This window comes from Quercus suber, unplaced genomic scaffold (assembly GCF_002906115.3).
Source record: "Quercus suber isolate HL8 unplaced genomic scaffold, Cork oak 2.0 scaffold_111, whole genome shotgun sequence".
Taxonomy (NCBI): Eukaryota; Viridiplantae; Streptophyta; class Magnoliopsida; order Fagales; family Fagaceae; genus Quercus; species Quercus suber.
Window position 1 is genome coordinate 574,302 of NW_027069576.1, and position 71,320 is coordinate 645,621.

The 71,320-nt window shown below is 34.3% G+C and overlaps 3 protein-coding genes and 2 long non-coding RNA genes across 5 annotated transcripts; 2 read left to right on the forward strand and 3 right to left on the reverse strand.

Annotated features, from left to right (window-relative positions):
- Positions 1-14,104: 14,104 nt before the first annotated feature.
- On the reverse strand, positions 14,105-17,062 carry LOC112000383 (uncharacterized). Its single transcript, XR_002881721.2, has 2 exons — positions 16,607-17,062; positions 14,105-14,444 (listed from the first exon to the last, which is right to left on the reverse strand). It is a non-coding gene; the product is annotated as an uncharacterized LOC112000383 (long non-coding RNA).
- A 7,724-nt stretch (positions 17,063-24,786) lies between these two features.
- Positions 24,787-25,959, forward strand: LOC136068354 (aspartic proteinase CDR1-like). The gene has a single exon (XM_065775404.1). The coding sequence runs from the start codon at positions 24,787-24,789 to the stop codon at positions 25,957-25,959; it is 1,173 nt and encodes a 390-aa protein (XP_065631476.1).
- A 10,884-nt stretch (positions 25,960-36,843) lies between these two features.
- LOC136068355 (aspartic proteinase CDR1-like) lies at positions 36,844-37,983 on the forward strand. The gene is made up of 2 exons (XM_065775405.1): positions 36,844-37,176; positions 37,423-37,983. Exons 1-2 carry the CDS (start codon positions 36,844-36,846, stop codon positions 37,981-37,983), a joined length of 894 nt encoding a protein of 297 aa, XP_065631477.1.
- A 6,006-nt stretch (positions 37,984-43,989) lies between these two features.
- Positions 43,990-44,596, reverse strand: LOC136068348 (uncharacterized). Its single transcript, XR_010629710.1, has 2 exons — positions 44,233-44,596; positions 43,990-44,112 (listed from the first exon to the last, which is right to left on the reverse strand). It is a non-coding gene; the product is annotated as an uncharacterized LOC136068348 (long non-coding RNA).
- A 15,265-nt stretch (positions 44,597-59,861) lies between these two features.
- Positions 59,862-62,072, reverse strand: LOC112000389 (uncharacterized). The gene is made up of 4 exons (XM_065775406.1): positions 61,918-62,072; positions 61,269-61,809; positions 60,568-61,215; positions 59,862-59,876 (listed from the first exon to the last, which is right to left on the reverse strand). The coding sequence occupies exons 1-4, from the start codon at positions 62,070-62,072 to the stop codon at positions 59,862-59,864; spliced, it is 1,359 nt and encodes a 452-aa protein (XP_065631478.1).
- Between the last annotated feature and the right edge of the window lie 9,248 nt (positions 62,073-71,320).

Here is a 71,320-nt window from a genome sequence, read left to right on the forward strand (position 1 = left end):
ATATTTGGATTTGCTGGATTCTAGCAATTAATCAGTTAATATGATAGCGTAACAAAGCTTTTTAATTGAGAGTCTTGTTCCACTAATGGGCCAATAAATCGTTGTCTTAGAGGACCACCAAGCAACCAATTATTTAGTAACTTAACTGTACTGTTCACTAATATTGCTTTAATGCATACTAATTGGTGATTGCTTCAAGATCCGAGGTTTACAATTGCATGGAAGGTTGTGTTAGCCACATTTGGGATATAACTCAAAAGCATTAATAACATGCTTGCTAGTTAGGGTTCTTTGTAATCTCTTATATACCCAAAATCCGCCTAATAAACACTCTATGCAGAAGCAGGACTCTGTACACAACAACATATCTATCTCAGCATACCCATCTTGTGGCTAATAACATGCTTGCTATTTAAGTGCATATTTAGCATGCGGAAGAATACCGTTATCGATATCTCTAAAAAATGGATATCTTCAAAAATGTGCAATTTAGAGTGTTTATAATTCAATTTGCCTTTGATAATTTGTAGAGAGTCGAGCATGCTCACTTTGGTCTTCTTAGTTCTTATTACTAAGCAATTAGATAGCACTCTTGCTAAACTTAACATATATATATTCAGGTGCTTAAGGAAAAAATTAGGCACACAAGATCCACAAAATCAGCAAGTTTTAGCTTAATTGAGTCAAAGGTTCTTCTGTCCAAAAGGTGAACAACATCGGGTGCGGGACTACAGTAAACTTGAACATTGTCTCCAAATTGGCACGCATATTCATCTTTGTATCTACAAATAAGTCAACATATGTATTTATTCTTAAGTTTGTTCATTGGTACCAAGGTGCTAGTATGTCAACCATGGTTTTAAAAACCGGACCGGACCGGCCGGTCCGACCGGTTCAACCGGGAACCGGCATCAAATCCGGTCCGGTTATGATAAAAAACCGAAAATAGCTTAAAATCTGGTAAACAGTAATAACCGGCCGGTTCAACCTGAGAACCGAAAAAACCGGAGGTCGAACCGGTTTTGCTGTGGTGGTCTGTCCCCTCGCTCTCACGTTACAGTTTCGGTCATTACCGGCCGAAATCAAAATTCAGTCGGAATGTATTTCTCACTCTCTCAAAGAAAAACCAGTACTGCTTCTCAAAAAAAAAAAAAAAAAAAACTAGTACAAGTTCACCTAAAATACTACTAATATAAAGGAAATGCACACATAAACCTGTACAGGTACGCCGTATGCCTAAAAAACCAAGTGAATGGACGCCAAAAATTGTTCAGGAGAAGAAAACTCATGAATATTGCTCAAAAAATGCTGAAGTTTCAGGCGGAAACTTCCTATTTCTCATGAGGAAGACAACTGACAAAAGAGAGAGTGGGGAAAACGAAAAGATGAAAAGAAAGATAGGAAAAAAGAAAGGGAGAAGTCAAAAAGACAAAGAGACAGAGAGAGGTAGAGAATATTGAAGAGGGAAATCCGGAAATGAGACTTTAGCAAAAAGTGGAATAGGAAAGAAACTTTTTAAGTCCAGAGAGGTGTTTGAAAGTTTGAATAAATGTGTGGTGGGTGTGATATAGACGTGTGAGTGTAGGATAGGTGGGAAAAAAGTATCATGTGGGTAAATATATTGTTACCTATTGGTGACATTCTTTTGGTTATTTGACAAATTAAAAAATAACTAAAAATGTTTGGTAATTGTTACAATTTACCTTTTTATGGTTTTTTTTTTTTGGTTGAATTTTGTTAAGTGGTGTCCAAAAGTTGGTAAGTTAATATTTAATGTTTTACTATTATTAAATTTTTTAGTTAAAATAACTAGTTATAAAATTATTTATTTATTTTTATAATTAATAATTATTTATTTATTATTTATGACATCATCGGTTCGACCACCGGTCGGACCCCGGTCGAACCATAAAACCGGTAAACACCCTCTATTCCGGTTCTTTCACCGTACCGATTTTTAAAACCATGCATAGAACAATGAATAAAACCAAAAAATAAAAGTCTAATTTTGAGATTTTCTTCATTGCTTATTGTTAACACAAACGGTAAAATAAAGCCATGTGTACACACACACCAGAGCCTTGTCTTAATTCTCTTAGACTTATGCTAAAAGACTAGAACCATCTAACAGTTTGTAGTTGCCATTATTATTTTTAACAAATAGTAGAATTCCCACATTCGAACTCACTAAGTTGAGGGCCTCTCTTTCCCCTATTTCTTAGGAATTGTATTGATGTAGTCCCAAAACAAAAAAAGTCCTATGAATCTCTAGTTTGCCTTTCATGTGCATAAAATATGATCTTCACACGCTACATTGGCAAGCATCTTCATCACAAAGAAAGCATGACATACAAAATTAAATGCTTAATCATTTCTGTAAATACACTAAAACCCAACTGCAAATCTTCGAAAATATAACAATGGTGAAGCCACAAAAGGAGTTTAGCGTAAAACAACTACAAGCCATTTTGATAGAATAAGCTAATTCAGTACTAACAAACTATAGACCATCAAAGAGCTTTGTTGAATCTTTTCTTATGAAATATGAAGCACAATTTCTCATATATACTAGTTTTACAAAAAGCCCACATAAAACTAACAAATCCTATCTAAAAGCAATCTAATATGTACTCTCTCAATTTCTCAATAATCATTCTCCTTTGGTATGATCCATGATGGAAGAGAGAGAGAAAACAAACATACCACTGCATCATCAGTATACCAATGATCAATAAGTATTTCCCAATTTTGGTTTATGCATCCGTTGGGTTCTTTGTTCTTTACCCGTGCTTTGTTTCTTGAATCAGGTATATAATGCTGTTTCTTCAACTTAGACTAATGATCCCTCCAATCCTTCCTCATTTTTTGTAAGGTAAATGTCTTCAAAATGACATATGCAATAGGATTGACAGGGACACAGTATTTTTGCTACAATCAAATAATGGAGTTATCAAATTACAAATGTTTTCATGCTAAAATACTTATGTAAAACCTAGTACAAAATGTCATAATTACAAGTATTATAAATTCTTTAATACCTCTACAAGATGCCATCACTCTTCTTTAAATTCTTCTGGCATGTCCTTCCAATTGAGATATCTAATTGGGTAAATATAGGGTTTTCGTGCAATCGTACCCAAGAAACCAGTGAAAGTCCTCGTCCTATCATCAATCAGTTGATGCATACTATTAGCGGTAACTCAATTTCTTCTTCATCAGGAAGATCCCAAATATCCAAGTACTTGCTTGGCCCGCGAGTGACACGTACAGTTGGCTACACATTTGAATTTTGAAGAAGATAATATCAACCAATGTCAAACAACAAGGCATGCAAAGCTAAGGATGAGTCTAAATATTCTATTAAACAAGTGGTCACTATACACTAAAGAAAATAAAATATTAGAAACATACTGAATGGTACATGTTTCCAATCAAGAGGTGAGGAGACATTCAAAACTTTGAAGCCTGCATGGTTTTAAGAATAATTCAAAACTTTGATTCAATTAAAAAAATTGAACCATGCAACATATAATATATATATATATATATATGGTGTGAAGTAGATTTATCATAACCATACTCTTAGCTATTAACATGTTTCTGGTGTGAGTCAAGTAGCCTTTCTTTTAAGGCTGCATGATGCAGGATCTTAGAATTAACACTCTAAGGAGAATCCCAGAATTTTGTGGTAGGTAATGGTTGAGAGGAAACCAACTTACATGTCCATTTGTTTCATAAAATTTCATATAAGGGTTCATAATTTACATGCCCATATCCTGTGTATGAATAGTAAACTATTGAGTAAAAAGCCCATACCTTGTGTAGAAGCTTCATGCGTTTCTTGGTCCCTCACTTCATCCACATCTTGTGAAGAAGCTCTTTCCAATGTTGCACTCTTGGAACGAGTGCCTAGCTTTGTCTTTCGCCTTCCCATTTCAAGTGTCAAAGTCTAAAATAAACAAGTATATAATTAGCACAACAACAATTAATGGTACAAGTATTTGCAACACTAAAACTTCTCATAAAGCAAATCTATATGCAAATCTATATGAGACTACCCTTAAACAACACAAATACAATATTTTCAATGAGAGCCCCAAATTTCTCTCTTATTTCAGTAGAATATACCTCATTTATAAAATACAAATGGGTTATCCATTCACATCCAAACTTCATGCAATTTTACAAACTCACTCCTCTAGATGTCTAGTAGATACCATATCAATTTCAGAGACAAAGCATGAAATCATGATTTATTAAAAATCATACAAGACAACGTACTTAAATCTGTCTTGGCAGAATTTTATACAACTTAGAAATTAAACCATTATTTTTATATTGATTCAATTAATGTGAGGCCACTTCCATTACAATCATGTGTGTCTTAGAATGTGATTTAATACAGATTTTTCACCTTGTAAATACTAAATTTGTCACAGTGACAGCTTTAACATATTTTCTCACAAAATCATTAAATAATTGCTATTGACCTTCATTTCATGTGGGTGTTTTTATACCTATAGTATACATGTTAAAAAACATTAATAGGCATCCAATTGAGCATAATATCTTCAACCTTTCAAATTGCTAACACAAGACCACAAATTTCAGCATCTAACAATTAGATTAGAGAACACAGAAGGGAAACTAAAGAAAATAATTACACCATCAAAATACCCAAAATAAGATAACGTTTCATAGATAAATTTTCATGCAATTTTACAAGCATGGAAACCAAGGCAAAAAATATAATGAGTGATACAAAAGTATTAACTAGAGTCATCACCACTAGAATCTTCATCACTAGACTCATCGTCATTGGACTCATCATCATTAGACTCATAAACATCATCACTAAGCTCTTCATTATCGATAAAGTATTGTTCAAGCAATTCATCCTCACTAATCAATGATGTATCATAAATGGTTCATTCTTCATCAACTCGAGCCCAAGCATGGTTGTCATTTGCATTATCACATGCATCATCAGTAGTTACATTATAAGGAACATTCTCCATATATGTATCCACTTCATCATCATCTATAGCTTCAATACCAACATCAAACACCTCCCTAGGTTTTGTTTTGACCACCACCATCTAATCTTTATGTCTCATATCTTCCAAGTAAAACACTTGCAAAGCTTGAGATGCTAATACATAAGGTTCGTCAATCAATCGATCACCCGTGTATATCAATCTTGAAAAATTGACAAAGAGAAATCCAAAGTCATCTTTTTTGCATCCTCTCCCACTAATAATGTCAGCCCATTGACATTTCAATAATACATATCGATACTTGTCAGAATAGTTCAACTCAATAATATTGATTAGTACACCATAATAAGTAGCATAACCTTTAATAACAACACAAACTTCACTATTTTAAGTTTTCCTAGTTGTCTCAAAATCTTTGGTGCGAAACTTAAAACAATTTATGACATAATGCTTGAACTATTTTGCTTCATTATTTGGATATCGAGCAAACTATTTAACTTTATCAAAGAGTTCCTTTCTCTCAGAGACATCATTGACATCGCCTATTATAGAGAAAGACTTTTATTATAAGTATACTATCTAAAATGTTATAAGAAAGGCTTTTATTACTTACATATTCCCTAAACCAACTGCAGAATTTCTCTATATGCTGCTTTTGAATAACATCATCAGTCACATGAAAAGGGAAACCAGCCTTGATCTCCGCTATATGTACACTGTGTAGACAAACGTGCTAGTGTTAATCTAGAGTATTGTATTGGAATGCCATTAAAGGATACGCAAGGACATATCACTTACTCGCAAAATGGGGTGATCTCTTCACAATTGAATAGCACATAACGTTGTGCTTGAATCCATGAATTTGAATCTAGTGTCATGCTCACCAACACACCCATGGATTTCTCAACATTCCTTACAGGCCGATTGAATGCAGTTTCAACATATTTAAAATAGCGTGACCAAAATGTTAAGCATTCCTTTGCTATACGCCCTTCTGTAATGGAGCCTTCTGAATAAGTTTTATTATGCACGTAAGACATAAGTCTTGACAAGTATCTATTGGAAAACCCAAGATTAACAACAAGAAATTGGTAAGTTAAACAAAACCAAATAGACCAAGTTAATATATGTGTTACTTCTCTATGGGATACATCCAACGATAATGAACTGAGCTAGCAATTTTGGCTTCACTAGCCAAATGTATAACTAGATGTACCATCACTGTAAAGAAATAGGGAGGGAATATCCTTTCCAACTCACACAATGTTACTGCAATTCTTTTTTCAAGAGCCCCAAGTTCCTCCACATTTAGTACTTTGGAACATATCTCCTTAAAGAAACAAGTTAAATCAATTAAACTCCTACTTACTTCAGGGGGTAAAGATTCGCGTATTGCTATTGGAAAAAGTTGTTGCATTAAGATGTGATTATCATGGCTCTTCATCCCACTAATCTTGCATTCTTTGAGTTTAACACAACGTGAGATGTTTGAACAATATCCATCTAGCACTCTTACATTTTTCAAAACTTGCAGAAAACCATCATTTTCACCAGCATTCATATGGTAGCAAGCATATGGCATACGTCTCTAATCATTCCCAACCTTTTTCAAGTGAAGTCCACTTCTTATACCCATATCCTTTCAGTCTTGGTGTGCCTTCGAGTTATCCTTTGTCTTGCCATCTAAGTTCAACAATGTGTCCATTATATTATCGACTTCATTCTTTTTAATGTGCATCACGTCAAGATTGTGATGCAACACATGGTCCTCCTAATAAGGCAAGGTGAAAAATGTACATCTCTTCTTCCACACAGTTAAGGCTTCCTCCCCTCTTTTTCTTTTATTGGTTAAATTAACTTTTATTGGTCAAACACATGATTGGCTATAGCATCCGTTTGTAACATGATTTTCCCTTCGGATACTGTAATAAGAGCTTATCTCATATTGACATGCCCATTAAATGAAAAAAAAAAAAAAAAAAAAAAAAAAAAAAAAGCTTACAGAATTTATGATCACTATCCAAGAATCTCCTATGTCCAATGTAACGAAATTTTCTTCCATATCTTAACCAACGAGATTGACTATCATACTTACAAGAGGGACATGCAAGAGAACCTTTGGTACTCCAACCTAAGATATCACCATATGCAGGAAAATCATTTATGGTCCACAATAATGTAACATGCATTGGGAATGATTTTTGGGAAGACACATCAAACGTTTCTACTCCAACATCCCATAACTCCTTCAGTTCTTCTACTAGGGGTTGTAAGTACACATCTATATCGTTCCCAGGTGAGGTTGGACCGAGAATCAATAATGATAGCATGAAATAAAACCTTTTCATGCACATCAATGGAGGGAGATTGTATGGGATCAAAATGACAAGCCATGTACTATGAGTAGTACTCAAATTTTCATACGGGTTGAATCCATCGACTGCTAGTCCAAGCCTTACATTACAAGGCTCGGATGAGAACTCTATGTACTTAGAGTCAAATGATTTCCAAGCCTCAAAATCAGCAGGATGCCTTATTAAACCATCATTCACACAACCATTGGCATGCCACTTCATATGATTGGCTGTTTCAGGGGACATAAATAGTCGCTTCAATCTTGGCTTTAAGGGGAACCACCATAGGATCTTTGCAGCTATCTTTTTTCTTCTTTTGGAGGAAGCATTAGTACTTTGTTAATCTTTAGACTCTATTGCAAGGTTGTAGTTTGAACAAGTTTCAAGGTTGGCATTGTCCTTCCAGTATAAAATACAATCTTTAGGACAAGCATAAATCTTCTCATAGCTCAAGCCCAGATCCTCAATAATCTTTTTAGCCTCATAATAATCTTTTGGCAACTTAGCATTTGAAGGAAGAAAATCAAGCAAAAATTGCAGCAACATGATAAATGATTTGTTGGTCCAACCACTAAGACACTTCATATGGTACAAATGCACAATGGCTGACAATTTGCTAAAATGCTTACAACCTTCATAACAAGGTTGATTAGCATCTTCAAGAAATTTCATAAACTAAAGTGCATTTTCATTAGGACCTTCTATGGGTTGGTGCACACTGGGGACTTCTTTCGTTGGCCTAAATGCCATATCTTGTATAGGGAACATGTCATGAAGATCGGCATACTTTATCAGGTTTTCTTGAACATGACTATTAGGAATTTCAATAGAAGTCTTTACAGATGATGATTCCCCATTAAAAATCCAAGAGCTGTAACCCTTACAAATCCCTTTTGTCACTAAGTGAGCCTGTACAACATCTATAGGCCACGAATTTTTATGCATGCATTTTTTACACGGACATGAAATCGTTTCATATGGGTGTGCATGGTTAGATGCAAAATTCAGAAACTGTTGGACTCCATCTAAATATTCTCACGACCTTCTATTGGTAATTTTCATCCAACTCTTATCCATTGCTATAAAGTGGTTTACAAGAAATACCTATAATGTGATTTCATAAAAACACAAACCAAGAGTTAAAACTTTTCATTTACACAATTTCACTTTAATTTAAGAAACAAATCATCTTTAATCATTCACTTTCAGCTATGTTCCTAATCAAACAATGAATTTAAATGCATAGAGAAGTTATCAATACATTTGGTAACTATAGCATCATTACTAGCAATATTTTTTAGGAATGGACATCTCTTTAAATATGCAATTCCATTTTAGCATTCCACATGTGTGAAAAAGATAGAGAGAAGCTCTTAAAATGAATTAATCAAATAAAAACAACTCAACAACAATCATCCAATATTACACAAAACAGTTAACACTCCCAATATCAGCGAAAACCACCTTATTACTCCATGCAAGCTGATAGGCCAAAAACGAATTAACCCTTTGTGATAAATTAACCAATTAATTTAGCCAAGTGAATTAATTAAGTTAATTAACATGCAAACGTGTGGTAGCACAAACAAATAACCAATAAACTAATTATGCAACGGAAAATAAATAACACGGTGATTTGTTTACGAATGGGAAAAACCTACATGGCAAAAACCCCACCGGGTGATTTTCAAGTCACCACTCCCGAAATTCCACTATTATCACAACAAGCGGTTACAAGTAAAGGAATTCTAAGTAACTTACCAACTTTCAGTTGAATCCTTACCCCAATACCTAATTGGACTTGTTCTGTAGTGACAATTTCCCCTTTTAATGCACAACTCCCAAGTACGTGACTAACCAATGTGCAGATCCCAGTACGCGACTTCAATCACCAACTATAGAGAGAATTGTTGGCTGCAAAGTTCTTCAGTTCATCCACGATGAAGATCAAGAAGATGCTTGGTCACAAAACCCAAAGGTGCACATACACAACAACTTCTTCAGAAGAGATGAACTAGGGCGAAACTTTGTCTCCGGTCACAAATTGCTTGAACAGACTTTGCCCAATGTTTGTGCAACTTGTGTACTCTTTGATGACCCTTAAAACAAACCTTAGGGTTAGAAGAAAAGAAGACCGAAACACATAAACACGGATCCCAAGAAATCAGATCAGAAATTCTGATTTTGTAAACCTCGACAGATAGAAGCTGTCGAGCATCTGTTGAGATAACTGTCAAGCACACGGGCAGAATAGCTTCCTTAAACCTCGACACATGCTAGTTGTCGAGCTAACTGTCGAGCTTTAGTAACTTTGTACTTTTAACTTGTTTTCTTGGATAGACTTGAAGGCTTTAACACTTGATCTTGAAACATGGTTTCTTAAAGTATTTCAACACATCCTAGATCTACCCAAATACAAGAAAAGTGCGTTTTGTCAAAGGATTAGCCAATTACATAAAATCATGACATATATTCTTAACATGTGAACCATATATGTCCTAACTCAAGCCATCTGCTTGCCCCAATTCAACAACCCACTACAAACAAAGAGAGAAAGAGAGAGAGAGTACCTTAAGTCGTTCACCAACTTCACTTGCTTTGATCACACGAACTTATAGTGCCTTTTCTTTTTGCAATCTGCCAACAAGAAAAGAATATATAAACCTAAGTTAATTCTCAAACAAGACTCACTTCAAAGCAATTCAGTTGAGAGTGATTCAGAAAGGAAGCATATCTAGAAACAACACCCAAGTTTGTGTTGTGTAAGATGAAATATAAAACAGCTTCAACTACAAACTCTTGAGTGCAAACAGAATAATATATATATATATATATATATAATTTTATTGAAAGGAGACAAGGCATTACAAACAAAAGCCCACCCAACTTACCTGGAGTTTGGTCTTAACAGTCTACAATGGATATGTTGTGATGGAAGTGGCAGCCCCAGCACTTACAGTAGCTAGTATATTTGCACCAAAATGATAAATAAATAAATAAATAAATAAATAAAAGAATTTGGTATGAAATTACAGAATAATCTCATTGAATGAAATTACTAATAATCTCATTAATAGCATCCAAAATGAAATTACAGCATAAGGACGTGTAGTGTTGCTTGTATTTCTCTTTATATTCCTTGTATTTCTTTCAATTTCTAATAATGAACTGAATGTTACAGATTGGTGTAGTAGGCCTTTTTGTTAGATTGGGCTGGGCTGCCTCCTGCGGTACTAGGCCCAAGTGTTCTGAGTAACGGAGTTGAGACCGGTCCAACTGCAACTCAACTTGGTCCAGCTTGTGCGAAAACTATACCTTGTCTGTCAGGAGCATACTTATGGTAGGCAGAACTATTCTAGATGAGTCATGGCAAGCAGACATGATAATAAAACAAAAAGAGAATACTTCGGCTTCTCAATTTAAGTGACCAATTAATCCTTAATTAAGAAAGATAATCAAAATAACAATAATTACTTTTATAAAGAAAGCAAGTTAATAAGTGGTCAACATATGGGTCAATCGAGAGAAGAAAGAAGTCAGAGTAAATCTAGTTCGTAGGATCAAAACTAGAGAAGGAAGAACACTTCTTCTCAATGCAATTAATCTCTTAGGGAAAATCCTGCCGTGAAAATTAATCACTTTGAAGGAAACGGACCTGAATGGTTAGTGCCCGGTGGAAACCCTTTTGCTTTTGGCAGAGAGCAGGATTTTAAGAGGGAGAGAGGAAATCAACTTATTGGTGCATGCCTGCCGATCTAACTCTCTATTTGTTTTTCCTTTCTTCTTTTTTGTTTTAGTTTTCTTCTTATCTTTTCTTTCTTTCCTTCACACTTATTTTCATGGTTCCTCAGAGATGGTTGTTACTGTGATTCTCGGTCCCCTTTTTTCTGGGCTCAACAAAGGTCTCTCTTTGTAGTGCCTGCCGTGACTAGATTTTACTATTTTAACCCTTAACCACCTTTGTCTGGTCTGGGTATACTTGCCGACCACTACTGGTCCGTCTGTGTGCCACTCCGCATTTCCAGACAAAGGAAAGCTATTTTTATTTATTAGTTTGCTGTGGCACCCTTTTCTGCCATGGTGTGGGTGCTCTCTCTCTATCCCTTATGGCATGCACCTAGTGGTTCCAACTCAACATTGCTTCTTTTGGGTGGTATGTCATCCCAGTTGGACGTATCTCCTAAAAGAGCTTGAGCAGGAGCCGTAAAATAGGTTTTCCCCTCTCCCCACCGCCAAATCATGCCCTCTTACCTCTAACCCATGACCCCACCATGTCCCATATTGGCTGGGTACAGGCTGGTGGTGACTGGGCCTTGCGCATGCCTCCCTTTCATGTATGTCCAAAATCTGTTTGCTGCTTATGCGTTCACTACGGCCTGGAGGCTTGCCTGCATAGTCTGCCGTCCTTCCTTGACCTTTTATGTGGGTTGCTTTATGATTTCCCACGCCTCTTAGGTGCTGGGCTTTGTTTGATGTTGAGCTTTGCCTTCTTTCAGTCTGCCCCTTTGACTGCTATCATTTTTTGCCATGTCACTCTGTCATTCCTGCTGTGACGTTTATTTGATCCAATCCTGCTAGACCTATTTGGGCCTGCCATTTATTCTTTCCCCAGTGATTCAGTTTGGCCATTGGTTTTTCATCACATTACTTGCGGGCTCCTGTGTCCCATTTGTTTTCTCTTGGGCATCCTTGGCCTATTCGCTTTTCTTGGGTTTACTTGGCTCTTTTCCTAACTCTGTGTTCCCATGGGTTTTTACTAACTTCATTGGGTTTCTTCGGCCCAATTACCTTGTTCTCATCCTTAGGGTTCATGGGCTTGCCATCAACCCCTTACTTTCTTTGCTTGCATTACTTTGGGCCTGCTGTGGCCCATTTTCACTTTTTTACATCATATATTGCCCATGGGTTTGCTATTTCTCTCTTTTTGGGCTCCTTTAAGCCCGCTTGCTTCCTTAAAATCCATTTGTTTATTTTATGGACCTATGACCCATTATTCCTGCCGCTTTGGCTTAATGGTTTTTTCTATCTGTTTACCAACTCCTTTCCTGCCTGTGTTTTTGGGCTCCTTTCTCATTTGACTTCCAAAATGGCCATCAACAATTGGCATGCAAAGAGATTCAACATGGATGGACAGATTCAAACTTGGTAAGAAGTTTTTATTTTATAACAAGAGAAAAATAAAATTAAGGACAATTATAATATTGTTGTGTTATAATATGTAGAGGACTCTAGAAGTCATGACCGTAATTGTGAGTGCAACACAACTGTTCTACACGGTTGCTATCCATGCTGGGGTTGCAAGTGTTTCACGAAGACCAAGACCCTATGGTGGAAGAGTTTAAGCTATAGTGCTTATGTGTTGATTCTTTTTATAAGTGTGTATATCCATGATGATTGTGTAATAGTATTGTGAGTGATTTTCTTTTTATAGTTCCTAGTGAATGTCCCTTTTGCCCCATCACCCTATGGATCAAACAAAGTAAGTGAAACTTCTCTCTCTAGATCCTTTGAGTTTTGACTAAGAACAATGGATCTCATTGTAAAATCAAGGTCCAAAGTTAGCTTCTTTATAGACAAACAAATATGAATGAATTTTTTATCAAGCCAAGTCCAAGATATTTATGAGCAATTTGGTGCATTTACAATCCTAGAATTAAGAAATAAGTTAATGGATCTCATTGTATTGAAAAATAACAAAAGCAAATAAATAAATATTTCTTTAACTAACTCATATATAGCTTTCCAATTGAATATAATATATAAAAGGAATGACTTGAAGATTTATTTATTGAATAGCATGATCTTGAATTTCTATTCGTCCTTGCCTCTTAACAGTGCTGAAATCACTTTCTATTTCAGCTAAGTCGGTTCCCATTATAAAATAGGAATAAATCAAACCAAAAGATGTGCTATAAATAAAAATATAGGAAGTGGGATCACACAGCCTTGGTGATTGTCAGTTAGTCATACATGAGAAATTGATGATAATAATAAACAAATGGAAAGGGGGGTGGGAGACAGAGAAAAAGAATTTGCTTTATGAGAAAGTTCCAAATTTTGATATAATTTTGATGGAGAAAATTAATTGTGAGTAGTGAATTCATATAAACGGGTATTTATTATTCATAATCTATCACTTTGTAAGTGTTTATTACACATAATTGATCACTTAAACAAATAATGTGATTCAATTTGTTGTGTTTGTGTGAGGTTGAGTGGACAGTAACTCAACAAGTAGGGACTTCAGTTGTACAAGAACAAGTTACAAGTTGGGAATGGGAATGGGGATAACCCATACTTTTTGCCTTTGGACTTCTGTTTTACCAACTTTTTTTTTTAATTTTTAATTTTTTTTATGGCCTTTAATAAGTCTTAAAGCCCTTCGTGGTGGATTTAGTTGGAATTCAGTGCCATTTTAATTAGAACCATAAATTATGCATACAACTAATAGCAGCAGCATTTTCAATGTATTTCAGAAAGAAAACTAAGACCTACGCATTGCTAAAATGAATCCAAAAAGTTCAAAAAATGACCAAAGATTTCATCTACCCATCACTTGAATTACAATCATAAATTATGCATACAACTAATAACAGTAGCATTTTCAAACTACTAAAACTCTATAATTAAAACTCTCTTCCTAAAGTAATGCCAAACATGCATATAATTTTATCGATTTCATTTGATTGTCAAAACTGTTGGTTATTTCTCAGTGGAATAGCAAGTTAAAAGTTCAACATTGCAGACAGATCATATAAAAAGAGGTTAACTTTTTAGAAAAACATTCCAAAAAAATCAGTGAATAGAAAAATCCAAAAAAATAAAACCACTGTGAATGATCCAAATGCACTATACCAATAGCAGCAAAACAAAAAACAAAAAGTTAAAAAGAGTAAGCTTTTAAACTAGTGAATCCTGGACAAACTTCCACATGCTCGATGCATTTCAACCTGGCGGAACCTAAAATTTGCCAATCGAGGATCTCCAGCACCAACACATGTGCAATAGATGACATTAGCACTTTGAGAAATCTCCCTTTCAGTTGCCCGCTTCAGTGCTTTATATTTTTTCTCATCACTGCTAGACAATTCTCCTGTACACATTAGGAGAAAGAAATAAGAAAAAACCGACTTCGAACTCAAAGATGCAGTTTTTATTTGACACTGATTAGGCATGGGAAATTTAAGAAGGATCTACGTTACTAGGTAAAAGATTAAAAAAAAAATGATATCGAAAGAAAGTGATTATGCAGAAATGTCCAGGTATCAAAGCACACTCAACAAGGTTTATTAAAGTTGGACAAAATATTCTAAAACAATTTGTAAGTTAAGTCAAACTCATTTGTTTCCTACATTTCTTTCTGCCTAACATCTGACTAGACTTTTTGGCTTGAGGGTCCCAAAATGAGACTATGTTCTTGCCTAGTGAAGCTAGGCCAAGGAAAGTCGGCAATTGTCAATTCTGTCCAATACAATGATCCTAAACTTGTTGTGCATGGTCTAACAAGAAGAAATAAGAATAATAATATTAATAAAAGACCAATGCTTTATAATTCTTCCTTTTCCTCCAGTCTAGTGTACAGTGACGAAAGAAGAGGGCCAATGCCAATGCCAATTGAGCTTTAACTCCTTCCAATTTTTTTACTTGTAAAAGTCCTAGTTAGTCAATGCCAAACTGTTAAGTTATTGGATTCTCTTCATTTTAGCTTTGAAAAAAAAAAAAAAAAAATCAAGAATAGTGTTAAATCCAATAAAAGCGTAAAGTAATTGAAAAGGAAAAGAGTTAGTATAAAAGAATTTGATTACAAAACCATATTCAATCAAATGATATAAGGCCTCTGTAGCATTACAACTACAAGAGGACTCATTGGTTTTGTAGAGAGTTGGTAAAGAGATCTGTAATGTTTGTTCACACTATTGGACCTAACCAATGTGAATTTTGAAAACATCATGACTTGATACTTGACAACACCCGAAGGCTTTGGACAACATTTGACTAGTGAATATATTTTGGCTCTACCCACCAATGACCAACCAGGGAGAAGGTAAAAACCAACCAGGCAATTGTGAATTGTAATGGTTGATTCATGGTAGCCGGGCCTCCTAAGAATATTGGAGGTAGAGATTAGAGTACAAAAAAGAGAAAACTCAGATTATTATTCTTCTGATATTCTTCCTTAAAATCATTGAAGCCTTTTAACTAAGCTGCAGCTGAATTGATTAACTAACTCCTTATCTATCACATGCTCTATAATACATTGAGCACATGCCTAATTAGCCAGGTCATCTATAGCTGAATGTGACCTGCCAATAACTACCAAAACATCCTAGGATTCTATATCAATTCCTAGTACAATGCTAATAGCTACCTACCAAGTATCACAATACAACTAAAACCAAGTACAACAGAAGCACAGTGCATATAAGCATGTACAACAACAACAACAACAATGCACAAATAGCAGCATCAGTCTTTAGTATAGCAGCACACAGTAGCAATGCACACAGGTAGGGAGACCAGCAGGTTGTAATACCTTTGTCATGATACCCATTGAAAAAGAATCAAATAGGGTCAACAAACCCTTTCATAGACATTTTCTTTTAAAGGGATAGACAATAGGTCATACATAATCAATGGATTTGTGGCAAACTATGATAAAATAAGCTTCAAGGCCCCAAGATTTATAAATTACTTAGGTCAAGAAGTAAATTCCCAAAGCCATAATCTATTTATCATTCTAAAGATAAGCACACACAAATACATCTAAATACTAACAGTTCTATATAAGCAAAATTAAAACTTAAAGAAATCAGCAAAGACCTATAATGAATATAATGCTGGAAACATATCACAACTTAGCTTTGAGTATTATCAATTACTAAAATATTAGTCATCTTAATCACAATATCACATAGACACTATTATAACAATACACCGGCTTTGAACTAAGAATAAAACATGCCACAATCTTACATAAACCCAAATCTACATCTTAATGGTGTTATTACAGCAATACACAGGATTTAGTTCAAGAAACAATTTAATCATGTGAGAAACAATTAGTGCAATACTAACATATAATAAATTGATTAGGAAGTAAAAAGGCAACAATCAACAAAATTACAACTTCGAATGTTCAAAACCTTATATACCACAGAAGCACCAACTCGATTTATTTTAATTTATACCTAGGTTTTCTACAATATTTCCTAATCTAGCAAAAATATATGGAATATGAAATACTGCCAAAGATACCAAAATATTGTTGTATTTGGCCTGCACCAAGGGCGACTGGGCTATGTTGAGATGGCCATATGCGAATCAATGAAACTTTAGGGCCTTTTGGGCTGGGCTGGGCTGGGCTGGACTAGGAGCCTAGGACAGAGTACCTAGGGCTATTAACAAAGCAGGTAGAGATGGCTGGAGCTCGAATTGCCGAGGACTGGGGCTACATTTTACATTAAAGGTGGCAGCCATATGGTCCAATTTGGTTCATATTCTTGACCCGGATGTGGGACAAATAGGCCGTTCTTCGTGGGAAAGATGGATCTGGCTGAATTTTGAAGAAGTGAGAGATACAATTTTATTAGACTAAAAAATAAGAGAGAGAAAGACCTCCGAGAAGAGAAAATATGACTGAGATAAAGCCATAAAGGAGAGGAGACTCTTCTATGAGGAAGTGAGAGAAAATAATGTGGGAAAGAAAAAATAATCGAGGGTAATAGAAAAGAAAGCAAAATTTAATAAAAAAGAGTTTGCTAATGAGAAAAATTGTGAGAGTTATAAAGCTGATGTGTCCTTATACAAAGAGGTCAACAAACATCTTCGGTTTTAGATTATTTATTTATAGATTTATAAATATATTCTATAATTGTATTTTAGGGGGCCTTCTTCTATTTAGGGGCCTTAGACCATTGCCTAATGGCCTAATAGTTGAGCCACCCCTAGCTTTTAGCGTAAAACTAAGTAATTCATCATAGGCATATGTAAATATATCTTCCAAAAAGAACAAACAAAATCACATACACACAGGTATACATGTAATTAAAAATGAAAAAAGAAAGACTAACAATACAACTCCTCGCTGTTTTCATTATAGTAAATCACTCCAAGATGCTACACCCTACAAGTACTGGGTCCCTACACACCACAAAGATATTAGAAGACCTCTCTCCTACACCCCTATGGTTGTGACCGAGTATGGAAAGCAACCAAATAATCAACCATTCCACAAAGACCACATAACCACTTAAACCTGTAATCAATTTTTTCTTGACTAACCAGATGTACGAATGGGATGTTAACTAATAAACCTTGTCTATAGATATATCTCTACGAAAATTTATTTTACTCAATGACTATAACTTCATCTACTTTCTACTACTACTCAAACTGCAGGCTCACGAAACACAAGTTTCTCCAGTTTCGCTGCAACAATACATAAATTACAGAGCCCACAAACACAACTTACATTGACCTATTTTGGTTCCTTTTGACCTTTGTGAAAGCACCACATTTTAAGTAAAGGATGCCCTAAATCCTTGCAACTTAGCATTTGATAACTCTTTTCTCTTATAAGTTATAATAATCCTAAAGCTGCAGCATCTTAGTGTCACATGATTGAGATAGGTTATAAAAAAAAAAAAAAATTATTAAAAAAATTGAAATAAGTACATTGGCAGTATACAACAAGCTAAGATCTAAAATTGAGTAATTCAATATATATACTCAAAGGGGAAAAAACCCCCAGAGAGAGAGAAGGAAAGAAAAGGATTTATAAGTTACATTATATATAAATTTTAGGAGTCAAGATCACAAACTAACAAAAGTGGCAGTCAAGAGTTACAAAACCCATTTGCCATTTAAACCAAAACCCCATAATCAAAAGAAAATCCAAATGCACAATCCTAAGAACTCCAACTATTTTATCTATAAGCAAAAAATCCTAATAACCATCATCTTCTATTTTCAATCTTAGGTTTCTTTGACTGACACTACAGTTCAACCTAAGACAGTTGGAACATAAATAGCTTTAAAAAAATTATTCAGAATCTGACTTCTGTTTCTAAGGAATATATTGGTTTAAAACTATATATTTAAGGGGATTTCCAGCGTTAAATCTAAAGTTGAGAGAGTTCCAAGTACCTCTTTTGGTGATTGGGATGTAAAAAATCAGGGAGTGAATTGTCAGTAAAAAAAAAAAAAAAAACTTCTGATTATTTTGTGGTCTCAAAAAATCACCAATAATCTTCCATCTTTGTGCCAAGAGTCTTATAGTTCAATGAAATTATCTAGTTTTTCCATAGAGGAGAACCTAGGTTCAAATCTCCCTCCCCCACTTTTTGTAAGCCAAAAAAAAGGGTTCATCTTTGCCAAGGCAAGTGACCTTGACTGGGGAACAACAGTAAATTCTAATGCTTTCTGTAGCATTTACTAGATTTCTAATTTTTTTTTTTTTAAATTACTTACATTTGCCAACTATTTTCTTAAATTTCAAATAGAACTTCAGAAATCCACATAACCAAGTGATTATAGAACTAAAGTTTCAGGTTTGCAATTCAGAGCATAACATAACTCGAGTAGATGATGTAAACTATAAAAAAATAAAAAAAAAAATAAAAAAATCTATGCAAAGAAAAACTCAGCTTATAACAAAGTACGGCTTGTGAAGAACAAACATATTAACCTCTAAATAAAATAGAATGGGTTGGGTTCAAGTTACACCTAGTGTAACTCTAAGCAATATTACACCACTCAATAACTTATTATTGAGTTCATATTTTGAAAATCCAACTGTTGAATTACATGTTTTATATGTTCTTAGAATGTATGCCAAATTTCATGTCAATTAAATGTAATTTACTATTCGATTCACAAACTAATCTTTTATGCATTATTTCAAACTATAAAAACTTGAATTTAAATAATGGATTGATGAAATGGCTATTGATCTTTGATCACCTTGAAATTTTGTAAGCATGAAAAATATACAAAGATAATATAATCTAACGGTGGATTTGTCAAAATTTGCATTCAATTAAAAACTATTGGTTGGTGTAACATTGCTTAAAATTACACCAGGTGTAACTTGAACCTAACCCAAATAGAATATATATATATATATATATTAAAAATAATAATTAACTAAAAAAAAAGGAAAGAAAATCCCCATGGTATGTCATGAGATACAAATAAGTCATCCAATGATTACCATCCCCCCCCCCACATTACCCCTCCATTAATTAAAACTAGTAAGTTTCCCAATGCACGGATAATGTTATAATATTTTATGTAAATTTGTTTTTGGAAAATATTATACATATATTATAGCATATTTATTATAAAACTTTGTTAGTAATGAGTTCATCATAAAAAGTAACAATTATAAATTGCACATGTATATCTATTATAATTATTTTGTTCAAGTACTGAGCAATAATGAAAACAACTTGGAGTAATATTGTATAATAAAAGTTGATAAAAGATATTAATTCATTCTATATTATTGATTTTTATTATGTGATGTAATAAAAAGTTTCATTACGAATTTTTTTCTTCAATGCTTTGTTATTGCGGTATGGTGACGCTTGTTGTCATCATCAGTTTCTCTATCTTCATCATTTGAAATTTAGTCCATCCATATTTGTTTAATTTTTGAGCTTTCATCATTTTTTCCTTTTGTTGCATCATTTGTGTTAATTTCTAATGAATTGGCACCGAGAGATTTTTGATTAGATCTTATTAAGTTTGGACTTTGTCACTAAGATTTTTCATAAGTATTTGTATTTATATTAAATTTCAATGATGTGACCATTTTTTATAATTTTTTTATATTTGTTAATTTGGAATAGTGCAGTAAAAAGAATTAATATAGCATGTTGAATTGTGTGTTTTTTTTTTTTTTTTTTTCCCTTCCACACCTTTTTATCAGTTGAAGGCGCATAAAAAATCTTAGCAACTATTTAATTTTCAAAACCATCTTTTAGATTGAATTTATTCAAATGAAGTAGAGAAATCCATTTTTTTCCTTTTTTTTTTTTAATCGCATGGGATTCCTTCTCCAATATCAATATTTTTACAATAATTTAAATAAGTTGTACCTTAGTTTATTTTTTAGCAAGATCTCGATCTTGTAGATTTATTTAGAATTTTCTCAGCATCTCAATCAAATATCACAAACTTTGTTTTGTTAGTTGCATTAATAACTTCAATTTGAATCTTGTATCTGAAGTAGTTTGCAATTGTATATATATAGTAGTTACAAATGAGATAAATATATTATAAATATTTGGAGAGTATGTAGTTAATGTGAGTACCTCTAACTTTGGGATAGAAAGATTTATTTTTGTTTTACATTTTGCACACCAAAATAATCCTGCTTGTAATTAGACATTCCTTTAACAAAGTACGCACAAAATGTAATACCAACCCATTGTTGTATCAATGTTACTTATTATTGCAATACTCTTGCAGTTCATATCTTGCAATGAACTTTGAAATTAATATGTATTATTTTTTTTAATGTAAATAATATGATGTATTATTATTTTTTTACATAAATGATGAGTATAATTTGAAATAATTAACAAACCTGTTTCGTAAGATCTCATTCAATGCATTTTATCTTTACTATTGTCTTCATATTATTTAAAGATAAATCCTCCTATGAAAATTGTTTTGCATGTATTTTTGGTATTTCTTGTATAGGATCATGTTTTTGACCATTTCTATCATTGAATTTTCTTAAAGAAAATATTAAGTTAATGGCATTTTGTGAGATAGTATATGCTATTTATTAGACTTTTTTGTTATTATAAATTTTAGAAATATGCACTTGTCAATTATTTCAGCAACCTGAGGGATATCTTTACTATTGTCTTCATATTATTTAAAGATAAATCCTCCTATGAAAATTTTTTTTGCATGTATTTTTGGTATTTCTTGTATAGGATCATGTTTTTGACCATTCCTATCATTGAATTTTTTTAAAGAAAATATTAAGTTAATGGCATTTTGTGAGATAGTATATGCTATTTATTAGACTTTTTTGTTATTATAAATTTTAGAAATATGCACTTGTCAATTATTTCAGCAACTTGAGGGATCTCAAGATTTATATATATATATATATATGTATGTGTATATATATATATATATTTGTTACACTGGCCGATGACAAAGAATTTGTCTGCATGAATTGCATAGAATATTATTAATAGACAAAAGCTTATTGAATTGAAATTGGGGAAAAATGAAGAGATATTTCATGAGAATGAGATTTTCTAGAAGTATCATCTATACGTGGGGGAGGAAGAAGAGAGTTTGTAAGAAGGCAATAGTTTTTGCTTTGATTTACACGTGGGAATGGTCAAACTTGGGTCATAATATTTAAGGTAACAACTAGGCCTGAGCCTTTCATAAGGTTTAGTCTACTTTTAAAAAGTAATCCATTTTATAGTGAATAACTTTTGGTCTAATTGGTCTAATTGTCAAGAACAGTTCATATCAATATAATAGTAAAAATAAATTACTATGATCTATTGGGTAACAGTAAAAAAAACTTAATAAAAAGAGGTAAAAAATGCTAAATTTATATAATAGTAAAAATAAGTTACTATAATTTATTGGGTAACAGTAAAAAAAACTTAATGAAAAAAGGTAAAAAAAAATGTTAAATGCAATAAGTTACTATGATTTATTGGGTAACAGTAAAAAAAAAAAACTTAATAAAAAGAGGTAAAAAAAAATGTTAAATTTATATAATAGTAAAAATAAGTTACTATGATTTATTGAATAACAGTAAAAAAAACTTAATGAAAAAAGGTAAAAAAAGGTTAAATGCAATATTAGAGTGCCACGTGGCAGAACCTCATGCACTATTACATGAGGTCTCTGCTTTTATATATATATTGATATTGATTGATTACTTTATTTCTTTTACATAAGTATTTATTAAAAATCACTTAATTAACAAAAAAAAAAAAAAGGCATCTTTACCTGAGAAAGTGAAGGGTTTGCAATGCCATCGGCCAATCTCGACAACACTTGAATTTCCTCTAAATCCTTATTAGTATATTCAGAATCCCTAGCCGCTATTCAAAAACCAAACAAATCAAACCAAAATAATAATAATAACACCAAAGAATTAGAGAAATAGAGAATCATACTAAGTGAGAGATAGACAGAGCAAAGAATTTCTCGCGAAGCGTCAATCGGTGCCAAGATAAACCTCGAGGACTTCCTCTTTTGCTCTTTTAACCAGTCTTTCGGTCCTGTTGTGTACCAAACAAGAAATTAGGGTTTCGATAACAATAACTAGAAAAAAGAAATAGGAATCGATGAATGCAAAAGAGTTGTGCGTACAAATGCCAATGGAGAATGCAGATGCAAGAGCGATTGGAGAGTGGAAAGGAGAGAAAGCGATGAATGAGAATGAGAGAGAAGTAATGTCTTTGCGTGAGAGGGAGATCAAGGTCTAGAGAGAGATAAAAGCTTTACGCTGAGAGGGAGAGAGAGAGCTCGAACCTAGATTGGAGAGATCTCGGTAAGGGTCTAGAGGGTTTTTGATATGGTGGCAGTGCTGGTTTGAGATCAAGTAGCTCAAGCCACGGGTTTCTATCAAGAGAGTTCGGATGAGATAGCAGACAAAGGGAAGGTTCTAGATTAGGGGGATGAACCACTAGGGTTAGAAATGATAAGAGAAATGGGTCGGGCTAGACCTGACCTATTTGTTTTTGGACCTAACTAGGCTCGATTTTTGGGTGGTGGTGGTGGCTGTGGTTGGGGGTTGGGTGGTGGTGGCAGTGGTTGTAGGTTTGTGGGTAGTAGTAGAGATGAGACAGTGGAGAGATTTTCAAAGCGTCTGAGAGAGAGAAAGAGTGTGTGTGCGAGAGAGTGTGTGTGGGGGAAAATTTAGGTGCAGGTGGGGGGAATGTAAAGGTCTATTGCGGCGGGTCATTGACACGCTGCTATATCTAAGCTTAGGGCCGCTAAAACAGGTCTATTATGGTGAGTCCTTGGCTTGCCGTTGTAGTACACCGCAAAATACTAGAACTATTGCGGTAGGCCAATAGAACGCCACAATAGATCTCATGTACAGCAGCAGGCCCAAAACGCACCGCAATAGGCGACATATAGCAGTAGTTTTTGCACCCGCCGCAATAGGCCCACCACAATAGCTCATTTTTCTTGTAGTGCTAACTTAAAGTTTTGGCTCTGTATCTAAGAGAGAGAGAGAGAAAGAGAGAGAGAGAGAGAGAGAGAGACCGTGTTGCTTTACTTAGATTTGGTGGTTAGAGCCTGAAGTGGTGTTGTGTTGCCTACCTCTATTGGGTCTTATTTCTTTGCCTCACGAGTCATGCCTTACAACCTTATTTGGTCAACCCTCCTTATAAGTAGCAAGTGCTTTTGCTCAGTATCCTTTTTTTTTTTTTTTTTTTTTAATGGAATGGTTTTGGGAATTTATTGTGTAAGATCAGTTTGGTTTTGGTTGAATTTTTAAAGGGCCTGATCTAATTGGTTGAATGATTGGGCTAAATTTTCTTGAGCTTTTCTCTTGGTGATTTTATGGTTGGGTCAATCTTTTTTGGTCAATGATGTTGTTAGGGGGCCAATTGTAATTTTATTGCAAAGCCAAATAAAAAATAATTCATATTTTTTTGTTTGGAAAAAAAAGAGGCGCATTTGCCATGCATAACCGAGGGGCCTAGCTAACCAAATTTATTCTTAAATAAGGTTTTTGTTTGGAAAAATATATTTAATAAGGATTGACGACCTATTCTTCAGCAAAACAAGAGATTTGTTATGATATATTGGTATTATTACATTCGTTACAATCTTTGTTTTAAATATTGTTAAAAGAAAAAGCATTTGGTGCTTACTAAAATTTCCAGTTTTANTGAGCTTTTCTCTTGGTGATTTTATGGTTGGGTCAATCTTTTTTGGTCAATGATGTTGTTAGGGGGCCAATTGTAATTTTATTGGAAAGCCAAATAAAAAAATAATTCCTATTTTTTTGTTTGGAAAAAAAAGAGGCGCATTTGCCATGCATAACCGAGGGGCCTAGCTAACCAAATTTATTCTTAAATAAGGTTTTTGTTTGGAAAAATATATTTAATAAGGATTGACGACCTATTCTTCAGCGAAACAAGAGATTTGTTATGATATATTGGTATTATTACATTCGTTACAATCTTTGTTTTAAATATTGTTAAAAGAAGCAAATTTGGTGCTTACTAAAATTTCCAGTTTTTAGTAATACATTCGATGCCATCCATGGATGGAGAATTCTCTTCCTTCTGTTTTTTTTCCCCCTTCTGTTACGTCAAATTAATGGTGCAATCAAGTAATCGTTAGGCTGAACATGGAAAGTTCGGTTTAATCATGTATATAAAAGTCTTTAGTATGGCCAGTACTGTTTCATTTCTCTAAATTCAATGGCAAGCGGTGTCAAATTTCATCCATGCTTCCTTCTCTCATATTATCTTATAGGTGTTTTGGTTACAGCTCATAATGTCCCCCAAGCACAATTAATACCATACTACGGTCAGCATCTCATGAAGGCCTCAATTGGCACTCCACCAGTGGACATCTACGGCATTATCGATACAGCTAGTGACCTTGTGTGGACACAGTGTGTACCTTGTGATGTCTGCTTTAATCAGATTCATCCCAAGTTCGATCCTAAAAAGTCCAGCACATACAGTGAAATTTCTTGTCATTCAAAAAAATGTCAAGAATGGGACCAAGTCCATTGTTCTCCTCAAAATAGTTGCAATTACGTCAGTGGATATGCAAGTGGTTTATCCAAAGGTGTTTTAGCCAAAGAAAAAGTCACCATCACTTCTACCTCTGGGCAAGCAGTTTCCTTTGATATTGCTTTTGGATGTGCACACAACAATACCATCAATTACAATGACCACACAACGGGACTCATTGCGTTAGGATTAGGGCCTTTGTCCTTTCCTTCACAAATTGGTAGCAAGAGGTTTTCTTATTGCTTGTTGCCATATGATACTGAATATACTGATCCTAGTATTACAGGCAAGATAAGTTTTGGCAATGGTAGTGAAGTTGTGGGTGATGGTGTGGTTTCAACACCATTTGTACCTGTGGGAAATCAATATTATGTGACACTAGAAGGAATTAGTGTTGGAGACACATATGTGCCCTTTAACTCTTCAGGTAAGGTTTCTAAGGGCAATGTTTGTATCGATTCAGGATCACCACCATTAACTTTGCCACCAGATTTTTATAATCGCTTAGAGGTGGAAGTGAAGAAGCAGATTTCAATTGATCCCATTAAAAATGAAACTCTAACTGGGACACGGCTTTGCTATAGAACTGAAATTACTAATGAAAATGGACCAAAATTGACTGTCCATTTTGAAGGTGCAGATGTGGAGTTAAAGCCTACAATAACTTTCAATCGACCGGTTCATGCATATGATATTTACTGCTTTGCAATTACTAATACTGCAAATACTGCACTGGCAGATTTGGGTGACCAAGGATTATATGGCAACTATGTTCAAGCAAATTTGTTGATTGGGTTTGACTTTGAAACAAGGATGGTCTCCTTCAAGCCGACTGATTGCGCCAAACTGTAGTGTTTGGCACTTTCATATAACATATACGATCAATGAAAGATATATACCTATTCATACTTTATATAAACAGCTTTGCAATTACTAATTCTGCAAATAACTGCACTGGCAGATTTAGGTGACCAAGGATTATATGGTAACTATGTTCAAGAAAATTTGTTGATTGGGTTTCACTTGGAAACAAGGATGGTCTCCTTCAAGCCTACTGATTGCACTAAACTGTAGTGTTTGGCACTTTCATATAACATATACAATCAATGAAAGATATATACTTATTCATACTTTATATATCTAGCTTAATTATCTTTCTTTTCTTTAACCAAAAAAAAAAAATCTTTATTTTCATTACAATCTAATCACATTTCTAGCAGATTTCCAAAACCATTCCTTTATACATTCATCCCCCCCCCCCCCCCCCCCCCCCAAAGAAAAAAAAAACTAACCAAGAGATTGAGCAGAGACACTTGCGGCCTACGAGGAGGACTGAATAACCAACTTAGGTAGTGAGACCCATTAGAGGCAAGTTGCACAATATCATTCTAGGCTCCAGTCACCAGATCTGAGTAGAGCAGCAAGCTCTCTCTCTCTCTCTCTCTCTCTCTCTCTCTCTCTCTCTCTCTCTCGGTGTATGTGTGCGCACGCGGAGGCATGACCTCTTTTTCTATTATTTTCTCTGTAAGGCCCTCTTATATCTTTCTCTATTTTAACTCTTCTATTTGCTAAATGATGAGATGATAATACTCCCTTTTCTCTTAATAAATGCTATGTGAATGTGAGTAATGAGCGGGTGTCTTTTATAACATATGTATATATGAATGAATTCTATAAAGGTGAATGCTTCTTACCAACATAATACAAACTAGACAAATAATTAGTAGTTCTGCACTTGTGTTTGTTCACTAGTGACTTTTTTAAAAGTAATGTTGAGATGATTTGAAACTTGAGTAAATTACATATTTGGTTCTTAATCTTTTACATCGTGTGTCAATTTGATATCTGACCTTTCTAATGTATCAATTTAGTCAATAACTTTTTGTTATTGAATCAAAATGGTATTTGTCATTAACTAAGTGGTGGATGGAAAATACTTATTTGGCTGACTATCAAATATAAAAATTATTTTTATGCCACTTCAAATCAAATTACACATCCACTACCGCATGAAATAAAAATTAGAAAAAGATTCCCACGTTTGTTGAATATTTTTTATTTTCAAAAAAATCACTTCCTCTCATTTTCCTTTCTGTTCTTTTCTATCAAACACTTCCAAATATCATAAAATTTGCAATTAAATAAAAACTGACCCAGAAACATGATTGCACCATTCCAACATGAAAAACTTTCACCAGTCTATTTCAATTGAAAAAAAAAAAAAAACCGAAGCACCAGTATAAACTGTAAACCACAAATCAACCATTGATATTGGAGAAGCCATCGAAAGTGAAAAACAAGGCAAAAGGATCTCTCCCCTCACATCACTGTTTCCTAGAAAAAAAAGCCACCAACGGAAAATTTTAAATTCAACCAAAACAAAAAAGAGCTGTGGTAGGCAAAGATTTGACGTCCAACTCCGACCTTACTGGTACAAAACGAGTCCACCTTAATGCTCCACGGGTCCAAGCATATCTGCAATCTGGAGATCAACTCCATTCCAGCAACCCCAACGTGGTTTGACTGATTTTGATTTGTTTGGTTGCCAAGAAAATAAATTAAAATTTTTTTTCATTGATGATCTAACACATTTGCAATATTTTTTTTTATTTTTTATTTTGAAATATTTTAGGGGGTTTCAATTGGGTTAAATTTCTATAAGTCTCCTATTTTCTAAGCCTTGTTCAAAAAGAAAAAGAAAAATACTAAAAGTATAACAAAATGTTCACAATATGATGTAATAATGACTGCGATTGATAAACTTCAACAACCTAATTAATGAATACTAGTCGATATCCCGTGTGATGTGCGGTACATTTTAATAAATTTTGTAAGAGATTATTTATGACCCACTGATTTCATGAATACTATTATTGTTAGTCACGCTTAATCTATGAAGTTTTCTACTAAAACTAAATTCAAATTAAATACGTTGGGAGGAAAATTCTTCTAATATATGCAACCAAGAAATGTCATCAGATCACAGTCACATTGTTACCTACAAACCTGTTGGTTCTTAGGTGTCTTTCTTGTATGATTTATGCTTTATATATCAATTAGCTATAAAAACTTCTAGAATTTCATGATACAACAACATAAAAAATAATGTCATAGTGATGCAATAATATCACAATTTAACCTTCAAATTTTAATTAAACTAAAAGTAGCCAAAAATAGATCCTTACCAAGTATATGTATCACACGGATAACCAAAAATATAAATTGGCACATAATATGAAAAAATAAGCCTAAATACATTACAATGCTACATAAGTAAAAACGTATAAATAAAATCTAAACAAAATATTTAAAACGAACATAATATTTTGAAAATTAACAAACCTCTTAGAAAGAAAAACAAAGATATTGTGAGAAAAATTATGAAAGTTAGATTTTTTAGTCCAATGGAAATGGTGATTTATATTGGACAAATGTGGAGACAAATAATATTTACCCAATTCATTGAATCTGACTCTTGCAATTATGCTTTGAAGTTAGTCTTATGTAAAAAAAATTGAAAAGTTTTCTTAATTCCTACGTTTCTCATGACTTTTTAGATCCATTTGTATCTATTCAAAACATGTAAAGTTATAAATGTATACCAATTCTTTGAATTTTATTAGTACAATGAAATAAATGCATTTGCCATTACTTAGTAGCTTGATATAAATGCTAAATTTAGATGAGGTGGAAGTCTAAATGAAAAGAATGTCATACAATATTCCACTTGGCAGAATCTTATTTTTTCTAACATGAGATCTCTTTATATATATATATATATATTGATTTGAATTACTTTTATTATAATTGGTAACATGTTAGTTTGTAAGTCAATGTTAAAATTTGGTATACTTTTAGCATCTCTTGTTAAGGAAAAAAAAGTGCTCAATCATTTATAAAATTTTAGGCATTTTGTGATGAGAATGAACACTTTTTTTCCTCGGAGAAATATTGTTTTTGTGGTGGGGCCACTTTATTGCCAAGAAAATTAAGGAAATGAGAGAGAGAGAGAGAGAGAGAGCATGTTGCTTTGCTCAGATTTGGTGGTCGGAGCCTGAAGTGATGTCATGTTGTATACCTTTACTGGGTCTCATTGCTTTGCCTCAGGAGTCATGCCTTGCTACCACAGTCGGTCAGCCCTTCTCACAAGCAGCAAGTGCCTTTGCTCAGTTTCCTATTTATGTTTTTTCTTTTTCTTTTTTGATGGAAAGGTTTTTGGGAATTTACTGTGTAAGATCAATCTGGTTTTGGTTAAATTTTTTAAGGGCCTGGTCTAATTTGTTGAATGATTGGGCTAAATTTTCTTGAGCTTTTCTCTTGGTGATTTTGTGATTTGGTCATTATCTTTTGGGCTTGTTCATTTGTTTTTTATGGGCATTTTGCTTTTGTTGAAGATGGTCAATGATGTTGTTAGGGGCCGAGTGTAATTCTATTAGACAAACTTTCTAAAATTAATTATATATATATATATATTAGTATTTTTTTTTTTTTCATTTTTTTGGGGGTAGGGGATCGTCGAGTGTAATTCTATTAGACAAACTTTCTAAAATTAATTATATATATATATATATTAGTATTTTTTTTTTTTTCATTTTTTTGGGGGTTAGGGGATCGGAGAGGGGAAAGCCCCAGAAGGGCCAAAGCAAGCCCCAGCCACCAAATCTGAGTAGAGAGGCACGATATTTTTCCCTCTAATATAATGAGAATAAGAAATCAAATTTTTTAAATTTAAGTGAAGTTAAGCAACAAATACAAGTCATTAAGCCTTATATGTAATTTTTCTATTCATTTATTCTTGTTTAGCACCAGAGAACTCTTATTTATTTTTCCACTCTATGATAGTTGATAGAGCAATTCGATGAGCATTATAGAAAGCGGTCACAGAAGCTTTAGTAAAAGTTTAAATTCATATCATGTTCTGAGAATGCCTTTAGGCCAAGTTTCACTCCTACTATTTAGAAAATCTTGTTTTCTTCTAAAAAATAAATTTAGTTCCTTATAAATTGCAAAGCTAAAAAAATCCTATTTGCCATGCATAACCGAGGGGCCTAGTTGTTACTCATGAAAAACATTATCTTTATTGTTTGTAAACAAATCGAGTTTGGGATATTTATTTCCCTTTTATTTTAGACAACTGAGGTCACATGTTGAAGATGGTACGTAAGAGTAGGCCCACACATGTAGAATCTGAATCTTAAGTAAAGAGTTAAGAGACAATGCTGTCTAAATCCAGTTCTCGAATGACATTACAGTAGCTAATTTCCACACACACTGTCTAGACTATAATGAGTTGACCAAGGTTCTGATGTGTTATTATTGGTGTTTCCTAGGTGTAAAGAGTAACCTCCTAACCAATTCTCTCTTCCCAATCCCCGATGAAACCAAGTCACGGATTACCGATTACACTTTCCATCTGTTTTGAGTTTAATGTAAGGGGATTGGGGGGCTGTCCAAAATATATGTCGGTTCACGTTCATAATTTTATGCATGCACCTTGAAGGAAAGGATATTTTTTGACAGAATATCAATGCGTTCATAGATAATCATGACTGCCAAATAGTGTAGACTACCAAGGCACCCCTTAGGTTGTAATAACATGTTGCATGCAAGGATCATTCTCTCCTTATCCTCTCTTGTTTATTTTATTTCAACATTTAAAAAAAAAAATAGAATTGGGATCACAAAATCAAGGAATAATCCAAACGAAAATATCGTGAACAAGAACAATGCACAAAAAGTGGGGCATAAGATTTCTATTTATAAGTTGAGATGCTGAGTTAGTTTTTTCATAACAATAGATACTTTGTCCAGAGAGGGAGAGAGAGCACATTGCTTTACTCAGATTTGGTGGCTATAGCCTGAACTGGTGTCACGTTGCCAACCTCTACTGGGTCTCATTGCTTTGCCTCACGAGTCTTGCCTTACTACCTTAGTTTTTCAGCCCTCCTCACGAGTAGCAATGTTTTTTGCTCAATCTCTCTCTTTCTTTCGTTTTTGATGGAATGGGTTTGGGAATTTATTGTGTGAGTTCAATCTGGTTTTGGTAAAAATTTTAAAGGGCCTGGTCCAATTGGTTGAATGATTGGGCTAAATTTTCTTGAGCTTTTCTCTAGGTGATTTCATGGTTGGGTCAATCTTTTTTGGGCTAATCATTTGTTTTTTAAAGGCATTTTTTTAAAGATGGTCAATGATGTTGTTAGGGGGCAAGTGTAAATTTATTGGACAAACTTGCTAAGTTTAATGACCTCTACACACACACACACACTAGTCTCTTCTTCTTCTTCTTCTTTTTTGTGGAGGATGGGGAGAGGTAGGGAAAGCCCTCTAAGGCCAAAGAATGACTTTGTCCGTAACTCTAAGTTCCGGCCTCCATATCTGAGTAGAGAGGCACGATATTAATTTCTCCCTCTTATATAATGTGATTAGGAAATCAACATTTAACTGACTGAGTAGGGATAATTGAAAGAACTATATTGGTAAGTAGAACGACATTTAAGTGACTTATGTGCTTGACCATCGCAAAGATAGTGTAATGAAGTTTCATGCTAGTCACATTTTTGTAAATAGAATGGGCAAAGATGAGGTTCCTGGTCAAGAAGCGGTCATGTGTGCATTTCCATACAATGTATTTTAAATTATTTGGGCAACAAATGCCAAATCCAACTCTAACATTTGGTAGAAGTTTTTGAAGGAAGTTGTTGGTATTAAAAAATGTACTTGTTGCCTTGACGGAACAAATTCCATCAATAGATGGCCATATTTGGGTTTACTAGATTCCAGCAGTTAATCAGTTACTATGAAAACGTAACAAAGCTTTTTAATTGAGAATCTTGTTCCACTAATGGGCCAATAAATCGGTGTCTTAGAGGACAACCAAGCAGCCAATTATAGCGTAACTTAACTGTTCACTGATATTGCTTTAATGCATACTAATTGGTAATTGCTTCAAGTTCCTAGGTTTATAGTTGCATGGAAGGTTGTGTTAGCCACATTTGGACTATACCTTAAAATGATTAATAACGTGGTTGCTAATTAGGGTTCTTTGTAATCTCTTATATACCCAAAATCTGCCTAAAAAACACCCCATGCAGCAGCAGGATTCAATACACAACAACGTATCTATCTCAGCATACCCATCTTGTGGCTAATAACATGCTTGCTATTTAAGTGCATATTTAGCATGCGGAACAACACCGTTATCGATATCTCTAAAAAACAATGGATATCTTCTAAAATGTGCAATTTGGAGGGTTTACAATTCAATTTGCCTTTGATAATTTGCAAAGAGTCTAGCATTCTCACTTTGGTCTTCTTAGTTCTTATTACTAAGAAAGTAGACAACACTCTTGCTAAACTTAACATATATATTTAGGTGCTTAAGGCAAAAATTAGGCACCTAAGAACCTCAAAATCAGCAAGCTGCATGCAAGGATCATTCTCTCTTTATCCTTTCTCATTTATTTTATTTTAACATACAAAACATTAGAATAGAATTGGGATCACAAAATCAAGGAATAATCTAAATGAAAATATCGCAAACAAGAATAACACACAAAGAGTGGGGCACAAGATTTCTATTTATAAGTTGAGATGTTGAATTAGTTTTTCCATAACAACAAATACTTTGTCCAGAGAGAGAGAGAGAGAGAGAGAGAGTAGGGATGGAACGACCCTTGGACTAGGTGGGGCAATGGCCCCCCCAAAACTGGATTTTTTTTAATATTATTATATATGTGTGCTAATTTTAGCAATTTTGTTCTATAAAATTACATTTTGTCTCCCTTTAACAATATCATTAATTTTTTTATGAGTAATGTTATATTCAAAAACTTTTTTATAACATTTTTACAAATTATTTTGGTTGCAAATTCTTATTTTTAAATTTCTAGCTCAGCTTTTTAATGGGTATTTCGTGGGACATTTGTTCTAAACTTTTTCCAAACCCCTATTTTCATGTTTTTACATCAAAACCCAACTAAATTCAAGTGTTTTTCATTTCATTAACATCTCTAAGGTAATATGTAACTCTTTTCATTGATTTTGATCTTTAGATTATGTTTTTAGGGGTTTTCTGTTCATAGTTGGATATTTCTCAATGGGGGTTGGAAAACTTATTTTTTGTCAATATTTTTTATTGAGTTTTGCTTTAAATGATGATTTGCTTTGGATGTTGGCCCCTTGTGGCAAAAATAACATGTATTTAGGCAAGATTTTCATATGTTCATGCATTGTTTAACATAGATGTGTAGTGTGTGCACTCTAAGTGTTCGATAAAATGCCCAAATGATATTTTCTCACTGTTTTGGACTTTGATGAGTACCAATTTTTGGGGATTACCATGATTATGCATGTTTATCATGTATTGATTATTGGTTTTGTGTTTTACATACTTTGCCCTGTGAGTGCTTACTCATGCATTAGTCATACATCTCACATGCACACTAGATACACCTTGTTGCACACACTCTAACACTTGACACGTTTTGCATTCACTCATGCTAGTTAAGTCTTTTTAGACCTTTTAGCACGTATAACATGTTCTTGTGTCTATGTCTTGCCTTGGTCTATATCATGTTCCATTATACTTAGCATGTCATGTTTACTCTATGCTTTGTAGCATCTTTATGATATTTTTGTCTTTTGTTTGAACTTCATTTTCTTATTCATCTTGCACTCCTCATGTATCATCTTTTACCCTTTTTCATATCTTCTTTTCTTTCCCTCCTTCCTCTTGATCCATTTGTCTATTTGTGACAAAAAGGGGAGATTATACCATTGTGTATCATCATTTCTATATGACTCATGTGCACATTCTTAGGGGGAGAAATTCTACCTCGTGCACATTCATAGGGGGAGAAAGCCATAGGGGAGATGCATATACTAAAGGGGAGAAGACATCTTTTTTTAGAAAACTTTGTTTTGTTTTGTTTTATATTTTGCTTGTTTTCTCATTGTTTATGGTGCTTTGAGTTATGTTTAGTATCTATACTTTGTTACTCTCATCGCATCATGCTTATGTGTTGGACATGCATTTATCCTTATGCCATTGTGCTTTATTGATTGCATGTTCGGATGATCATTTGCTTTGCTATATGATCATTGTAGTCATTTCCATATGACTATTTTGAGTTTGATCAAGTTGCTCATATGTTTTACATCATGTTTACTTGATCGCAATTTACTTGTTACATTATACTTGTCATTTTATTACTTGCTTTACCTTGAGGGTTTAATGCGTTTTATGCAAGTGTTTTAGGTTACAGGTATACATGTTTCAAGTTCATCACAGCTTCTAGAATTAGGTGTGGGTGAGTTTTTCCATTGTTCCCTAACTCACATTTAAGTCTAGAGTCTGTTATAAGGTGTTTTGTCACGGAATAGCCAAAGGGGGAGATTATAAAGTTGTGATTTACAACTATGTTTTATGTTGGCTTTATTCCATAACAAAAAGTGTTGTAATTGATTTTTATTCATTGTATTTTGTGGGATTTTATTGTATTGGGTTTAGTATTAAATTGGTGAAAACTTAAGCTTAATTGAAGATCAAGTGGATTTCAAGAGAAGCTCACGAGAAGCTAACCCGCTAAGTAGCCACATGAGAAGCACATAACTGGAAGCTGAAGAGTCATGTCAGGCTGTCAGTTATGTGAGTGTCTCGCGGGTAAGGCCTTCCCGCGAGATACTTGAGAAACATTCTGCCTAAAAGATTTTTAAATGTGACTTTTTTACCCTTCAACCATACTATATATACTCTCGTTACCCACAAAAATTATGAGGAAACCATTCAGAGAGAAAAACTCTAGATAGGTTTTCTAGAACACACATTGTCATACCTTGAGAGAAGATTTTTACTTAAACACAACCCACACATTTTCATAGAGTAGAGAGTGTTTTAGAACTTGGGAAGTTTTGGGGATTTGCCAATAAAAGCCGGTAAGGCTTGGCAAATGCAATCGGACGTATTGCGAGATCCGGATAACTAGAGAAGACAAGGCTTCATTAAGTCAATTGGTAGCAGGAGCTTAGAGGGCTCAATTACATTGGGTAGACTAGACTTGAAGGGTTTTTTGTTATTCATGTACTCCAATTTTATTCTCTAGTGGATCGATTACCACTTGGAGGGTAGCGGAGAGATTTTTTGCCGAATTCTTCGGTTTTCTCTTCGATATCGCGTCTTTGTGTTATCTATTTTTAAATCCTTCTTCCCTACTCTTTTAACTTTCATTTTATTTTTGATATTTGATGAATATGGCTTATAGTAGTTTATTGTTTGTTCGCTCACATTTACTCTATTCCACACTTAGTTTAAGTTAAAGTAAAATTAACCGAGCCGTAGTTTTTAATTTGGGGGTCTAAACAGGTCTTGTGTTTTCACACAAATTCGAGCTTTCATTATTGGTTTGCATATGGGCACACCACTCACTTCATTTTTTTTACTTCCTAGTAATCACTTATTATGTCAATAATTTATAAAAAACTTGTAACTCTAACATTTTCCTCATTTTAGTGACCATAAAAAAATTTAAAGATCTAAAATCTAAAACAAAATATACAAGACCCAAAAAAAATAGCTCAACAACAAAAATTACTTGTAAAACTTTTTTTTTTTTTTTTTTTTTTTCTCAATTAAATAATTTTATCCCAAATAAATACCCCTGTCCTTTAAAAAATTCAAAAAAAAAATTGTTCTTACCCATAAAAAAAGAAAGAAATCTCAGCAGCTAAGTAGCAGAATCAAAGGTTCAAACTACCACTCACTGGCAATAGTAAAATTGCTCCCCTAACTCAAAGTTCTGGCTCTATATCTATAAGAGAGAGAGAGAGAGAGAGAGAGAGAGAGAGAGTGTGTGTGTGTGTGTGTGTTGCTTTACTTAGATTTGGTGGCTAGAGCCTGAAGTGGTGTCGTGTTGCCTACCTCTATTGGGTCTTATTGCTTTGCCTCACGTGTCATGCCTTACAACCTTATTTGGTTAACCTTCCTTATAAGTAGCAAGTGCCTTTGCTTAGTATCTTTTTTTTTTTTTGACGGAATCGTTTTGGGAATTTACTGTGTAAGATCAATTAGGTTTTGGTTGAATTTTTAAAGGGCTTGGTCTAATTGGTTGAATGATTGAGCTAAATTTTCTTGAGCTTTTCTCTTTGTGATTTTATGGTTGGGTCAATCTTTTTTGGGCTATTCATTGGTTTTTTAAAGGCATTTTGCTTTCTTTTTTTTTTTTTCTTTTTTTTTTAAAGATTGTCAATGATGTTGTTAGGGGGCCAAGTGTAATTTTATTGCAAAGCCAAATAAAAAAATAATTCCTATTTTTTTGTTTGGAAAAAAAAAAAAAAGGGGCATATTTGCCATGCATAAGCGAGGGGCCTAGCTAACCAAATTTATTCTTAAATAAGGTTTTTTTGTTTGAAAAAATTAAATAAGGATTGGTGACCTATTCTTCAATGAAACAAGACATTTGTTATGATATGTTAGTATTATTGCATTAATTACAATCTCTGTTTTAAATATTGTTAAAAGAAACAAATTTTGGTGCTTACTAAAATTTCCAGTTTTTAGTAGTACATTCGATGCCATTCACGGATGGAGAATTCTCTTCTTTCTGTTTTTTTTCCCCTTCTGTTAGGTCAAATTAATGGTGCAATCAAGTAATCATTAGGCCTAACATGGAAAGTTGGGTTTAATCGAGAATATAAAAGTATTTAGTATATAACCAGTACAATTTCATTTCTCTAAATTCAATGGCGAGCAGTGTCAAATTTCATCCATACTTCCTTCTCTCATATTATCTTATAGGCCTTTTGGTTACAGCTCATAATGTCCCCCAAGCACAATTAATACCATACTACGGTCAGCATCTCATGAAGGCCTCAATTGGCACTCCACCAGTAGACATCTACAGTGCTATCGATACAGCTAGTGACCTTGTGTGGACAAAATGTGTACCTTGTGATGTCTGCTTTAGTCGTATTCATCCCAAGTTCGATCCTAAAAGGTCCTGCACAAGTGTCACTTATTGGACGAAGTCCATTGTTCTCCTCAAAATAGTTGCAATTACGTCTATGGATATACAAGTGGTTTAACCAAAGGTGTTTTGGCCAAAGAAAAAGCCACCATCACTTCTACCTCCGGGCAAGCGGTTTCCTTTGACATTGCTTTTGGATGTGCGCACAACAATACCGTCCATTACAATGACCACACAACGGGAATCATTGGGTTAGGATTAGGGCCTTTGTCCTTTCCTTCACAAATTGGTAGCAAGAGGTTTTCTTATTGTTTGTTGCCATATGGTACTGAATATACTGATCCTAGTATTACAGATAAGTTTTGACAATGGCAGTGAAGTTGTGGGTGATGGTGTGGTTTCAACACCATTTGTAGCTGTGGGAAATCAATATTATGTGACACTAGAAGGAATTAGTGTTGGAGACACATATGTGCCCTTCAACTCTTCAGGTAAGGTTTCTAAGGGCAACATTTGTATTGATTTAGGATCACCACCATTGACTTTGCCACCAGATTTTTATAATCGCTTAGAGGTGGAAGTGAAGAAGCAAATTCCAATTGATCCCATTAAAAATGAAACTCTAACAGGGACACGGCTTTGCTATAGAACTGAAACTACTAATGAAAATGGACCAAAATTGACTGTCCATTTTGAAGGTGCTGATGTGGAGTTAAAGCCTATACTAACTTTCAATCGACCGGTTCATGCATATGATATTTACTGCTTTGCAATTACTAATACTGCAAATACTGCACTGGCAGATTTGGGTGACCAAGGATTATATGGCAACTATGTTCAAGCAAATTTGTTGATTGGGTTTGACTTGGAAACAAGGATGGTCTCCTTCAAGCCGACTGATTGCACTCAACTGTAGTGTTTGGCACTTTCTTGTAACATATACGATCAATGAAAGATATATACCTATTCATACTTTATATATATAGCTTAATTATCTTTTTTTTTTTAACAAAAAAAAGACATCTTTATTTTCATTACAATCTAATTACATTTCTAGATTAAAGAAATGTTTTTACTTTCTCTGTTTGTCTTCTACAACAACTTCGCTTTGTTTATTTATTTATTTTTTAGAAACTGGCAAGACTTTGTATTAATCAAGTGAAGAAGGAAACAAATTACAAGAAACAATTGATCTTAAACAGAAACATCGGAAAGAAAACTATCCAACCAAATAACAATATCTACTATTTCTTTAGCTTTGCAAAATAGGAGATGAGCCGTGGTCTTACCCTTTCTACAGACAAGAGAAAGTAGGTACCGCTAGAAAGATTCGTCTTAAACTTGAGAATCTTGATTAAGATTTCCAAAAGGAGCTAGAAAATCTTAATTATTCTAGAGAGCTGTCATCACTCTTGTCTAGAGACGGAACTATGACTTAGGGTTCAGAGCGACAAAATGTTAAAAATTAAAGGAGACTATCATATATTTAATAAGTAAAACTATTTTTTTAGTAATAAATCGTTTTTTCTTTTTATTTGAGATAGTAAAAATTTAAAATAAAAATAATATCTCCACCCCAAAAAAGGAAAAAAGAAACGTGATCATAGAAGAAGAAAAAAAAAATTGTTTTGACTGGGAGAGAAATGGAACAAACTCAACAAAGGTCTATTAGTTTTATGGGGAAATTACAGTTAACCCATCTGTGGTTTGGCCCGTTTTAACAGTGCCCACCCGTGGTTTGAAATTTGTCACTTAACCCACCTGAGGTGACCTCCGTTAGACCCCCGTTACCCACCTCAGCCCTTTCCGTTTAAAAATCCCCTTTACTATATAAGCCAAAAATTAGAACCCAATTAGAACACAATTAGAACCCTAAGGACTGAGCTCTCTCCCTCTCCCTACCTTCGAACCCTCAAAAATCCCATTAGCCTTAATCCCTTTCCTTCTGTACTCCGATTGCCAAAGTGAAATCCCTCCCCAAACACTTGCAGGCAAGGAGGAGTGCTGAAGTTTGAGTTTTCCTCTGTATCAGGTATGAAATTACTTTCTAGGGTTTGCCATTGTTGTGTTTATTCTTTTTCAATGTGTAACGATTGATGAAATTAGTGGTTTACCATTATTCTTCTCCAATGTTTATTCAAATTAAAGTTTTTTTGTCATAAAATTAGTGGTTTACCATTGTTGGGTTTACCATTGGTGTGTTTGTTCTTTTATAGTTGACATTGATGACTGTGGTCCCTAAGAATATTTTGGTTAGATGCATCTTTAGGTTGTTTGTGGTCCCATGGAGACAAATTGTTTAGTTAGTTGTGTTTCTTGTCTCTGACCCCACGTTACTTGGTGTTTGGTGTGCAACTGAAATTATTTTGCTTTTGTGTGTTGTCTCTATGCATGTGTTGGTTATGTATTTAATTACTGTTGTTTGTACATGTGTTTTAAACCCTGCAAATGGCTGCTGAAATTCGTTTTGATTTTACTATTCACCATAGTGGGAATTTTGAGTGGAACCCTGGTTTAGAGTATGTAGGTGGTGAGGCATTTACAATGGCTAATGTTGATCCAGATCTACTAAATCATTTTGAGATACAAGACATTTGTACTGAGGCTAGGGGACCCATTAACAGTAGAATTTATTATTTAATACTTGGTGGTGACTTAGAGCAAGGGTTAAGGTTAAGGTTAATTACTTCAGATGAGGATGTGACATACATGTGTGAACTACATGCTGAATGGCCAACAAATGAAATCACACTTTATTTAGAACCTGAAGTTGAACCAATTGCTATTGAAAAACCTATAGCTGAACCAGATCAACCAATTGCAGTAGACTAGTCATGGGAAATGAATGATGAAGATGAAGACACTGATGATGATCCTGATTGTAAGGAGGTGACCAATACTGTTAGGGAGTCTGTGGTTGACCAAAATGATGTTAGTGAAGAACTTGTTGAGGGTTTAAGGGATGGCAGTGTTGGTGGAGCTGTGCATGTGGATGACTAAACAACCTATGGACAAACTGTTGGTAGTGAAGATGTTCATGTGGATGAACCTGATTGGCTAGAGGAAGGGTATGAAGGACCAGATTATCTTGATGACATATTTGGTGCTGAGAACAATGAGGTGCCCAATATGAGAGAGCATCAAAGAGATAGTGAAAATGTAAATAAGGGAGATGGTGTGAGAGAGCAAGTTACAGATGATGGGAAGAGACTAGAAGCTGCTGCCAGTGATAAAGCTGCTGCTAGTGATCAAGCTGGTGATAATAATGATTGGGCTGAAAAAGCCCTTGATGATGATGCTAGGAGCATAGACAGTTCAGAGGATGAGGATGAAAGGGTGACATATCTAGAGTTTAATGAGAACATTGGCATGAGTAACCCTCAGTTATGCAAGGGTATGAAGTTCCCAAATGTTAAGGTGTTTAGGGCTGCCTTGAGGGAATATGCAGTGAGAAAGTCTGTGGACATTAAGTTCAAGCTTAATGAGAAGACCAAAGTTTCTGTCCACTGCAAATATGACTGTGGTTGGAGGGTATACGCATCACAGATTGCAGGGGAGTTAACCTTCCAGATAAAGACCATGGTTCCAACTTGTACATGTGGGAGGACATTCAAGCATAGCCAGGTCACTTCTACATACGTGGCTAGGAAATACTTGGAGGATTTCAACAAAAACCCTGATTGGGCAGTTTCTGGTGTGAAGCATCGAGTCATGCAGGATGTAAATGTTGACTTGAGCATAAATCAGGTGTACAGAGCTAAGAAGAAAGCTAGAGAGTTCATACTAGGCGATGAGAGGTTGCAGTATGGGAAGCTTAGGGACTATGTAGAGATGATAAGAGTAACTGATGTGGGGAGTAAGGTGATCCTGCAAACTGAGATTACTGAGCCTAACACACAACCCAAGTTCAAGAGGATGTATATGAGATACAATGCACAAAAAGTTGGATTCTTGGGGGGGTGCAGGCCACTTGTAGGATTAGATGGTTGCCACTTGAAGGGCAAGTTTGGTGGACATATATTATCAACAACTGCAAGGGATGGGAATGACAATATTTTCCCTATTGCATTAGGTGTAGTTGAGCAAGAAAACAAGAAATTTTGGGTGTGGTTTTTACAAACATTTGCAGATGATATTGGGAGGCCAAATGAGCTAAATCTGGTGTTCATTTCAGATAGGCAAAAGGTAATACTTGTTTTGTTCATTTCTGCTTTATACTTGTTTGTTTTTATTCTTAGGCTGATGGTGTTCATTGTTGATTATATTTATCATAACCAAGGATTGATACCTGCCATGGAGATGTTGTTCCCAACAGTGGAACATAGATTTTGTGTGAAACATATTTACAACAACTTTAAGTTAACCTTCAAGGGTTTAGAGTTGAAGGTTGCATTATGGAGGTGTGCTGCAGCAACAACAGTGAGAGAGTTTGAAAAGAGAATGCAAGAGATGAAGAAATTGGACAGAGAAGCATGGGAGTATGTAGCAGATATCCAACCAACCCAATGGACCAAGTCACATTTCACTCCAAGGGCCATCTCTGATTGTTATGTGAACAATCTTAGTGAGTCATTTAATTCTATGATACTAGAAGCTAGGGATAAGCCTATCATTGCCATGCTAGAGTGGATTAGGGTTAGGTTGATGACTAGAATATACAGTAAGAGGACTAGGATTGAAAAATTCACTAGTAACCTTTGTCCAAACATAGTGCAGAAGCTTGAGTAGTTGAAAGTTGATTCTAAGCCATTTTCTGCTATTCCATCGTCTTGCTATATATATGAGGTTGATAATGAGTATGAGAGACATGTGGTTAACCTTAGCAGAAAGTGTTGTACTTGTAGAGTTTGGGATTTGACAGGAATCCCATGTAAACATGGTGTTGCAGCAATCTATAAGAACCTGGAGAGGCCTGAGGATTATGTGCATGCATGCTTTAGAAAGGATGCCTATATGGCTGCATATAAGGAGATGATTACCTCACTGCCTGGCCAAGATGAATGGGTTGAAACGAGCCAACCTACCCCTGTTGCTCCAATTGTGTACAAGCCTCCAGGCAGGCCACCAATGAAGAGGAAGAAAGATTCAAATGAGCCAAACAACCCATACAAAGTCTCTAGGTCATATAGACCTATAAAATGTGGGTTTTGTCATCAAGAGGGGCATAATTCAAGGAGGTGTAAGGCTGGAATAACTGGTGAGACACCATGGCAAAGGAGGCAGAGAATTGAGAGGCAAAAAAAATTTGTAAGTAAAGCAATAATGTGTTCACTATGACAATTATATTACAAGTTTATTTCTGATGCAAGGAAATTCTTTTTGTAGGGACAAAAGGGACAAGGAACAAGCAGCCAACCAGCTAACCAGGCAGGCAGGCAGGCAGGCAGCCAACCAGCCAGCCAGCCAGCCACCTAGGCAACCACCAAAGAGGTTTGCAAGGCAGCCAGCCAACTAGGCAACCAATGAGCAAGCAAGGCAGTCAACAAGATTAGCAAACAAGAAGGCCAAGGCCAACCAGTCAACCCAAGCAGCAGAGAACTAGACAACTAGTCAACCAACAAGTAGGGTAGCTAGCCATTCAAAAAGAAAGCCAACCACCCATCAAGCAAGTCAACCAATCAACCAGCCACAAAAGCAACCACTAAGGCAGCCAACGGGCAAACCCTACACACAGTCAGCCCAAACATCTGCTTCAGCTTCAAACAGACCACCAAGCAAAGTACCCACTGCTCAATGGTTCTTATGCAGCCAGCCCATCTCTTATACTCCTCAGGTATATACACAAACACAAACACAAACACTACCCTTTATACTTACATAATTAGATCTTGATATGGAGTTTCTATGTATTTTGCAGCCTCGAAGAGGGTTGGTACCACCAAGGGTCATTGGGAGAGGAGGTGGATTAAGAGCTGAGACATCTGGTGCAATGTTCTCAACAGGCAGGGGCAAAGGCAAGGACAAGGGCAAGGTCTTTGGGAAATGAAAATTGGAGATTGTGCAAGCAGGAACTTTACTTTACTTTTTTTTTTTGTTATTGTGGCAAGGACAAGGGCAATTGTTTAGTTGATAGTGGCATGTCACCACTTTTTTGTTTTTTTGTTATTGTGCATAACTTTATACTGTAAAGTTATTTTGTTCTTGTCTTAGTGGGGACAGAACAACCTATTGTGTAGATGAAATTTGGTAGTGTTTAGCCATTAATGTTTGGTGGAGTCCACTTGTTTTGAACAATGCTTATTATATAGTATGGAATGGTACTCTTGCTTAGATGAAACTTGGCAGTGTTATATATGTATGGCAGTATTATATATAGTGTTTAGCCATTAATATTTGGTAGTATTATATATGTATGGAATGGTCTTATTTTAAAACATAACTCTTTATGCTTCTTCAATTGATGTAAACAGAATCTTGTGGGGTGCATGTCCTTGCCTACCCAATTGATGTACAACATACACAATCTTTATAAAGAATAACAGATTGCATACCTTATTCAAATTACAATATCACATTACATAAAGAACACATTACATAATGCCAAATAAACAACAACATTACATAAAGAACAACATAAAGAACACATTGCATACTATATTCAAATAAACAACAACATTACATAGTGCCAAATACATGGAATGCACTTGTCAAAAGTGGTAATACCCAAAATTATACAATAACTACAACAACTTGCCTTCAAGGCAAACACAATGGATTTGTTCCAAATTCTCCCATCCTACCAGAAAACACATAAAAAATAACAAAAAACCCCCCATGACACAAGAAGTGCAAATTTGTACTTCTGTAACTTCTCTTTAGCTATCCTCTCTCTCAACCTAGCTTTTTCTTCCCTTCGCTTGGCTTTGTTTTCCCTCTCAATAGCTGCTGTTTCGCTATCACTAGCCTCATTTTCCTTTTCCTCTGCAACTCTTGCTTGATTCTTGTACATACTGAATCTTGCAAGGACAATGGGTGCAACTTCAGATCCACGCTTACAAGTTTTGCCATCCAACCACCTAAAGTATTTACAAGTAGGTTCCTCATCCTACAAACAAAATCAAATTAGGGTTATTCATAAAGCCAACAAAACCAGAAAACCAACAAAACCAAAAAATAAAAATAAAAATAAAAACGGAACAAAATATGAAACCCAACTATTACTCACCACATCATAGTAGCTGCACCCATAAAACCTTCTCCTAAAATTGTTCAAGGTCAGAGTAGTGCGTAGCCGACAATGGTCAGCAGAGCATGAATGGTGACTGGAACCGGAGTAATAGCTTGAAGAAGACATGTTCAGATTTCACTTTGGCAATCGGAGTACAGAGGGAAAGAGATTTTTGAGGGTTCGAAGGTAGGGAGAGGGAGAGAGCTCAGTCCTTAGGGTTCTAATTGTGTTCTAATTGGGTTCTAATTTTTGGCTTATATAGTAAAGGGGATTTTTAAACGGAAAGGGCTGAGGTGGGTAACGGGGGTCTAACGGAGGTCACCTTAGGTGGGTTAAGTGACAAATTTCAAATCATGGGTGGGCACTGTTAAAACGGGCCAAACCACAGGTAGGTTAACTATAATTTCCCCTAGTTTTATTAAAAAAAAAACTAACGTGAACATTTTAGAAACGACTCTTTTTTTTGGGATAGTTTGACAAAATTTGCATTAATTGCAATCTTGACGAGTGCAATATGCACAATTCAAAATTTGACAGATAAAATAAAGGGAAAATTACACTTTACCTATCTGTGGTTTGCCTGAAAAATAATTTGCTTACCTGTGGTTTAAAAATTGACACTTTACCGACATGAGGTTAGCTTTGTTTGTCTCCAGTGACCCACCTTTGTTAAAAATAAGTGTAAATTTGTAATTTTGTTACTCTTTTATGTCTCTCTCCTCTCAACATAAAAAACTAAAAAAAAAAAAATTAAAGGAAAAGAAGATCTAAAAGCTAGGTTTTGTAAAAATTAAAACCTAACTTTTAAATTTTATTTTCATGTATCAACTTCTAGATCTATTTTAACACTTTGTACCATAAAATGTTACTATTGGGTTCCCCTCATAACTTTCATCACACTTGCAACGGTACCCAGGCCAGTTTTTTGAATCCTCACAATGGCTATTCTCTCTGCATACTTTGTTCTAAGCAACTTCACAGTTCCCGCAACCAATAGCCCAATCAAGAACCATCAGATGGGAAATATTTTTTTGTAGACTTGTAAGATAATCTGAGGAGAAATTAAACTAGTCTTTTCGAATAGCAAAGGCAAAGCTACATGGATTATTGAAAGCTAGGCGTGTTTGTGGCCATTAAAGCTCTTTGCTTCTAAAGTAATATTTTTCAAACCTCCTAGAATATCCATCTGGGAACACCTAATCCCAAAGCAATGTCCATCGACTACATCACTTTTTCTTTGACATTAGGTCAGGCAGCTGGAGCTCTTTTAATTTTTGGGTTTTAATTTTAAGGTTAGAAGATCTAAAAGTTGATACATGAAAAGAAGATGTAAAAGTTGGTTTTAATTTTTACAAAACCTAACTTTTAGATCTTTTTTCCCTTGATTTTTAGTTTTATGTTTTATGTTTTGAGAGGAGAGAGACATAAAAAAAAGTAAAAAAATTGCAAATTTACCCTTGTTTTTAACAGAGGTGGGTAACTAGAGACAAACGGAGCTAATCTCAGGTGGACAAAGTGTCAATTTTTAAACCACAGGTAAACAAAGTGTTTTTCGAGCAAACTACAGGTAGGTAAAGTATAATTTCCCCTAAAATAAAAGTTGTATTTATCATCTTATTCACATTTAATAATCATCTATAAAGAAAGATGTAAGGACACGATTTGCTTCCCAAGCCCAAAAATGAAAAGGACAAAGGACCAAAGAGCCCAAAATAATGAATTTGTAGAGAGTGGGTTAGAAACTGAATTTCAATGAGTTGAACAACAATTATAGTAGGCTAATTGTTACTTGAATGTAAAAATAGATAGTTTAGTGCAAGGAAAATCCTCCTCGGCAAAGTCCAGGGTAGGTTGTTCTTGTATATTTCTCTTAGACTTAACCACAATTGCAGTTTTTTAGTGTACAATGATTTTTCTATAGATTTACAGATGATCCCTCGTAATGGGGTCTTTCTTATTTATATTTCCCTTCTTCACTCTATCTCAGCCCTCCACTTGTAGATCAAATTGCTGGCTTTGATACTTGTCTCATCAGCACCTTCTTGAAGTATTTATAGATAGCTGTAAGGCTGAGTGTTACTGTTTAGGTATCACCTCCACATTAATGCGGTCACGGAGTTAGCTGCAGAGCATTCATTGCGATGATAGCAGCTTTCTCCTTAGATATTTCTCAGTTTTCCTTTGTCTTATCCCCATTTGACGCTTATCATTGCCAGTATGATCGTCCGGTACCTTGTTCTTGACGAAAGATCGGACCTTTGATCTCTACTCTGCTTATCTGAGGAGATGTTTCTCCTCGGACTACACTCCCCACCCTTTATGTCCAAACTTTTTCCACGGACCACTAACTTGTATGCCCCCGTTAGTATCTCCCTGTCCTCAGACTATTTAATGTCCTCGGACATGACCCACTGCCCAATACCCATTTCTGGGCCCTTTATCCCTACAAAAGATAATAATTGTTTTTGTTAAAAATAACAATATGTACACAACACAACACTACATTCAACTAACTTTATAAAATCTCAACAATTAAGTATTAACCATTCAAAGTTTAAAGGGAAAATTACTTACTTGGTTCCTGACCTTTAAATTATGTTAATTTGGTTCTAACCTTTCAAATGTGTTAGTTTAGTCCTTAGCATTTTATTATTGTGTCGAAATGATCTCTGTGTTTAAGCGGTAGATGGAAAATTTTTATTTGGCTAACTTTGACACCAAAAAAAAAAAAAAAAAATTGCTTCCTTTCTCTCATTTTCGTTTGTTTTCTTGGCAACAAGATCGGCTCAAGGACTAGGCTTAAGACCCCACTGCAAAAACAAATTTCCCCTAGGAAAAAAAGGGCCATTCTCATTGTAAAAGGCTCAAAATTTTATAAATGATTGAGCACTTTTTTTTTTTCTTTCTAATGAGTGATGCTAGGAATACTTGAAATTTAACTATAGACTTACAAACTGACAAATCATCAATTATAAATATTAAAAAAAAAAAAATCAAACACACATTAATTAGGTTGTTGAAGTTCATCAATTATAGTTATTATCACATCATATTGTGAACATTATGTAGTACATTTTGTGTTTCTCTTTTCCTTTTTTAACAAGGCATTCAAAATAGAAGAGCAATAGAAATTTAACCCAATTGAAACCCTAAAGTGTTTCAAAAAATTGTCGCAGATGTGTTAGATCATCAATGATAACTAATCTCTCCTAATAGTTAAAGAATTTAATTTTTGTAAACTAATTCCTACAAAATCATACATCAAATAATATCTATCTATCTCTCTCTAAAAAAGAAGACGTAAAATTAAAATTTAGATTACAATTTTACTTAATAATTTGAGAATAAAATAATATTTTTTCAATTTTTTTTTTGGTTAAAATTTACGCTTCAACTATGATATCTGTTAGAAATATTGAATGCAATAGTATTGTATTTTCTCATAAAATAATATACATAAGTGCCTTTATATAGAAGGCAGATGTGTGCAGTACAAGTATGTGTGTTATACAAGTAATCTAGGTGGGCCTAAAGCCCACAACACTAATACACGTTAACAGCCCCCCTCAAACTCAAGGTGGATGTGAGACCAACTTGGGGTTGTCAACCAAAGTACGAAGGAATCTCTTAGGATGTGATTTGGTGAAGATATCTACAAGTTGATCTTCAGAGGAGACTGAGATCAGCTTGAGAGCACCATGGACAAGATGATAATGGATAAATGACAATCGATCTTGATGTGTTTAGTCCGTTCATGGAAGACATCATTGTGAGCAATATGAATGGCACTCTGGTTGTCACAATAAAGAGGAGTAGCAGAGGATGTGGACACACATAAGTCTTTAAGAAGTCATCGTAGACAAAGAAGCACAGATGTGGTATCAACAAGGGCACGATATTCTACTTCAGTACTGGAGTGGGCTATATGAGTTTGTTTCTTGCTTCGCCAAGAAATCAAAGAAGAACCAAGTAGAAAGCAATAACCAATTGTGGACCTGCGATCAGTGGGATCTCCTGCCAAATCAGAATCAAAAAATGCACGAAGAACAAGAGGAGACTGAGCAGAGTAAAAAAGACCATGGAAGAGAGTGCTTTTTAGATATCTAAGAATGCGCAGAACGGCAGCATAGTGAGTCGATCATGAAGCAGACAGATACTAGCTCACCTGGTGAATAGCATAAGAAATGTCTGGATGAGTGACAGTGAGATAAACTAGGCTGCCAACCAAGCGTCTATAAAAAGAGGGATTAGACAATGGTTTCCCCCTTGAGGGAGTCAGATGCGCATTAATCTCAATTAGAGTGTCAAGAGTCTTGCTATTAATGAGTCCAGCTCGAGACAAGAGTTCAGAGGCATACTTGGCTTGAGTAATATAAAGTCCATTTGTAGAATGAGTAATATGAAGTCTTTCATCTCAAACTGCTGACTGAAAAAATCCTTGAGTTCTTGAATGCCATTGAGGTCATTACCAGTTATGATCATATCATCCACATACAGGATGTAAGGTTGAATTTAATCAACCATTTAATTGGCTTTATTCCGTGACCAATTTGCTTGTAATTTAGCACTTAGCAACCCTGTATTTAGGTGGAAAAATTGTAAGGGTAGTATGTGAGAAGATGTGAAGAAAAGCTCAAGAATGTGTAAGAAAAACAGAGACTCGCGGCTAGGGCTCGCGGGTGGATCGCGACTGGCAAGCCGCCAAAGGTTGGCACGTGAGAGGCACACTAGGAAGCTGAAGGGTCGCGTCAGCTGTCACACTACAGGATAAAAGTTCCAGTCTGGCCAGGCCGTTACGTCGCAACTTGAACTCGCGACTTGGACAAGCTGCGAGATCAAGTCGCCAACTTGCCCTGTTTGGCAAAAACTGACATTTTGCATTCCCTTCTCACCTTACTATATATACACCCTTATACCCATCATATTCAGAGAGCTTCCAAAGAGAATTTTGTGAGAGAAAACCCTAGAGAAAAACAAGATTGCCTCATCCCCAATCTTCATCTAAAGAGACTCTACAAATTCCTCTACTCTCTTCCTCTCCATTGTCATACCCTTAAGAGGTCATTTACCAAACCCTTATCTCACCACACCCACGTCTGTGAGAAGGTCCATTTGGTGCTTAGGGAAGCAGTTTGGAAAGGAACCAATATACATTGGTTGATGCTATGGTCAAGTAGCGGAATCCGACAAGCTAAAGAAGAAATAGGTTCGGCGTAACCTCGTTGGAGCAAGAAGCTTGGAGTGAGAAAAACAAGATTGCCTCATCCCCAATCTTCATCTAAAGAGACTCTACAAATTCCTCTACTCTCTTCCTCTCCATTGTCATACCCTTAAGAGGTCATTTACCAAACCCTTATCTCACCACACCCACGTCTGTGAGAAGGTCCATTTGGTGCTTAGGGAAGCAGTTTGGAAAGGAACCAATATACATTGGTTGATGCTATGGTCAAGTAGCGGAATCCGACAAGCTAAAGAAGAAATAGGTTCGGCGTAACCTCGTTGGAGCAAGAAGCTTGGAGGGCTTAGGTACTTGGGTAGATTAGGCTTGGAGGGTCTTCTGCTGTTCATGTATCCCAACTATATTCTTTAGTGAATTTTATCACTGCTTGGAGGGCGGCGGAGAGGTTTTACGCCAAGGACTTCGGTTTCCTCTTCGATAACACATCGTGTGTTGTCTATGTGTTTGCATCTTCCTTTCCTTTATCTTTGCTTTATATTTACTGCTGTGGATATGTTTATATTTGGCTTAGATTGTTTATCAATTCTGTTATAAGCTTGTTATCATGTTCCGCACATTAATTGTTTGATATAAAACTTGAATTGGTAATTTTATAATTTGGGGTCTAAACGTTCAAGGGTGTTTTATACCCATATTGAACTTTCACAGGAGAAGTAAAATAGTGCCTTTGTCAGTGCGACAAAGAAATAAGGCAGAATCATAATGATTGGCCATGTAACCCAAGTGAGAGATGGTAGAGCTAAATTTGGCAAACCAAGCTCGTGGAGCTTGTTTAAGGCCATAAAATGCACGTCGAAGATGACAAACCCTGTTTGATTCAACAAAGAGACCAGGAAGAGGTTGCATATAAATTTCTTCACTTAAATCCCCATTAAGGAATGCATTTTTGACATCCATCTGAAAATGTCCCATTTACTGGCAACATCAACAACTAAGAGGACACGAACAAATGAGATACGAGCAATCGGAGCAAAGGCCTCTTCATAATCAATCTCATACTCCTGTGTAAAACCTTTTGCAACAAAATGAGTTTTGTAGTGCTCAATGGACCCATCAGAGCAAGTCTTAATCTTGTAGATCCACTTAAAACCAACCACGAATTTCCCAAGGGGGAGCATCACCAAATCCCACGTATGGCTTTTAGATAATGCATCAAGTTCCTCTTTCATTGCAATCTGCCATAAAGGGTCAGTGGAAGCCTCACGATAGGTGTGAGGCTCGTGTAGTGTAGTAAGGGCAGTATAACAATGATAGTCAAGTAAATGTGCAGGAATGGATCTTACCCGAGTTGAGTGACGGGGTGGAATGTCTTGTGCAAGATCTTCAGGTGGAGCAGGAGAGGGGACCCAAGCTCAGGGTTAATTAGCTCGTCTTCGACTTGTTCATTAAAGGGTGAACTAGGAAAGGGATCAAAGGTATCTGGTGGTTGGACAGATAAGTTTATAGGAGAATCAGGAGCAACCATAGGAGGATCAGGAGCAGCTACAGAAATAATATGTGCCTTATCTGAAAAAAGATATAAGATAGATGAGGAAGATTGGGAGGCACAGAAGTGAGAGAGCTAGATAAAGGAGAAATGTTCCCAAAAGACAACATTGCAGGAGATACGAAGATGATGAGAGATAGGATCATAACACCGATATCCTTTTTGAGTTTCGCCATAGCCAAGAAAACAACAAAGCCTTGACCGCGGCTCAAGTTTGTTATACTCATATGGCTGAAGAAGAACAAAACAAGCAGAACTGAATGAGCGAAGGTGTTGATAGTCTGAAGGTGACCCAAGATTTTGGATAACAGGACTAGGAATGCGATTAATAGCATGAACAGCATGAAGAGCAGCTTCACCCCAAAAAGGAGCAAGAACTTTGGCAGAAAGAAGGAGATCATGAACAGTGTTAAGAATATGACGAAATTTTCATTCGGCTCTACCATTTTGCTAAGAGGTACCTGGACAAGTTAGCTGATGAACAATGCCATAGGAATGCAAAACAGCTTGGCAAGCATATTGAGTGTATTCAAGAGCATTATCAGATCAAAAAATTTTGATACGTTTGGAAAATTGAGTTTCAACCATTTTTGCAAAATTATAATATATTTGCAATAATTCAAAACGATATTTCATATTAAAACTCCAGCTATAACGAGTGTAATCATCAACAAAGACAACAAAATATCGAGATCTACCAATACTAGAGACAAAGGAAGGCCCATAGACATCAGAATGAATTAGGTTAAAGATATCAATGGACATTGATTCATTAGTATTGAAAGGCAAAGCTGGTTGTTTTCCTAACTGACATGAAACACAATCAAAATTTTCTATGGACACTGAACCTAACAAACCTCTAGAAGTCAAGTGTTGTACTCGAAAGGAAGATGCGTGACCAAGTTGAGCATGCCAAAGTGCAAGGGAAGGAATAGAAGAAAGTGCAGCAACTGCAGCAATAGAAACAAGAGCAACAAGTGGAAGACGAAGGTTGTCCATGGGAAACATACCCCAAACTCTGGGACCGATCCCAAGCTCCTGTCCCATCCTCGGATCCTATACAATACACCTAGAATAATCAAAGATAATATGATAACCCAACTCAGCTAATTGTCTCACAAAAAATAAATTGTAAAAAAGGTCAAGAACATTAAAGACCCTAGGAATCAAGAGGTTGGAGGTCAAAACGGAACCTATATTATGTCTAGACATTGTGGAACCATTTATAATAAGGACGAGTAAGGTGTCATATAATTGCAACAAGCAGAATCCATAATCCAAGAGGAAAGAGACATACCGGATAAAACTGAAAGAGAAGAGGAATAAGATGTATTACCAACCATACGAATGACATTAATGATGATGTTTTTTAAGGTCATTTGTGGAAATGGTGAAAGTTGATCCAGAAGACGTGGACTTTGCAAAGATAGGACCCATTGGCTGGATGCTCTCAGTGTTAGAAATAGTAGCAGTAGAAATAGAAACAGCTGATTTGTTGTGATGATAGCAAGTCTCAATATTATGGTCAAAACATTTGCAAAATTTGCAAAAACGTTTGATGGATTGGCGGCAACGATGGTTGCAATAAGAAGAAGACATGTCCTTATTCTTCATTTATAAGAAAAATATACAAAAATTGATTGCAAAAATAAAATCTAAGCGAAAAATTGGGTAAGAAGCACCTAGACTGCAAAAAGTCAACTCTTGCAAAAGTCAATGGTCAACTCTACCGAAGTCAAAGTCAAAGTCAACTGCCTGAAGTCAAAGTCAAGCTGCAGATGATGTCAGTGATGATGCAAGCTAATGACGTCAGCATGACGTGGCAGAGATGACATCAGTGGATGGTGCAACTAGGGCTGACGTGGCAGAATGACATCAGCAGGTGCGGTCCGAGTGCGTGAAGCGCGTGAAGGCGCATGTAGGCATAGGGCGGCGCGTGAAGTGCATGGCTGAACTCACCAAAACTTTGGACAGCGCGTGAGGGCGCGTGGATCTTCTGATGGTGACCGGTCTGGTGGTGTTGAGTAGACTATTTGACGACCTACACGCTTATATGATTTGTGTCTTTGTCAGAGGTCAAAAAAACGACAGATCTGACGAAGGCAGTGGTCTTGGCGGCGAAGATTGAGCTTCTGGCGGCGGAGATTCAACCCTAAGACCTCTGACAGCGGCAAGGCAATCGGGAGAGGCACTAAAGAGGCTTACTGACCGGAGAAGTTGAGGCAGCGGAATTTACCAACAAAGACAAGACTGCATAACACAAGAAAGTTAGAACAATGGCTCTAATACCATGTTAGAAATACTGAATGCAATAGTATTGTATTTTCTCATAAAAGAATATACATGAGTGCCTTTATATAGGAGGCAGATGTGTGTCATACAAGTAAGAGTGTAATACAAGTATGTGTGCTATACAAGTAATCTAGGTGAGCCTAAAGCCCACAACACTAATACACGTTAACAATATACAATCCTTTATATAAAATTAACTTTAGTTTAGTTAGTATTATTCATCAATTTATGAATTTAATGCAACAAATAATTTATCAACGACCAAGTTAAATGTCTATTGTATGCATGTATGTCTATTTATTCTTGTATTATTCTATCGCGGGTCTGATATGTGTACTCATTATGCTGTAGGTAAAGGAACTGTTATTGTCATAATTTATCAACCCAGAGTCAACTATTTTCTGGTCAATAAAGCCATGCAGATGTGAAGAAATTACCTCTTTATTGAAGAGAAGAGATCACTTCCTCTTTTCATTCACAGTGGGCGTATATTTTGAAAATTTTTCTTTTAAAGAAATTTAATAGTACACATAATTATTAATATTATTCACATGTCAATGCTATTGATTAGTGTCAAATTTCAAACTAAAACTAAAGCTCTCTATTGCATAACTACATTGCACACAGAAAGGTGTGTTCATTTGCCATGGTATGCCCAAAGATTAAAACCAAAACAGAAAAGACAATAACAGTATGTGATTTTCTTGGTCAATATACCTACGCATATGTGAGGAAATAGCTCTTCTTTTTTTTTTATTGAAATAGTTTCAGTTATACCTGATTCTCTTCTCAAAATCATTGTAGGCGTATATATGTTAGAAAAATGCTTGATGTACAAAAAGTTTAATAATAGCTACACATGAACTGTAACTTCTAAAAAAAAAATTCACTACTTACAAAGTTAAGCAGCCATCAATCAAATTCAACCAACAAGATGTTTCTGAGTAATATAGAAAGTTCAAGATAATTAATTATCTTTTGTTGCCTGCAGTGGTGACTGAAAACATGAATGGCTTGGAGGTAGAAAAATCGAAGATGGTACTAGAGCCACTGCAAGAGAAAGACAAAGATAAAGAGACGCATGGTGCTTCTGAGTTTTTTGAGAAGATTTGAAAGAACAAAAAATGAACGAAAGCGAAGTGACAGGAAGGCTTCTTAAGGAAGCAGTACGCTAGAAAGGAATGCGGGAAGGTTTGGAATAAACTAAAACAAAAAAAAAAAAAAAAAATCAGATGGTAATTTGGCTAGAAAGGAATGTGGGGAGGGATTTGGCTAAGTAACAGAAAGGTAAAGTAACCGCTAACTAATGGGAGGGGCAGTGACAAAGCTAGGATGAATTTGGGGGCGACTTTGCAGCTAGTTGAGTGAGGCGGCTCTAGCCTCTGGATCTACAATTTAGTTGCTTAGGGTTTTTATTTTCATTTTTTAGTGTCTTTGATGCCTAGCTATGACGGCTTGCAAGTAAAGACCAAATTATTTTGTTTAAAACTTTTATAGGGTTGGATTGTTTATTTTGAGTAAAATTGGTTAATTGGACTTAATATTTTTTATTATGTATTTTTGCTATTGGTTATTTTTGTTGATGAGCTAATTTTCTTGTGCTTGTATATTTTGTTTAAGATTTTCTATCTATAAATTTTTTATAGCAAAAGGAGGAAAATGCTAAAGGTACAAACATTTTTATAAATTGCTGATGTAGTTAGTGGTTACTGTTATATAAAAAAGTGATGGAAGTAGTGAGCCCAAATATGAACTAATAAGAATTTGCTACCTCAATAGTTTGTAAAAACTAGTAAGATAATGTTGTAATAGTTAATGCAATTTTTTATGAAGAATATTGTACATATATTATAACATATTTGTTATAAAACTTTGTTAGTACTGAGTTTTTCATAAGAAGAAACAATTATAAATTGCAAACACATATTCATTATAATTATTTTGTTGAAGTAATCAGCAAAAAAGAATCAACTTTAGAGTAATATTGTATAATAAAAGTTGATAAAAGCATGGTAACATTCCATATTATTGATATTTATTTTGTGATGTAATAAAGAGCTTTATAAAAGTTGATAAAAGCATTGTAATTCATTCCATATTATTGATATTTATTTTGTAATGTAATAAATAACTTTATTGCGAAATTTTGTTTTTTTGTTTCTTGAATGCTTTGTTTTTTGAAGTATGTCAACGCTTGTAAAGCATGTTGAGGGGTATGTTATCATCATCTGTTTCTTCATCTTCAACATTTGAAGTTTGGTCTATCCTTATTTGTTCAATTTCTGAGCTTTTATCATTTTCTCCTTTTGTTCCATCATTTGTTCCTTTTGTTGCATCATTTGTGTTGATCATTGATGAAATGACACTGGAAGATTCTTGGCTAGATCTTATGAAGTTTGTGCTGGCAAGTTTGTTGTTGCTAAGATTTTGCATAGGTATCTGCATTCATATTAAATTTAAGCACATTATTTACATCAATATAGCGAAGAGTAAGAAATAATATAGCATACTGGCTTTTTTTTTTTTTGTTCCATACCTTTTTCTCATTTGGAGGTGCATCAAAAATCTTAGCAACTGTGTAATTTTCAAAACCATCCTTCAGATTGAATTCATTCAAGCGAAGTAGAAAAATGTATTGTCTTCCTAAAATTTTCTTAAGATCACATAGGATTCCTTCTTCAATATCAATCTGCATATTATGAATTTTAATTTATATTATAATCTATAGTTTTACAATAAATTAAATAATTTAAATAAGTTGTACCTCAGTTTATTTTTCAGCAAGATCTTTTGCAGATTTATTTAGGATTTTCTCAGCATCTCGATCAAATATGACAAAAGTTGTCTTGTCAGTTGAATCAAAAACTTCAATTTAAATCTTGTATCTGAAGTATTTTGCAATTGTATAGTAATTATAGTAAGATGAATGTGTTTATAAAAAAAATTTTCAAACTTTGTAGTTAATGTGTGTGCCTCTAACCTTGGGATGGCCAGATTTGTTTTTGTTTCACATTTTGCGCACCAAAACGATCCTGATTGTGGTTTGACCTTCTTTACACATAACACGCATGAAATATAATACCAACCCATTGTTGTACCAATGTTGCTTATTGTTGCGACACAATAGCAGTTAACATCCTGCAATGAATTTTGAAGTTAATATGTTTTTTTTTTTTTAAAGTAAATGATGTATTATTATATTTTTGTGTAAATGATGAGTCTACTTTGAAATGATTAACAAACCTGTTTCGTAGGATCCCATTCAATGCATTTGAGCTCTGGTATTGTCTTCATATTGTTTGAAGAAAAATCCTCCTTTGAAAACTGCTTTGCATGTATCTTTGGTATTTCTTGTATAGGATCATGGTTTTTACCATTCCTATCATTGAATTTTTAAAAAGGAAAAAAAAAAATGTAAATGGTATTTTGTGAGATAAAAAAAATGCTATTTATCATTTTTTTTTTTTTTTGTTATCAATAATTTTTAAAATATGCACCTATCAATTATTTTAGCAACCTCGGGAATCTCAAGATTTAAATATACTTTTATTGCACTGGTTGATGACAAAGAGAATTTGCCTACAAAAATTGCAGAATACATTATAATAAACAAAATTGTATTGAATTGAAATTGAGAAAAAGGAAGACATGTTTTAATGGGAATGAAATTCTCCAAAAGTATCAAATTGAAATTGAGAAAAAGGAAGACATGTTTTAATGGGAATGAAATTCTCTAAAAGTATCATTAGATTGTTTTGAAAATGAATAAATTGGAGTATAAAAAATTTATAATTAGTGATTACATTTGTCATTGTAAAATTTATGGCCTAAGATTAGTAACCAATATACTTATTAACTTGATAACAGTACTAAGTACATTAAAATTGATAGTTGGTAATGTTATTTAGTTATACTTACCTCCAAATGATTTGACATAGTCGAAGTTGCAATTAAGACAAAAGGTCCTGGATTGTTCTTATATACATCTTCATCGATTTGCCAGACACTTGTTCCCCATAGTGAAAGCCTAATTTCTTTTCCCCTAGTATAGTTAAAATCATTGAGGATTTTTTTTGTTATTAGTAATTTTTTTTTCTATATAAACATATAATGACATCAATATCACATCAATAAATTTGTCTTACTCTTTCAAAAGCAATTGCAAATTGCGCAATTTTCTTGGTGTGCCATTAACTTGAGGCTCTTCACCATTTCCAACTGCTACCAACTTTCCAACAACATCTATTTATATGCAATTATCTAGTTAGGTTATTTTGAATCATTAATTTAGGATACAACTATATTAGAGGAATTGTGAAATAGTTGCAGATTTGTATTTACCTATTAAATATGTGTAGTTGTAACATTGGTTCTGTATTTGGTCATAGTCAGCAAACTCAAAGCAATATTTTTGGATTGAGTTCATATCTTCGTTGGACTCCATGATTGTAGCAATGGTCATGAACCAAATTCTGATATCATTGTGCACGGGTTGAAACTCGCCTTTAGTACTCTCCACCCTAAAATTCTTGATGGTATAAACACGGCCTTCAAGCAATTGTGGTCTAAAAGTTCATGCTTGATTTTTCCGAACAATTGCATGTATTGTTGAGCCCTAGAATAATGAGAAATATCAGTATCTTCCATTATTCTTCTTGTGAATATATATAATAGCCATGGATGTTGAATTATATGATGAGTTGATGAAATAATTATTTTTAAAAGAATTGAATCTGCATAATAAATTGAATCAGCACAATATAAATATTGATGAGTTGGTAAAATAATTATTTGGCGAAAATGCACTTTTGGTCCCTACATTTTAGGCCTATTCTCAATTTGGTCCCTAAATTGATTTAGGTCCTAAGTCAGTCCCTGATTTTTAAAAATCATTTTTAAAATAGTCCCTACCGTCAACCCAATGACAGAAAATACTGAGGTGGCAAACGAAATGTACTGTTTGCTGACGTGGCTAATAAAATAATAATAAAATATTTTATTTGATACTTTTTAAATTCCACGTCAACATTTAAATTAATAAAAAATGCCAGCCTTAAGAAAATTTAAAAAAAAAATTGTAAATTAAATTTAAAAGAAAAAACCTTGAATCTAATTAAAACTAAAATCATTTCTTAAAAAATAAAAATTCATAATCGTTTTAATTCTTTTTTTTTGGTTAACCTCATCAGCTTAAAAAAATTTTCTACACTCTCTACCACTCATCTCAAACTCCCTCTCTCTCTCTTCACCCTACACTCTCTACCACTAAGAGGGGTAGTGGACTACCAGCAAGTGGTGATTCCGAGTCACCAGTGAGCAAGGTAGCGCCGGATCGAGGTAAAGTCTTCTCTGCCTTCACCGATGCACTATCTTTCAAGATGGAGGCAGGTCTCCCTGACGGAGCGGCGAATGTGGCGGAAGTTAACGATTCTGGGTTCATCGGTGAGGCGGCGGGTTGTATGGGTATAGGGCTTGGGTCCAGCGGCGACGAAGGAGATGCCGATTGAGTCTAAGTCCGTCGATTCTCTTCCTCTGAGTTAGTGGGTTGATTAGAATCGGTTTTTTCCTCTTTCAGATTTGGTGTTGTTGATGGCAGATTTGGTGTTGTTGATCGGCGAGGTGTTGTTGTTGATGGCGAATTTTGATTTCCTAGAGGTTTCAATGTTGATTGTGTTGGAATTTTTTGTGCTGAGATTGATTTTGAGTGGGTTAGTCAATTGGGTTTGTCTTGATTTGGAGAAGAACATGAAGAATGAAGTTCATGTTCTGGGTTGGAGGTTTTTGGGTTTGACATTTTTCTGGGTTGGAGGTTTGGTGATTTTTCTGGGTTGGTTTTCTCACGTGGGTTTGGGTTTGATGATTTTTTCATGTTCCAGAGGTTTCGGTGGAGGATAGGGATTTTATATGAAATTTTGCATTGTTATGGGTTTGATTGTGCTCATGTTCTGGGTTTGATTGTTCTTGGATTTGGGAAGAACACGAAGAACAAGTTCTTGTGTTCTTACCTCCAAAACAACAAAAAATTAGATTTCAAAGTTTTTTTTTTTTTTTTAATTTAGTTTGAATTAAATTGAAATTGAAAAATATAAATTATTTTTATTTTTTTAATTAAACTGATATGGCTTTTTTTAATTTAAAAAATGCTGACATGGCATTTAAAAAATATCAAATAAAATATTTTATTATTATTTTATTAGCCACGTCAGCAAACAGTACATTCCGTTTGCCACCTCAGCATTTTCTGTCACTAGGTTGACGGTAGGGACTATTTTAAAAACGATTTTTAAAAATCAGGGACTGACTTAGGACCTAAATCAATTTAGGGACCAAATTGAGAATAGGCCTAAAATGTAGGGACCAAAAGTGCATTTTCGCCTAATTATTTTTAAAAGAATTGAATCTGCATAATAAATTGAATCTAAACAATATAAATATGAGTTCTATACTTACCTCCTCATCAATAAAAATCATATCAAGGCTTATGAACTCATTGTTCTTTGTGTTGATTGCATCCCACATACGAAGTACTCTGACCTTGATTGTCCAATTGTCTCTATCAGTTGAAATCTTGCTCAAAGGAGTCCAACACATTGCCATTTTGACTTAGTATCAGTAGTTCTGCAGCTATTTCCACAGTTGAATAGAGAAGTTGTCATAAAAAAAAATATATAAAAGTAAGTAAAATTATAATAGTCATCAATGAAATAGTTTATTTTGGTAAAATGCAGAATTGACTACGTTTTTCACTATCAAATTTAAATGTTTTTTTTTCAAAGAAGCTTGGAAAATGATATTTTTGTTTTACAAAAAGTATAAAGTAATAATTAAATGCGGTTAGAAACTTAGCAATGAATGATGAATTTCTTCAATGAAGTTTCACATATTTATATGTATATTTCTAAAGACCTCTTTATAGACTATATTTTTAGTCATTGAAGAGGTTTTGCCATCGTCACCAATTATCAAGAGTTTAAGACCATTCCTAGTAGTAACTCTAGAAACAACAACATATAATTGCCCATGACTGAAAACTGGTTTAGGCAGGAAAAGTCCAACATGTTTTAGTGATTGCCCTTGGCTCTTGTTTATAGTCATGGCAAAGCAAACAGAAATTGGGAAATTGTCTTCTCTTTAAAACAAACGGCCATTTTGTGTTTGATGGAGAGAGTACTATTCTTGGGATGAAGACTTTGTTTCCCACATGTGATCTAGTTATAACTTTAGCTTCGATCACCCATTTGGATAATTGAGTAACTACTAATCGAGTCCCATTGCATAGGCCAGCTGATTGATTAATATTTCGGAGAAACATTACTGGAAGACCAAATTTAAGACGTAGTCTGTGATTTGGTATGCCAGGGAATTTCAAGGAGTTCAAGAATTCAACTGGGTAAAGTACATCTTCATTCTGAATGTATCTCAAAGCCTTGCATATTGAATCTGCACTGAGATATGTCTCCTCATTTGAAGCAAGCAAGTCTATGATATAGTCATTTATTTCATTGACTACATCATTTGTTAGAGCTAGAATAGATTGCTCTTCCAAGTATTTTCCATCTGCATAGTTGCTGTGAAGATTTGGATATGTTGCAGTCACAATACTTTGTATTGGATCATCTCCAACATCAATTAATAGGTCAGAAGGTATGACTATATTTGATTGGCTGTCAACTTCACCAAGCTCTCCGTTACCTAATTTGAGTATCCATTCTGCAAAGTTGTTGGAATCAGCATTAGGTTGTTGGAGATGCATATTCTGTGTTAGTACAAATACCTTGCAAAAGTTCCATAGATAAGATCTATTCACTGATGCTTCAACAATATCTTCTCTATGGCCTTTAGCAATAACTGGCAGTATTTGTCGAAAATCATCACCTAATACAACTGTCTTTCCACCAAAAGTTTTATCGGCACTGTTTATGTCGGTAAATTGAAGTAGATCTCTCAATGAACGGTCTACAGCCTCAAAACAATTACGATGTGCCATAGGTGCTTCATCCATATAATAAGACTCACCTTTGTCATTAACTCAGCAGCATGTGTTCCTTGTTTTATACCACAAGTTGATTCCTCTGTCACAATGATAAGGATTTGAAATCTGGAGTGAGCAGTCCTACCACCAGGGAGTAGCAAAGCTGCTATGCCAGAAGAAGCTACAGCAAGCACAATTTTCCCTTGTGAACGGAGGTAAGCAATTAATGTTTTCCAAAGATATGTTTTACCAGTTTCTCCATGACCATAAACAAAGTATAAACCACCGCTATTGCATGCCACATCTTGAATTACAGCATCATATATTTTTCTTTGCTCAACATTTAACTCATTTAAAAGTTTTTTATGTTCTATAGCCAACTCAAGCCTATCAAAATCTAACTCTTCTTGTAACAATCGGTTGTTGTTTTCTCTAATTGTCAACACATTTGGATATTTGATGCCATTAAATTCTTTCAGAAATCTTCCACTTTTTACTAATATTTGTTCAATTTCAAAAAGAGCAAGGTCTTGTATTTGTTCTTCTGTCAAATGTAAGTTGTCATACATTAGGAGACGCTTTTGCCTATATACTATATCATCAGACAACAGCTCCCAATTAGCCCTCCATAGTGCATGTGGGTCTGTCACTTCACAAAATAACAATAGTGTTGCAAACAATTCTCGTAGCTACCTTCCTGAAGCCCAATTAGAGGCTTCTTTGATAGCATCATCCCATTCCTTGTCATCATCTAAAAGGCCATGAGCATAGCATGCTGCTCTGTATGTTGGATACACAACATGATCAATAGTCCTAATTTCCTCAAAAGACCTTGCACCTTTGACCATATTAAGGAGCATTCAAAGATAGAAGTGGTCACCACTTGCAGGATGAGCATGAAATATCCTCCCTATACATCGGCCAGATTTCCTTGGGCGCCATTCTCTTTGTTTTCTATGCCAAACCCATTTCGTAGGAAAATCACAATATGTCAAATTTCTTGCTGTATCATACATTTCATTTACCTTCATCCATTCAGTGAACATTGTTTTTGTTATATCTGGTCTTTCCAAAACATTATCCAAGTAGTTTGAATCTTTGAATGTAACATTCTACTCATTCTCAATATGGAAGCTTAATCTCTGTATAGTAGGCTCTCTATATTGGATATCAAACTCAAAAAGTCTCCAGCACACTTCAGAAGCTAAGATATATCTACAATCTAGATATGTTTTGATCTCATCAATGTTTGTTATATGCCATGCTTCACTTGTAGCACCTGTGTGTAAGTTTTCATACAAAACAAATGTTGCTCGATCAGAACCCTTATTAACATACTTGAATAAGTATTTGATAGACTTGGAACGGTTGCACCACTCAACATTAATGTGAGCCTGGTATTTAACTAACAGGTCAATGTTGTATGGCACCACAAATCTGTTATCAAGCATAACACCATTCTTCTCAACTGTCATCCCATTATCTCTTCTCCTATAAATTGCATAACCATCTTCATCTATCACAGTGTCACTATAAAAAAATTTTGGAAAATGTTTCCTACATTTATTGTCAACCATGCATGGAGATTTTTGGTTGGCAAAACCACAAGGTCCATGAATCATGTATTGTGAAATGACTTCATAATCCCCTAGATTTGTAATCTTATCTGGTATTTCAGCAGAAATTATCTTGTCTATATATGCAGGCGTGGGGTGTTTGTCATCTGGGTATAGGTACAAAAGAATGTGAGCATGGGGGAGGCCTCTTTTTTGCCATTTAACAACTGTATTCACAAAAAAAAAAAAAATGTTACAATAATTAAATAGATTCAACCATTAAGAACAACAATCAAATAGTAATGGGTTGTATTTTATACCTGCAATTACTTTTCGAAAATGTTTGCCATGTTTTAAATCACGTAGTAGTTGATCCAATTTGATCTTAAAAACTCTTGCAATGATATCTGGTCTATCTTCAAGCCGTTAAGCTGGAATTAAGGAAAGGTAACTTTCAATTTCTGGCCATTTAGGGTTGCATGTGAAAGTTATAAACAAATCCAGGTACCTAACCCATCTGCAAATTGACATAGCATCTTGGTAATTTTGAATCATATATCTAGGGCTTCCAGTAAAGCTTGAAGGAAGAACAACTCTTTTCCCAATAGACGAAGGAGTAGTGTCTTTTCTAAATACAACATCCTTTATTCCAAAGTACACCTCTGATCTCAGTTGAAGTTGATGATTCCTGACCCAAATTAGTCGGTACTCCTCAACACATGTGTAAGCATCTGCTAAAAATTGTTGTCGCAACCTACGACCAAGAATCAATGTTTCACCTTCATTCTCACGCTGTTGTAATTGATATGCATAATATTCTTACATAGTGACATATTCTTCTGTCAAAGGCGCAGCACCACCAAGACCTTTTTTAAGTATTTCATTTTGAAATCCATCCTCACCATACGAAAATAACAATGGATATTGCATGGCCAAAATTTTGGGTGTAGTTCATTTATTCGTTGTAACAATCCACTTCTTTTCTCAACAATAATATCACGATGGATATTTTCATCGCTCAAATCACCTACAATTATAGCAGCAACTTCAGAGCAAGTAGGCATGTTTTGTTCCCTACCATCACTTGATCGCGATCCAATTAATCGCAAGAGCGTACATTGTGCATATCAGAGTCCTTGAACCTATCCCTTGTCATATGGAATGCCTTAACCAAGACGTTGTTCTCATAAAGAATCTTCAATAATATTTGAACTATAGCAATGTCAAGGTCATATTCTGATTCCTATCCAGGCAAAGCACTTAGTCTGTAATGAATCTCTTTTTTTGTGTCGTGTATATATAGTTGTGCAAAAGATGGGTCTTTTCCAACATCTGGAAGTAACAACCCAATTCTATGGTGGTTTTGCCCATTCAATCGAAAGATGTAAGGGCCTCGTCCTTCATTAGAATGGAAATCAACATTTCCTCCCATAGAAGTCATTGCAAACATGGAGTTGAACCTCCTTATATTAGCCTTGTAATGTTCTGAATGTTGTAGGAGTTCTTGAAGCTCAGGAGGTGGTGATTTCAACGAAGGTAGCTTCACCCAACCCTCTCGACAACATATTGAAAATTTAGGATTCTTTGTGTTTTTGGATTTACGATTCCTCTCTCCATACCATAATATTGCATTACAATATTCACACACACAGCTTGGTGGGCCAAAGTTCCACAGCTCTGTAAATTTTCCTAGATAATAGGGAAAAATGAAGCATAATTAGATGAAATTATATAATGGAAATATAGAAAATAGAAAAGCATATGTAAAAAATTAATATTATTTTCAATTCATTGACAACCCAGTTTAGCAATAGTTTTATTTGAAACATAGGTGCTGAAGCCAACCAAAGGGAAAAATAGTCCCAAGTAATGTTGTAAAAAATGGATTTTAAAGCAAATTTTGAAGAGAAATAGAAATAAGGTAGGTTGAAAATATATGAAGAACTTTTATCAAAGTAACTTTTAGAAAATGTATACACAATTAATAAAGTATTTAATATACATGGAGACACAATTTTGAACCTATTGTTGGTATATTGTCATTGATGCTATCTGAAATAGTATTTTAATTATTTAAAAGTATTTAATTTTTGTTTTTAATATTTAAAATTACAAATAACAGTACTTTAATGTGATTTTGCATGCATGAAAATGAGAAAAATGGAAAATAACGATGAATATAAAATTCCAAAATAGTAGTTTTTGCACTTACTTTGTGTGCTATTTGACCTTGTACTCAGGTCTATGTCAATGGGTTTTCTATTTCGCATTCCCAAACCTGAAATATAAAAGATGATATATTCAACTTATTAATATACAATACTAATCCTAACACTTCAAGAGAATTGAGGAAACATGAGGATTGACATCTATTAAAACTTCTGTCTAACTGCAGATGGAAGTTAAGTAGACTTAGTCTATAATTGGTGGCTCAGACAAAATCCCACAAATCAAATGAACAGGTTATACTTCAAAGCTTCTGAAGGTGGTTTTCCATGTTACAATACCTTTATGGATCTAATATTCATAGAGTAAAGCAAGGTTTGATTTTGAATTTTCTGAATATCCAAAATTTCAAATTCTTCATTAGTTATAGTTAATAGTGTTAAGGACAATGCAAGGCATGAACAATAGACCAAAAAAATTGCTGGCTATAGAAGCTGTTTAAAAATTACACTTTTCTATGATTGGGATAACTCCTTTATCATATAAATAAAAATAGCAAGCAACAACAATCAACATTGTCAAGGGAAATCATGGCATGAATAATAGACCACAACATGAGCTGGTTCTATAAAAGGTAGTAGGCCTTTGCGGTGAAACCTATAACCTTTATGGGCCTAATATTCATAGTTAGTAATATGCAGAGCAAGAACAACCAATTCCTAGAGTTAATACTACACAATCAAATATAACTACACACCATAACTACCCCAAAACAAATAATAATAATAATAATAAACCAAGTTAAGTGTGATGCTTCTATTATGTATGGCTGTTGTAGGTAAGGTTAAGTAGTGTATTCAAATGCAAATTTCAGCAGTTATAGCATGACTATTAATAAATATTCCTATTTAATTATCTAATTATCATTGATTAAAAATATAAACTTTAAGACATGAAACTATTCAAAGTAAGTAAAGATATGGATGAGACAAAGTAAAGCAAAGTTTGATTTTGAATTTTCTCAATATCCAAAAGTTCAAATTCTCCATCACTTACTATTAATAGTATTACAGACAATGAAATATAAAAGATGATATATTCAACTTACTAATATACAATACTAATCCTTACACTAAAAGAGAGTTAAGAAAACATGAGGATTGACAGTATAAAAAATAAGCAAGTTAAGTGTGAAGCTTCTATTATGTATGGCTATTGTAGGTGAGGTTAAGTAGTGTATTAAAATGCGAATTTCAGTAGTTATAGTACAACTATTAATCAATCTTCCTATTTAATTATCATTCATTTTAAATTTTAAGACATGAAACTATTCAAAGTAAGTAAAAATATGGATGAGACAGAGTAAAGCAAAGTTTGATTTCGAATTTTCTCAATATCCAAAACTTCAAATTCCCCATCACTTACTATTAACAGTATTACAGACAATCCAATGCATGAATAATAAACCAAAATATTTGATGGTTGTAAAAGCTGTTTAAATTACATTTTACTATGGCTGGGATAACTCCATCACCATTTAATCTAAAACGTGTTTCAAATAAAAAAATATATATATTCATATATAAAATGTGTTTTAGTCCTTTATCATTTAAATAAAAATAGCAAGCAATAACAATGAACATTATCAAGGGAAATCGATCCATGGCATGAATAATAGATCACAACATCAACTGGTTTTATAAAAGGCAGCAATCCTTTACGGTGAAACCTATAACATGGTAGCTTTCACTTTAATAGATCTATGCTAAATCACAAAATAATTTAGGCCATTTACACTACCCAGAAGACAATTAATCATGCAATAAAAAGCCTAAGCGAAGATTCAATAGACTTTTAGGCAAGTGACAACCAAAGAAATACTCTAACCAAGCTAATTACTATATCAGTACAATTATTCCAAATTTTGAAATTAGTACCTGTATGCTCATTTGTAGGCAGATGCTTATCCAAGGCACTAGCATTTGTAGGCAGATGTATCCCGAATTCTTGCACAATAGTTGTAGTAGCAAAATCACCATTAAGCCCAACAATCGAGTGAGAAAAAACATTTATAACTAAAGGGATTGATTGCCACAAACATTGAGCATTTGAACTACTTTCCTGAGTACGGTTAAGGTTGAGTACCATTCGCCTGTTAAGTCTTGCTCGCTTACAACTATTTGTATCATGGATCATTGCTATGTTTTTATGCTTTTTACTCCTATGGCTTCCACCTCCAAATTTCTTTGATGACACTATGTTTGTGGAATGCATCTTGACCATCCTTTTCTTGTACATGATCATACGCCTTCTTTGGCGCGCAAGTCTTGCAGCCTCCATTTCCCCTAATAAATTCCTCTACTCAAAACTGTTAAGGGACCTCGTGGTTTTTGAAAAGGAATTTGAAATTAATTGTAAATACTTCCTTTGTTTTATTTTATTTGTGTTTTTTTTTTTTTTTTTTTTTTTCAACAAACAAATCAATATTGTTTTTGTTTTTTTTTTTTTTTTTTTTGGTTCAACAAACAAATCAATATTGTTTTTGTGGGTTAACAACTATTGAATTATAAATAGTTTTCAAAGATGGCTAAACTAAATAAGCAACAAATCAATAAACAATGTAAATATTAAAACAATTAAAACAATGTAAATATTATAGCCTTCGAATTATAAGTTTGGAGTACCCTAAAAAAATGAATCCAAAATATTCCAAGCAAAACCAAATCATTTCAAAGGCTACACAATGAAGAAGTAACTAAACCTAAAATCAGAGAAAAAATTGAAGATTTAGGTAATCTAATAATCACAGCATATGTAAAATTCAAGGCGTAATCAATTACGATAAACAATCTTTCTCCAAAAAAAAATTTAAGATAAACAAAATACCTTTATCAAAACCATATTTAGTCCAAATGCCTCAATCAAAACCAAACAAATACGTAAACATAAACAATAGCTATTGAAAGTTTTTGTTATTTAATTATAAAAAATCAAAATACAAAGGAAGCAATTAAAAAAAAAAAATTCACCTGGTGACAATTCTAAAAGTACAGTGGTGACGAAAGTTAGTTTGTTGGTGGTGCTAGCCTGAGATGTTTTTGTTTTTACATTTCTCTCCAAATGGTAGGGAAAATGGCACAATGACTGGTTTTGTTTCTTTGGGTGTGGCATTTTAGTTTTATTTTTGATGTCACTGTTGCAGAGAAGGGATGGGGCCACAGTAATTAAAACAAAACATCCAAGAAAGAGAATAATTGACCCATCAATTAATAATAATAATCCAAGAAGAACCCTTGCTAATTTAGCAGTTTTTAAAAAAAATATATACATACTAAAAAGGTTAGATGGTAATTTGAATAGAAAAAGAAACCATGGTAAAGCTATGCTGACATTGGGAAGGTTTTTCAGAGAAGAAACAGAACAGTGTGCATTAACTCTTTCCACTCTACCTAATTCTTGATAATTAAACATTCTAATGTGCATGACAAATCACTGAACTTTTATGATAGAGGTTTATAGTTCATCAAAAAAAATAACAATAATAATAATAATAATAATAATAATATTAGAGGTTTATAGTTACATATCTTTTAAGTAAATCAAACACAAAAATAACTTTGTTGTAAGCATATAGTATTCCTATCAAATGTTGAAACACCAATGTAACACACACAAAAAGATAAATAAAGAATTTGAATAATGTTCAATATTCACCTAGTGTGAGTAGCAACACTTAGAGCTTTGGTGTGATCCCTAATTGACCAAGTCATCTATTAAATCTAATGCTTTTCTAACATAAATCATCAATGCCAATTTTTAAGTCAATTACCATACTATTTTTGCTAAACGAACTCAAGTTTCATTATAATACAATATGAATTAATGACTACCAAGAATTTAGGAACATACCTATTTTGCAATGAATTGTCTACTTCTTCATTTCCTTTGTCTTTGCCCTTAACTTCACCCGCCACATCTTTCTACATAAAAGAGAGAACCAATTGTGGTAGAATATAGATGCAAAAATAAAAATTACTACGAAAAAAAAAATTAAAGTATTGACCGTACGTATGAGGATTCTGTAAAAGTGTAAATAATTGATACATAACATGATAGAGTTGAAATATTAAATAAAGCCAAAAAGTTTACATGCAAAAGAAATGAAGTTATTGTAATCAGTAGATAGATACTCAAAGTACCAATCCATTAAAACTACAAACTTTGAAACACAAATTGAAAGAGATTTCAATAAAGGGAAAAATAGACCTAACCATACCCATTCTTCTTGGACTTTGGGTTTCCTCAAAGGCTTGGCCTTTCCACCTACAAACCCAGAAATAAATAAAGAAACATTAACAAAGAGTGCAGTTGAGATCTTATAGGGAATCTATACTTGAAATAAATCAATGATAAATGATATTAAATTCGAATCAACATAGAGTCAAAGGAACCTACCCAATAATGGTTCTAGTGGTGCGACAGCAGAAGAAATAAAGTTTCCTTGTGGTTGGAGGCCAACGGTAACAACAAATCAATAAACAAACTATTGAAGAGAAATGTGAAATTAACAACGAATGTGAAATGAGATGTAAGATTATAGTGGCATAACAAAGAACATAGTATTTTGGGATTCAAAAATAAATTAATAAACGAACTATATAAGAGGAACATAAAATTAAGTAAACATATCTCTCTTAAATGAATTGTGATAAATTATAGTGGCATAAGTTTTGAGGCATAAGGAGACGGAGATATATAAAAGAACAAATTTCACAACATGCAAAACAAACATTAAATGAAACTAACTCTTCAATTTCATAAATCAAGTGGCATTTACCTGGTGTTAACTGCATTGTATAATTGGTTGGAAGTGGTTGCATTGAAGGCCCAAATACTAAACACTGAAATCTTTTAAGCTCCTGCATTTATGTCTTCAAATAATCACCGAGTCGGAGTGAAAACCTTTGTTTTTTTTAGAAGTTGAAGAGTGTTTGTACAGATAATCACTGAGTTGGAATGGAAACCCTTGTTTTCTTAGAAGTTGAAGAGTTTTTGTATAAAGAAACAGAGGTTCACTGTGACTGAAATTCTTGGCTGAGTTTCATCTAAAGGTGGGAAGGAAGAAAAGGGTTTGTGTGCAAATATTTAGGCTTTCATCTACTGAACTATGGGGTGGGTCAGCCTTGGCGTGGGTTAGCCTTTGAGCTGTGTTCAGAGTTGGCGTGGGTTAGCATTTGAGGTCCACGTTGGTGGGCTAAGAAGAATATTTATTTTTATAATTTTGTGGGGTGTTGTTGGCGGGCCTTTGAGCTACACGTTGGTGAGGGTTCAAAGTTGGGTGGGTCAAATGTTGTTGCCTTTCAGCTACATGTTGGTGGGAAATTCATATTTGGGTCAATATTTATGGGCTTAGGCTTTTCATCTACTTTGACAACGTAGTTATTTTTTTTAGAAGATTACAATTGTTTGGTCATTGTCAACTTTAGGCCATATATGTAACAGTAAAAATAAGTTACTATATATTATTCGGTTACAGTTAAAAAATTTAATGTAAAAAAGGTTAAGAAAAAAACTAAATGGAAGCTTAGAGTGCCATATGGCAGGACCTCATGCATTTCCGCATGAGGTCTCTGCTTTTATATATATATTGATATTGTAGAAAAGTTTGTGGCTATAACATTACTCTCAAAAGAATTAAGGATATTGTTAAGGGAAGCAAAATATAATTTTATAAACCAAAATTGCTAAAATCAATACCTATATATATACACTAAAAAAAAAAAAAAACAAACAAAAACAAACAAACAATTGGGGGAGGGGGGATTACCCCCATTGTCCAAGAGTAGCTCCATCCCTGGGGAGGACCTTTTTAGAACTTCATAAAGCAGATGGAAAGGAGTTGGTCAAACTTATTATCAAGCTCATAGATAAGCTTTTTACTTGGGCTTGACTTGTTCAGCTTTTTTGTATTGAGTCTTATTGTACACGAATTTTTTTTTTATTTGGGCTTGACTTGTTTGCTAAATAAGCTTTTTATTGAGTCAAGTTCGAGCAGTTTATAAACCGCTTAGTTCATTTACAGCTCTTAATATTAGTTAAAATCATGTTTCCACATTTTCAAAATTATAATTGAAATCGTGTTTTTAAAACTGTGTACTGATATGTGCAACAAACTTTAACAAACCACCAAATATGAGCTTAATTGTATTGAAAATATGCAAATTAAGAAGTATGAGTAAAGTTTTTCTTTTCTTTTTTTTTTCGCTGAGAAGAAGAATGAGTAAAGTTATGCTAAAGTGGAGGGTTCTTTCTTATATGCGTTAAAAAAAAAAAAAAAAAAAAAAAAAAAAAAAAAAAAAAAAAAAAAAAAAGAG

Excerpts from the sequence above, each read along its gene's own strand:
- LOC136068354 (XM_065775404.1), top strand. The coding sequence starts at position 24,787 with ATGGCAAGCGGTGTCAAATTTCATCCATGCTTCCTTCTCTCATATTAT.
- LOC136068355 (XM_065775405.1), top strand. The coding sequence starts at position 36,844 with ATGGCGAGCAGTGTCAAATTTCATCCATACTTCCTTCTCTCATATTAT. Across the intron at positions 37,177-37,422 it reads TTACGTCTATGGATATACAA|ATAAGTTTTGACAATGGCAG; the intron begins GTGGTTTAACCA and ends CTAGTATTACAG.
- LOC112000389 (XM_065775406.1), bottom strand. The coding sequence starts at position 62,072 with ATGGTCAAAGGTGCAAGGTCTTTTGAGGAAATTAGGACTATTGATCAT. Across the intron at positions 61,810-61,917 it reads TCTAATTGGGCTTCAGGAAG|GCAAAAGCGTCTCCTAATGT; the intron begins GTAGCTACGAGA and ends TATAGTATATAG. Across the intron at positions 61,216-61,268 it reads CTGCTGAGTTAATGACAAAG|GCTGTAGACCGTTCATTGAG; the intron begins GTGAGTCTTATT and ends AATTGTTTTGAG.